Source organism: Nyctereutes procyonoides, unplaced genomic scaffold (genome assembly GCF_905146905.1).
Source record: "Nyctereutes procyonoides isolate TBG_1078 unplaced genomic scaffold, NYPRO_anot_genome, whole genome shotgun sequence".
NCBI classification, from domain to species: Eukaryota; Metazoa; Chordata; class Mammalia; order Carnivora; family Canidae; genus Nyctereutes; species Nyctereutes procyonoides.
In genome coordinates, this window is record NW_026575125.1 from 17,686,244 (window position 1) to 17,758,332 (window position 72,089).

The 72,089-nt window shown below is 38.9% G+C and overlaps 2 protein-coding genes across 3 annotated transcripts; both read left to right on the forward strand.

The window, feature by feature from the left end:
* The first annotated feature begins 5,918 nt into the window (after positions 1–5,918).
* On the forward strand, positions 5,919–46,135 carry MBTPS2 (membrane bound transcription factor peptidase, site 2). 2 transcript variants are annotated; one of them, XM_055338797.1, is made up of 12 exons: positions 6,040–6,109; positions 7,121–7,246; positions 9,193–9,341; positions 12,308–12,548; positions 18,962–19,065; positions 20,727–20,854; positions 29,310–29,428; positions 30,406–30,586; positions 39,127–39,221; positions 39,584–39,779; positions 40,926–41,001; positions 43,144–46,135. In XM_055338797.1, exons 2-12 carry the CDS (start codon positions 7,241–7,243, stop codon positions 43,364–43,366), a joined length of 1,518 nt encoding a protein of 505 aa, XP_055194772.1. In that variant the 5' UTR covers positions 6,040–6,109; positions 7,121–7,240; the 3' UTR covers positions 43,367–46,135. The 2 variants fall into 2 exon arrangements, with proteins under 2 accessions (XP_055194771.1, XP_055194772.1); XM_055338796.1 differs by lacking the exon at positions 7,121–7,246 and having other exon boundaries at positions 5,919–6,109; positions 43,144–46,134.
* Positions 23,568–25,184, forward strand: YY2 (YY2 transcription factor). The gene is made up of 3 exons (XM_055338798.1): positions 23,568–23,648; positions 23,970–24,023; positions 24,192–25,184. The coding sequence occupies exons 1-3, from the start codon at positions 23,568–23,570 to the stop codon at positions 25,182–25,184; spliced, it is 1,128 nt and encodes a 375-aa protein (XP_055194773.1).
* Positions 46,136–72,089: the final 25,954 nt, after the last annotated feature.

Sequence of the window (72,089 nt, forward strand, 5' to 3'; positions counted from 1 at the left end):
ATTCCCACTTATCAAATTTCAAAATAATAGACTTCTTGAGAAGGCTTTGAGAATTCCTTATAGTTCTGCGCCTGAGAAAGCTAAAAGTTAAAGAAAAGTCTTATTGACGATATTACTATAGACTATAGGCCAGCATGGTTTCTCTTTTAAGGCCCAGATAACATTTTAGGCTTTGTAGGCCATTAGGTCTCTGTCATAACTACTCAACTCTGTTGTGGTGCAAAGCTGCCCTAGATAATATGCAAACAGAGAAGCATGGCTGTGTCCCAATAAAACTTTATACACACAACAGGCAGAGGGCTAGATCTGACCCTCACGCCATAAGTTGACATCTCCTACTAGATACTATAAACTATTTTCAATAGTTGAAGATGAAGAATTTTTTTTGTATTTGCTGAAGCTATAAATGCTAGTTTCAAGTTCCTTCTAAAAAATGTATTATTGAAAAATTTCTTGAATAGTGTTCTGCTATATATAGAAAGGCTATGATAATGTTACATGTGCTATTTTATCCAGGAGATCAGACATTTGGATATGTAAAAACAACTACAGGTCATATTTAAGTCTGACGATATGGTAGATTAATAATGAATTCCACTCTGCTTCTGTTCATAGTTCAGAGATTGTTAAGGTCTCACACAGCTATCAACATAATGTATTCTGACTGAAGAACTATTTATAGGATGGAAAATCAGTGGTAAAATGTGTCACTATTATTAATAACAGAACAAACATGGTAAAGGCTGAGTGATTTAGGAATCATAAGTATACAGTGTTTTGTTTATATGCACTTCAGTACTGTAATCAGAAAGTAATTATCACTGTCTATAAGCAGAAGAATAGTGGGCCACTTCATCATACTTCAGTCAAAGACAAAAGTACATGATGTCTAAAGATTTTGGAATTGCCTTGTCGTATACTTAACAAGATGTTTCAACATGTTTAAAAGCCGTATTTTTTTAAGATTTTATTTATTTATGAGAGACACAGAGAGAAGCAGAGACATAGGCAGAGGGAGAAGCAGGCTCCCTGTGGGGAGCCCAGTGTGGGACTCAATCCCAGGACCCCAGGATCATGACCCAAGCCAAAGGCAGATGCTCGGCCAGTGAGCCACCCAGGTGCCCCAAAAGCCATCTTGAACGAAAGCAAAATAATATGCTTCTTAGATGAAAAAAATACATTTTATTAAAACTGCTTGCAGAGAAAGTACTTTGCTTTGCTGGAACCTGAATGAAGAAGTAGCCAAACTGATGCTTTCAGGGTACAAATATTTCTTACATTATAGCTGCTAAAAAGATTCTCTTCCCACTCCAGAAAGATGCAGACATTCATGCACACAAAATGAAACTGAAATGCAGATGGAAAAACCTAGATGATTGGTTTCTTAAAAGCCAATTATATTGCTCGATTAGCACATTTTTAGAACCAAGGTTTATAAGGACAAACATTCACATGACTGTAAAGCAGCAGTTGCAGGCAATTCATATATATATATATGAAACAGAACTGAAGACAGCACTTTTAGACGAGATTCAGAAAATATTTTCTTCAGCTGGAACTAGAAACTTCCATTTGTGGAACTGCTTCATCCAAACTGTGCCATCTTTAACCATACCAAGACTAAGGATTTAAAATGGAGAGAAGTCTTTACCTTAGTCGGTTCCTATTAAATAGAAAGGAAAGGCTTAGTAATTGTGTGGAAGCCTCAACACTAGCAGTATCCCATAATGACAGCACTAAGCAAACAGTATGTGCTACTAGACCCTCCATAGGTGAGAGTGAACTTCTATTTATATGGTAATAACACCACTGCTTGTTTCCAAGTGTTCCTCTCCTTCCAGGTGATGACATGGGTTAAGCACAACTATCTGACTACTTTTGGCTAATGAAACATGAGTGGAAGTAATATGTGCACACCTGGGCTAGGGCACTTCACTGCCAGTGGCACATACTCTAGTCTTTGCCGCAGTAAACTCTCAACCTCATTTTGAGATGTGAGCATGATAAAATAGTGGAGTCTCCATCAGCATGCCAGCCCATGATGGATACGTAGCACAAATAATTCTTTGTTGTTTTTTCTTTGTTGTTTTTAGCCCCAGGTATTTTTTTAAGATTATTTATATTATATTTATTTATTTATTTGACAGAGTGAGAGTTCGAGAGCAGGGGGAGAAGCAGAGGGAGAGGGACAAGCAGACTCCACACCACATATGGAACCCAACATGAGGCTCCATTCTACGACTCCAAGACCAGCCCCTGAGCTGAAACCAAGAGTTGGGCGCTTAACCAACTGAGCCACCCAGGTGCCCCTAGCCCCTGGGATTTTAGAATTTGCTAACTAAGCATAACCTAGCTTATCCTATAATTTAGTGTCATAAATGTAGAGTATAGTGACCCCAGAAGCAAACTATCAGCCTACATTGATAAGAAATAAATATTCCCGCATAAAATATCAAACTTTAAAAATCCGAATACTAGTATTTTTCACAATAAAATGTAATAATATTTTTAAATTAATATCCCATGTTCTATCTCATGTTGATTCTGGTATCTCAGGAGTTTATTATATGATGTTGATATTCTGCTTCAACCAAATACTGATTTTTAATTATGAGAATGTCTTGCATTCAGCCAAAATATATATATGGTGCCCCCTCTAAAAATAATAAAGTAAACTTGTATGAATAAAAATTCAGCTATGTGCGGAGATCCCTGGGGGGCTCGGCGGTTTAGCGCCACCTTCGGCCCAGGGCATGATCCTGCAGTCCCGGGATGGAGTCCCACATCAGGCTCCCTGCATGGAGCCTGCCTCTCTCTCTGTGTGTGTGTGTGTGTCTCTCATGAATTAAAAAAAAAATTCAGCTATGTGTCCTCTATTTAAAATAGTTACCTGACAGGGGCCCTGGCTGGTTCAGGCAGTACAGCATGCGACTTAATCTTGGGGTCATTGAGTTCAAGCCCCGTGTTGGGTGTAAAGCTTCCATAAATAAATAAATAAAATAAAAATAAAATAATTACCTGACAGAAACCTGAAACAATTTGTAAATTAGGCTACAAATCTATTTTAAGAAAAAAATACCTTGATCTGGAATTCAGACATCTTTTCCTGCCATTCTACATCCTCTATCTTGTCTCTTCTGCTGCCACCAGCTGGCTTCCACTACTGATAAGTTCCAGAAACCAGCAGGATTCAATTCAGTGTTTTGTTTTGACTGCTGGGTCCCTGATGAGAACAGCAAGTCAGCTGAATAAGTGAATTTTTAGGTTGGGAACAGAAAAACACAATCCACTCATTTCCAATATATTTTGGGTAATCAGATAGCCACACCATAGCCGGTACTTGTCCCAGCAAAGGTCCAGACAAGGCTTCAGGCTAACAAAAAAAGATTTTAAATTAATAGTCTCTTTCCAGGGAAGAACAGAGTTAAAAACTGCAGTCATTATGTAAGAGTGAGCAAAGGTCAGTTCAGACACAATAGCCTACTAGTAGTCTTAGTGTAGCTTGAAGCTTTAATAACTTCAGAAGTACAAATGCTACAAACTTAAAATATCATTTGAAACTAGAAACACCAAATTTCTTTCATGCTTATCGTTTAGTCTTGGGAATTTTTAAACAGTAAATGTATTTTCTTTTTTGTTTAACGTTATCTTCAGTTGAGAGACTAAAAAACTTGAAATTTAAAATTATTCAGAATCCACAAAATGAACATGTACAAGAAATTGAAATAAACTTTCAAGTGATGGATTTTACAAGTTTGTAGCAAGTATGCTTCTGAAATTATCAAAACTTAAAACTGCACTATGACTATTGGGGCAACTATACATGGAAAACTGGGGTCACAGAGTACTTGAATATAAACATTTATAACAAAAGAAAAACAAACAAAAAAATTTATAACATACTCAGCTATGTCTAAAATAAGTTGAAACATTTTATTACAACATATACACAAACATATATGCAAAGAGATATAAAACTGAGGCATAAGGTCTCTTGAAGCTAGAGGGACATGGTACTAAATTATTAAAACTTTAGGGAAAGGATGGGAGAATCAGGCACATTAGTAGCAGTATCTGTAATACAGCTTCCTAGTATTATATTGTCATTTTTACTTTAGAGGTGCTGAGGGTCCATTTTTATTTGGGATAATTGTTCTTTTTATTTATTTATGATAGTCACAGAGAGAGAGAGAGAGAGAGAGAGAGGCAGAGACAGAAGCAGGCTCCATGCACCAGGAGCCCAATGTGGGACTCGATCCCGGGTCCCCAGGATCGTGCCCTGGGCCAAAGGCAGGCGCCAAACCGCTACGCCACCCAGGGATCCCTGGGATAATTGTTCTTAAAATAGTATTATATTCACAATATTAGTATTGATATTATTATTGTTAATGATGCTTTTCCACAAAAGTTAACTTACAAAGACATGAACATTATGAGAATGCGTAAGAACACTCCATAAATAGTTTTCCTTTCCTTTAGAAGTCATCTAGGTCAGTGATGTTTAATCTTGCATGCACAGTGGAATGACCTAAGGAGCTTAAAAAATACCAAATCTTGGGTCCCACTCTGAGATTCGGATTTTGTAGTCTAGGCTACAAAATGGGCATTAGAAAATTTAAAAGCCCTGCAATGATCCTACTATATACAGCCAAGCCTGAGAGCCACAACTCCAGGTCAACATATAACCAGGTATAGGTGAGCATAAAAATACGTGCAGATATTTAGAGCTCCAATTTTTTACACATAGCACCAATCTCAGCGTTCGTAATGGAAGGGGTTGCAGAAGGAACCTAATTTAATCAACGAGGATGAATCTCCAAAATATTATGTTGGTGGATGGAACTAGAGGGTATTGTGCTAAGCGAAATAAGTCAGAGAAAGACAATCATCATTTCACTCATATGTGTAATTTAAGAAACAAAACAGAGAGGATCATAGGGGAAGGGAGGGAAAAATAAAATAAGATGAAAACGGAGGGAGACAAAGCAAAGAGACTTAACCATAGGAAACAAACTTAGGGTTGCTGGGGCGGGGGGAGAGGCATTAAGGTGGGCACATGATGGAATGAGCACTGGGTGTTATATGCAACAGATGAATCACTAACTCTACCTCTGAAACTAATAATACAGTGAATTAATAATACACTGAAACTAATAATACACATAATAATAATATAACTAATTGAATTTAAATAAAAAGTTTTTTAAGTAGAAAAAAAATATTATGTTGAATGAAATAATCCAGACACAAAGGAGTATACTTATTCTGCGAAGAGACAAGAATTCCTGAGATGCAAATGTTCTATTTTTTTTTAAAGATTTTTATTTACTTATTCACGAGAGACACAGAGACACAGGCAGAGGGAGAAGCAGGCTCCATGCAGGGAGCCCCATGCGGGACTCTATCCGGGGTCTCCCGGGTCACGCCCTGGGCTGAAGGCGGCGCTAAACCGCTGGGCCCTTGGGCTGCCCTGTCCTGTTTTGATTAGGGTACACAGATGTATACAGTTACCCAAACTAAATGAAATTGATAATGGAGACCTGCATGATTTCACTTTATGTAAATTACACTTCAATTTAAAAAAAATAATTCACTTAAATCTGGATACCTATGACAGGGTCTGGGAGGCGGACACGTGACCCGCCATCTTCAGAGGTCCCCCTACTCTCACTAACTTAAAGGGAACAGCAACCCCCGAGCAGCACGGGAGAGAATACGGAGCCAACAGCAGGGAGGGCCAAAGCCTCAGAAATCGCTAGAGGGCTGGCAGCCGGCCGGGAGCCGACGCCCACACCTCTGTGGCCGGGTGTACCACGAAAATAAGCCCCCGCAGCCTCTTCCGGTACGCACATGGCCGGCTGTGTGCTTTAAGGAAGGGTCCGGAGGGAAACGGCGGCGCCGCGAGAAAGGAGCCGGCGGCAGCTTGGTTCCTGCGCGGATGCTGGGGCCGTAGGCACCGCGCTTTCGGCTGGTTGCGGCTTGCAGGGAGGAGGACGCCGCGGCCCGCTTTCCCTCCGCCGCCTCCGCCACTGCCATGATTCCAGTGTCGCTGGTGGTAGTGGTGGTGGGCGGCTGGACTGCCGTCTACCTGACCGACTTGGTGCTGAAGGTGAGGGCCACGGGCCTAAAGCCCAAGCCCGCGGTGTCCGGGGCCGGGGCGCAAGGCCCCAGGCCTTTCCTCCTGCTGCCTCGCGCCTCCCGGGCTGGAAGCCGCGGGGCCGATACCCACGTGCGCCCTTTTCGCGTGGCGGGCGCCCGGGCCCCGTGGGGTAAATAAAACACGGCGGCCGCGGGAGGGGTGTGGCGGTCTGCGCAGCTGCCGCAGTCGCACTGCGGCGCGGTCCGGGCTCCGCCGCCTTCGGCTCCTGCCCGGGAGGTGCCCGTAGTGGGCTCGGGGCGGCCGGGGCTTGGGCAGGCCCCGCGGCACTGCCCCCGGGAGGAAAACTAAAAGTCCGCCTAGGAAAGGCATTGCTTTCCCTCATTGCCTTTGAGGCCGCGACCCTGCAAAGACGGTGGTACTGCAGTGAATGTAAATCCGGTTGTGATTTAGACCAGCGGTCTCCAACTTTTAAAGTGCATACAATCAGTTGGACTTCCTGTTAAAATTCGCTGTCTGATTCAGCAGGTTGGGGGCGGGGCCTAGGACTGTGCGTCTGTAACCAGTTCCCAGGTGCTGCCAGTGCAGTTAGTGCACAGACCATACCTCTAAGCAGCGTACCGAGGTCACAGGATTTAGAGAACTAGTTTCTGACTCCAATTCCTATTTGCACCCTGCACCCACTTCTTCACGCTAACCTCTTTCCCCCACCCCACACACCCCGGGTGCGCGGTCCACTCTTCAGCTATTTGGGAAGCGTAGCAAAAACAATGCACAATTGTCCTATCGCATGTTTCAAACAACCTTTGGAATTGAATAGCGGGGTGGGGGCGGCAGGGGGGGTGGAGGTAATGATACAGTCATTAGAACATACAGATTTTATTCCACAGTACAGTTCTCATATGTTTAATAAAACCTTCATGTTATGAATACCACTTTAAATAGAGTATTCGAGTTTAGTATTGTGTGTTTTAGGTGTAACAGTAAAATGAAATGATACTTGTGCTTCTTTGTGCATTTCAGCTTGCAGAGTGAGGAGGTTTTACAGTAGAGTCCTTAGAGCAAGAGCTGGGTTCAGCCACTTCTCAGCCTTTGTGACCTTGGCCAAATTACTCTCTGTGCCTCGGTTTCTTCATCTTCAAAATGGAGGTAATAATAGTAAGGATCTTCCGAGGTTGTAGAGAGGGTTACAGTGGTTCATACACATAAAGCTTTGCTACTGAACCTGAAATTCAAGGACCAGCAGCACTCGCATCATCTGGTAGCTTGTCAGAAATGTAGAATCTCAGGCCTTATCTCTGACCTACAGAATCAGAATCTGCATCTTTCCAAGATTCTCAGGTGCTTCCTCTGCAGGTACTTAGCATAGTGTTTAGTATATCATAGCAGCACTGGCCACTGCTTCTTTAAACAGTGATTCTGTTCAGAAAAAAACAAAGCCGCGTGATTTCTTCGTGTTGCATATGTGACAAAAACCCAAAATAAAAAGAACTTTTCAAACCTCCACAGTCTCTTGTCAAGTGTGTGAGGTGATCAGGTTACTTTAATTTCAGTAACAGCCCCTAGTTCCCCAAACAGAGCACTATTCCTTGACCAAAAGACCTAACTCTCACTCAGAATATCTGCCTGGGGAATTGGAGAGACCTCAAGTTTAGGAGTCTGCACCTTCAGCTTCTCTGCTTCCAACTTGCTCTGCTGTTCCACATTTGAGTCTTCTAGGATTTACTCAGTAGACTTACACTGAAGGGTTGTGTTGCTCTACTTTTCCAAGTCTGGGAAAACAATCAAGTTTTTAAGACTTCACCTGAAGACTTAGAACAGAGAACACTACAGATCTAAAGGCAAACAGATACCTGTATCAGGCCATTTTTTTATGACTGTGATAGGGCTCAAATATCCTTCTAGAGACAGATTTCTCAGATGGATGAATATCAGTATGACAAAATACTTAACAGTACTTACGGTAACTGAGGGGTAATACGGGTCAACGTCAGGGTATATAAAACAACCTTATGTTATCCAAAATCCTACATTACTCAAGGACTTAAGACATCCCTAAAGATAAAACTTGTGAGGTTGTGTATAAGCAGCTATCCCCTCAACCCTGAAAAATGTTTTAAGTTTCTAAGACCAACATGGCTTTACAGCAGTTTTGTACTTTTATATAATCAAAGGCAGCCTAATTTCTTAGGGTTGTTGCTCATAAGAGGATAGAAAACATTGATTCCAACTAACTTGACCCCTGTGTGGGATTGTTGGATTGTTTTTTTTTTTTTTTAATTATAACATAAGACTTCCTTTTGTGGTGACAAGGCTTCTAGACTTCTGCTGCCCAGTGTGGTAGCCACCAACTACAAGGAGTGCTAGAACATTTGAAGTGGCACCAGTCCAAATTGAAATGTGCAATAACACTAACACTGGATTCAGAAACCTATGTACAAATAAGTAAATGGAATGGAAGTATTTTAATAGTTTATTTGTTACATGTTGAAATGATAGTATCTTATTTTTAGTTTAAAAATATATTTAAATTGATCAGTCTCTGTTTACTTGTTAAAGTTCATCTACTAGAAAATTTAAAATTACATTTGTGGCTTGCATTTGTGGCTCACATATTTCTATTGGACAGTGCTCCTGTAAGAGCTCAGCAACCTTTTTCTGTAAAGGGCCAGATAAGAATTTTAGGCTTTGTGAGCCACACAGCATCTCTGTTAATATTCTTGTTTTTTGTTGTCTTTTTTTTATAATCCCTTAAAAAATGTAAAAACTATCCTTCACTCACAGGCTATCCAAAAACAGGCTGTGTTATGGTGTCCCTGGTTGTCTCAGTCAAGCTCAAGCCCCACATTAGGCATAGAGATTACTTTAAAACAAAAATGGGCTGTAGACCACATTTAGCCCATTGGCCATAGTTTACCAGACCCTAACCTCAACAGATCAGCTTAATATCCTGAAGAATAAACATAAGGCTTTTAAATTTTAAGTATCTGGGTAGTCAATATCTTGCTCTCCTGTAGAAAAGACTTTTTGATTTTCTTAAACATCATACATGTTCTTCAAAACTGAGTGACGTGGAACTTTTCTTTTTTTCCTAGTCATCTGTGTATTTTAAGCATTCTTATGAAGACTGGCTGGAAAACAACGGATTGAGCATCTCCCCTTTTCACATAAGATGGCAAACTGCTGTTTTCAATCGTGCCTTTTACAGTTGGGGACGGCGGAAAGCAAGGATGCTTTACCAGTGGTATTCTTCATTTTCTTTTTTTGGTTTAAATTAGTCATGATCATGAGAAGTGCTTGTTAAATGAACTACTTCCATAATTTTCCAATCTACTGAGTTTTAAAATGTTGGCTGTTTAAAATTCTTCTGGTTTTATATAAACTTAGGGGATTACATCATTGTGCTTTGGCATACATCAAAAATCAAGGTTCTATATCTTGAACTGAGTGGTAGATACATGGGTGCACATGTAAAAATTCTGTGAACTGTACATATGAGACTTGTGCACTTCACTGTGTAAGTTATACACTATTAGAAATGCAAAAACAGGGACACCTGGGTGGCTCAGCAGTTAAGCCTCTGCCTTCAGCTCCAGGCGTGATCCCGGGATCCAGGATCGAGTCCCACATCAGGCTCCTTACAGAGAGCCTGCTTCTCCCTCTGCCTGTGTCTCTGCCTCTCTCTCTCTGTGTCTCATAAATAAATAAATAAAATCTTAAGAAAAAAAAGAAATGCAAAAACAAAGAAAAATGAAAAGAAAAAGAGCATTTTCCATCAGGAAACTAATTCTGTAGAATTCTGTCCCCCATCATCACACACAGAAACAAAGGCCCTGGGAGTCATAGGATGCCCAAAAGTCTGCAGGCTTTCTCTATACTGCTTTTGTGATACCCCTCCAGGGGAATGACATTTAAGATATTTCACAACCAGTAAGGCATATAACAAACCAATTGGGAAAATGGCCCACCACATTGTAGCAGTAGGGCTCTGGAGTCCCCTGGCCATGCCAGGCATACCCCTTTAGTTTAATAAATTTCTTAAATCAAGGAGCATATATTATTTATTGTTAAGAGGTTTATAATGATCTCTGGGACACCCTAGAGACCAATAGGTTTTGTAGTTGGCAGAATAGAGTGTGGGCATGGGAGGCCTTTGTCTAAATTCCTTTTTATTAGAAATGTAGCTCCAGATAGATTAGAGCTAAATGTAAGTAATCAGATCATTAAAGAGCAAAAAAATGCAATAGCAGATCAAACAAAATAGAAAAAAAATAATAAAGAGCAGAAATTAGTGAAATAAAAACTATATGGAAAGAAAATCAGCAAAGCCAAGTATTGGTTCTTTGAAAAGATTAATAAAACTAATAAACCCCCCCAAAAAAACTAATAAGCCCTTTCCGTAATATGAAGAACAGAAAATACAAGTAAAAATCATAATTGAATGTTTATTACAAAAAAAAATAATAAAAAGTAGTAAGCATTAGTAAGGATGCAGAGAAAAGGGAACCCTGGTACACTGTTGATGGTAATAAATATTGGTGCAACCACTGTGGAAAACAATATGGAGGTTCGTCAAAAAAAATAAAATACCACCAGATGGTAGCTACACTTGTAGTGAGCATAGAAGCATAATGTATACATTTGTTGAATCATTCTGTTGTATACTGAAAGTAAGGTAACATTATATGTCAACTATACTTCAATTTAAAAAAAAGAAGAAGAAATACCAAAAGATCCAGTATTTCCACTACTAGATATTTAAAGGAAACAAAAACACTGATTCAAAAAGTTATGTGCACCCCTATGTTTATTGTAGCATTATTTACAATAGCTGTGATATGGAAGCAGCCCATGTCCATCAATAGATGAATGGAGGGGCACCTGGGTGGCTCAGTCAGTTAAGTGTTCAACTCTTGATTTCAGCTCAGGTCATGATCTCAGGGTCATAAAATAGAGCTCTGTGTCGGGCTATGCACTGGATATGGAGCCAAAAAAAAAGATGAATGGATAAAGAGAATGTGATGTGATATATATATATATATATATATATATATATATATATATATATATATATATATATATATATATATATATATATATATATAATGGAATATTAGTCATAAAAAAAGAATAAGATCTTGCCATCCATTTGCAACATGGATGGACATACAGGGTATTCTAAGTGAAGAAAGTTAGGGAAAGAAATACTATATGATTCCACTTATATGTGGAATGTAAAAACAAAAATGAACACCCAAACAAAAACTAAGCAGAGTCTTAAATACAGAGAACAAACTGTTAGTTGCCAGACAGGAGGTGGGTAGAGGGATGGGTGAAATAAATAAAGGGGATTAAGAGCTACAAATTTCCAGTTACAAAATAAGTCACAAGAGATAAAAAGCAGAGGATAGGGAATATAGTCCACAATACTGTAATAATATTGTATGGTGACTACATTTATAGTGAGTATTGAATAATACATAGAATCAATATGTGGTACGCCTGAAACTAATAAAATGTTATATGTTAATTGTACTTCAACTTTAAAAAGTCAGAATTGGGGACGCCTGGGTGGCTTAGTCGTTGAGCGATCATAAAATGGAGCTAAAACAAAATGCAAACAAAACTGGTATATGAAAAAAGAAATGGATGTCTATAAAGTCAAAAGAGCTTTCATAATTACATGAGAACAAGATCAAAACAATTCTGTGTAAATGGGCAAAAGACATGAAACAAACTTCTTTTTTAAAAAAAATTTTTAAAAGATTTTATTTATTCATGAGAGACAGAGAGAGAGAGGCAGAGACCTAGGCAGAGGGAGAAGCAGGCTAGGCTCCCCATGGGGAGCTCAATGCAGGACTTGATCCCAGGACCCCGGGATTACGACCTGAGCCAAAGACAAATGCTCAACCACTGAGCCACCCAGGTGTCCCAGGAAACAAACTTTTTATTGAGAACAATAGTCAGCCTCTTCAGTGATGAGAGAATTAGAAAGTATTACAACTGCTTAAAGACATCAGTGCCTGTGTTCAATCACATACCTCAAGTTCAATTAGGAAAATGAGGCAGAGTTATTGAAATTGTTTTTTTTAAGTTATTGAAATTCTTATCCATTATTTTGAAACTATGAAATGTGGCAGGTCGATGAATTTGTTAACCCATGAATTGTGAGGAATCGTATGTTTATGTGATTTTGTTTCCTCCTGACAGGTTCAATTTTGGAATGGTGTTTGGCGTCATTGCCATGTTCAGCTCTTTTTTCCTCCTTGGGAGAACGCTGATGCAGACTTTGGCACAAATGATGGCTGACTCTCCCTCTTATTCTTCTTCCTCTTCTTCCTCTTCCTTTTCTTCTTCCTCCTCTTCCTCTTCATCATCTTCCTCTTCTTCCTCTTCTTCCTCCTCTTCCTCCTCCTCCTCACTTCACAATGACCAAGTGCTACAAGTTGTGGTAAGTACCTTTCTTTTTTGCTTGAAGTTTATTGTACCACAAATATAAGATATTTCTTCTGGTTAACATTACTCCTATCCATATTCTAAATATGGAAATCAATGAAAAGTCTCACGGTTTCTCAAATTACCTGCTTAATCAAAAATATTAATAGGAATATAGTAAATTTTTGTTGCTATATGTAGCAGTAGTAATGGAACAAATTCACCAGGGTCAAGACTGTCAACAATTACACAGATATATGATTTAATTCATGTTGTCTTCTTGAGGTGTTAAATGATTGTTTCTATCAAGGAATAAGTTTGCCTCTTTAAGATCTCTATACCATATAAATAAATTGTATTTTAACCCTATGTAAAGTGTTTCCCTTTCTGCTTCATGGCTTTCAGACTTTAACCAATAATATCCTTTTATTTAAAGATATAAGACCTTGAATGGTCACTGTGACTTCCTGATGTGAAGAATAATGTGCTGAGTTTTACTCCTTTGACTATAAGCTATTTATAATAATTCTCACTTGAAAGCACATGCATAAACTTGTACCTTACTGATGCATGTCTCCAGAGTTTGGAAGGGTGCTTTACCATTGACTAACTTTTATTTCAAATTGTTTACATGTATAGTTTTTTATTTCCCTGAGTTGTGGGTGTTCTGTTCTTAATCATGCTCTTATTAATGGAGTAGACTATTTAAGAGCTAGTTACAGATTTTTTTTAACTCTTTTTTGTGTGTGTGTGTGGTTACTACTAAATGGGGCCACTATCGGGAAGTTTAGAAGTCGTTTGTAGAGAATGATAATGAATCTCTCCTGTGGTCATAGCTCTTTTTAGGGGTTCAAAGGATGAACCCTAAAATCATGAAGAGATGATTTATTTCTTCAACATTTACTAAGTGTAGTCTGCCTACTGGCTCTGTGCTGAGTCCTACTTATATGGGGAACAAGATCCAATCCTAGCACTCAGGGAGCTTTTAGTCTAGAAGGAGAGCTACTGTGATTGTGCTACAGTTGGACAGAGTTCAAGGTGCTGTGGGAACAGAGAAAAGGCATGCTGAGATGTCCCTGGTACTGGGAAGAGAGGAGAGAAGAGCTTCATGGGAAGGGTGAAGAGAGTCCCCATAGCCTCTCAGGAAAGATGGCAATTGAGCATCCCAGTAACAGAGGGAACCATATTTGCCTATTTAAGATCTTTATACTGTGTAAATAAATTTCATTTTAAACCTATGTAAAGTGTTCCCCTTTAGGGAGAGGGGAATAATAGAGTTATAATGAAACCTAGGTAATATACTGTGCTTCCTGAGTGAGGTTTTTTGCCCATTTTATTTTATTCTTGCAACAAGTCTAGAGGGAAGTATCTCATCACAGATGAGAAAACCAAGGAAGAGACATGTTAAGTCACTAGCCTGTAATCACAGCTCGTAAGTGGTGGATCCATCATTCACCCACCACTGACCTCAGAGCCATTATGCTCTACTCCCTAAAGAAAGACCAGTAATGGGGATCTCTGGGCACTCAGCGGTTTGGCGCCTGCCTTCGGCCCGGGATGTGATCCTGGAGTCCCGGAATCAGGTCCCATGTTGGGCTCCCTGCATGGAGTCTGCTTCTCCCTCTGCCTGTCTCTCTCTCTCTCTGTCTCTCATAAATAAATAAATAAAATCTTTTTTTAAAAAAAAAGAAAGACCAGTAATTCTTTAAAGAACTACAATGTCACTTTCACCTGTGTCTAGGAGGTATATGGTGCAGAAGATAAAATGGGAAATATAGATAGGGTCTGGGTTATGAAAGACTATTCTAAGTTTTATTTGGGGGGTTATCGGGCTAGTTCAGTGAGGCTGCAGTTATCCTAAATTCTCAGGCTACACAATTGGTTACTGTTTGCCAAAGAGGATAGTAGAGAAAGAAGCAAGTTGGGAGGAAATCTGATCATTCACCTGTCTCCTTGCTAGGATTAGAATGGTAAGGTGTTCAGAGAATAAATTATTTCTTCTTTCTGCTTCTCAGTTTATTAATAGAGCTCACAAAAATATTGACTCTGTTAGGAGAGTCCTGCTTTAGAACCATGAAAAGGTCAGCTGTTCTCTGTAGTCCACTGTGCATATTTATGTATACATTTAAGAATGTTCTGTCTCCTGACTTTGATAGGAGTTCTTGTAGCTCAGAGAACATACTGTCTATTTACATTATAATTCCTACAGCCTCATTCAGTATTAATTTCCAAAAACCTGGTACTCTATGTCATTGAGAGATCAGAATTCTGGTACATCTAATACCCTCTATAATCATGGCCAAGACAGATGGGCAGTCACATACTGTTGCCAGCAAATAAGATCTGCCATCTGTTAGTATAGTCACACACCCAAATCCTTACCTTATCTCATCATTACATCCAGAAAATAATAAAGCAAAAGGGGCACCTTGGTGGCTCAGTCAGTTAACATCCAACTCTTAATTTCAGCTCAGGTCATGATCTCAGGGTTATGAGATCAAACCCTGCTTTGGACTCTGTGCTCAGCATGGAACCTGCTTGACATTATCTCTCTCCCTCTCCTTCTGCCCCTCCCCCCAGTGGTGCTCTTTCACGCGTGCGCTCTCTCTCTCTCTCTCTCAAATACATAAAATGTTTTAAAATAGTAATAAAGGAAAGGAACCACTGTCCTACTGAATCAAGCCTACTGATTAATTTGAAATAAAGATAAAATAAGATACATACTTCGTGATATAGAGAGAATGTATAAGAATGAATCTTAAGTACGTAAACTTAGAAGAAGGGTCAGAGAAAAGGAAACCACTGATCTGAACAGGCGGACACCTAACACCATGGAGTGGAGCAGGCATGCAGAAGAACGCACCCAGATATTCTTAGAGTTGCTTAGTAGGGTCTCAGTAAAGAGAACTTCAGATAATGAGTGTCATTAAAATATTCATATCTTTTGATCATTTATTTCCACATCTAGGACTCTAGTTTTAAGGAACTACGGAAAAAATAGTATTCATCTAATTCTTACCCTAATATGGAAAAAATAGTATTCATCAAATTCTTATCCTAACATTATTTCTTATTACGAAGAATTGGAAACAACCACAGCGTGTAATCGAGAAGTGCTTAAGTTATGGGATTGTTACACAGTGCAACATTATGCATATGTTAAAAATGAAGGTTATGAAAACTAGTTTCATAACTAGGGAAAAGACACTTGCAATTAATGAATTTAGAAAGTGATCCAAGCAACATTGTTTGAATCTCCTTTTTAGCCTCTAAGGAGACTTAAAAGTGAAATTCTTCTATGCACAAAAATAAATTCCAATTGAATTAAAATTGAAACACAAAATCATAAGACCTTGAAAGACAAAAAAATGGGTTTCTGCTTACATGAATACAGAATTCGGATGAAATAGGGACGCCTGGGTGGCTCAGCGGTTGAGTGTCTGCCTTTAGCTCAGGGCGTGATCCCAGGGTCCAGGATCAAGTCCCGCATCAGGCTCCTTACAGGGAGCCTGTATGTCTCTGCTTGCCTATATCTCTGCTTCTCTCTCTGTGTCGCTCATGAATGAATGAATGAATGAATGAATGAATAAAATCTTAAAAAGAATTAGGACAAAATAAGCATAACACTAATGGTAGAAACCATGAATATTAATAGATTTGATGACATAAAATTTTTTGTATATCAAAAAACTAAAAGCAAAATAAATTAAAAGGCAAAAGACCTTGGGAATACATCTATCTATGACTAATCGTTGATATTCGAAGTGATCTTACAGAGCAATAAGAACAAAAGACCATGCTACAAGAAAAAAGTGGACAGGTCATGAGTAGGTTACTCACAAAAGACCTATCAGTATCAGAAGTAGAGGAAAAGTTGAGCTTTAATAATCATCAAAGAAATATAAATCAGGGGATCCTTGGGTGGCGCAGTGGTTTGGCGCCTGCCTTTGGCCCAGGGCGCGATCCTGGAGACCCGGGATCGAATCCCACGTCGGGCTCCCGGTGCATGGAGCCTGCTTCTCCCTCTGCCTGTGTCTCTGCCTCTCTCTCTCTCACTGTGTGCCTATCATAAATAAATAAAAAAAAAATAAAAAAAGAAATATAAATCAAACAATGAGATGCTTTTTATTTCCCTCAAGATTTGAATAAGTTTGCCCAAGGTTATGGAAGGGTCTGCTTCTGGAGAACAGTTTGATATGTATCAAACTTCTTTAAATTGTGTGTAATGATACCATATATTACCCTCTCAGTAAAGCATAATACTAAACATGGGACAAGGATTATCTCATTAAATCTTCAAAATTACCCTTTTATGTAAACATGGTTCTTTCCATTTTAATAATGAGGAAATTGCAATGCTGGGGGAAATAATTCAAACTTCCTTGAGGTCACTTAGCTAGTTAGAGATGGATCCAGAATGTCAAACCCAAGTGTCATGTCTGTCGTCAGAGCCTGAACCAACCATGCTTGTCTAAGAATTTATTCCTCCCAAATATTTGAATATATGTGTCCAAATGTGTTTATCACAGTATTATAAGAGGAGAAACTTTTAAAACAAATGCCTATTTTATAGAATGCAATACAGCTATTAAAAAATAATGAGGGGTGCCTGGGTGGCTCCGTCCCTTAAGCATCTACCTTCAGCTCAGGTCATGATCCTGAGGTCCTGGGATTGAGCCTCACCTTGGGCTCCCTGTTCAGCAGGGAATCTGCTTCTCCCTCTCCCTCTGCAACTCCCTTCTGCTCGTGCTCTCTCTCTCAAATAAATAAAATATTTTTTTAAAAAAAGTCACGTTGACCCAGAAAACACTCATGGAAAAATATTTGTGATACTAAGTGAAAGAGGCAGGTTTTAAAACCATATTTATAATAAAAGTATAATTTTTAAAAATCTACATACATGAAAAGACTAGAAGGACATAAATTAAAACATTGAGAATGGTAATGGGTTTTTGTTTTGTGTTTTGGGAGCAGGATTATAGGCTTCTGTTTTCTTTGATTTTTCCAGTTTTCCTACTTTAAACACATTTTATAGTTAAAATAATAAGAGGAGGAATTTCCTCCAGAGGGATACTTTTAGGGTCCAACTTCTGGACTATGAGAAATAGATGTTCAGTGTGTAAATAATATGCCTGGCATGCCCCACTTAACCTTATTTATGGAATTTCTCCTTAATAGATGACATAAGTTGCAAGTGATTATTTATCTTACAAGACAGTTCTTGGGTATCTAAAAAACTTGACCATGCAGCCCTTACAGTAGCAAATTGGCCTTGTATATGCAGTAATACATATATGCACACCATCTTAAGAGCAAGTGATTACAAGACAACTTGCAGAAGTTCTTCATAGGCCCTTGATATGTCTGTATGTTTCAAATAACTTTCTGCATTTAATTTTAATGTAATACTTATTATTCTGATACTATTTTTTCTGACCAATGTATTTGACAAATTGATATAATCAAAGAAAAGGAGGGCATGGGGAGGCCTGGGTGGCTCAGCAATTTAGTGCCTGCCTTTGGCCCAGGGCGTGATCCTGTAGTCCCGGGATTGAGTCCCACAATGGGCTCCCTGCATGGAGCCTGCTTCTCCCTCTGCCTGTCTCTCTGTGTCTCTCATGAATAAATAAATAAATTAATTAATTTTAAAAAAGAAAGGGGGAGCATGGTGCTCCCACACCAATGAGGCATTTTTTTATACTTAATTACCCTAATTACCAGTGCTCATGTAACTGGAGAATACTAAAATGAAAACTCAGGACACAGGAATATCCTATACTACTCACTGAAGTAGTTGGAACCTTGCAATAACAATTCAGAGGAAGGACTAGGAATTCTAATAAGAATTTCCAAATCAGGCTTTTAGCCCCCAAGGGTAAAACAGTTGCTGACTCTGTCACTGTCACTCCACATTCCCTGGCATTTTGCCAGGCTCCCTAATTCTTTCCCATGGTGAAGACTTCAGGAAGCAAAAGCTTCAACTTTTTAACTTGGTGTTTCCTGTCATCTCTAGATTAGAGATAGTGTTTCAAAAACTGCCTAGTTCAAAAAACTGATGTTCTTACTTTTATTGTGACAGAAGTAGAGAAGTGAACCATTCATTCATATTACTTTTACTTTAAAATATTTATTCATTCATTCATTCATTCATTCATTTGAGAGAGAGAGTGAGAGAGAGCACACAAGGTGGGGGAGAGAAACTCCAGCAGATTCAGTGCTGAGCGCTAAGCCTAAAGCAGGGCTCAATCTCATGACCCTGAGATGACCCGAGCCAAAATCAAGAGTAAGGTGCTTAACCAACTGAGCCGCCCAGGCACCCCTACTTTTAGTGTACAGAACCATCAGCCTGGAAGTTTAAGCTTTAACACAGAGTGAACATCATGGTTTCCTGGTGCCCAACTGTGTCTTTATCATTGTGTCTGTGAACAGGTTCCTGGTATAAATTTACCTGTCAACCAACTGACCTATTTCTTCGCTGCAGTTCTCATTAGTGGTGTTGTACATGAAATCGGACATGGGATAGCAGCTATTAGGTAATGATATTTTTCTTTCTACTACATGTAAAAACTTTTTACTTAGGAGGATTTATTACTAAAATATGCTACATTTGATATTTTTTCTTTCTATGGATTTTGCCCAGTGCATATCCACATTATTTTGAGGTACCTTCTCTTTTATAAAGATTAATATGTTGATGAATATACTCAACTACGTGCACATCTCTAATCTAGGTCTTTCTATCCTTTGCCCTTTAACAGCATGGTTGTATCTTCATGGTTCTTCAAGATTTTCATCAAACACTGAAACCTAATCTTTATATTCATCATTAGGTCAGAATGCACTTGGAGCCCACTCGCTTGACTTCTTAGTACTTTGTTTGACTTACTGGCTGAAATACTTCTCTGCTTTTACTTATGGCCTCTGCTGGCTAGAGCAAGAACACTGAAAGCTCTGGGTTTGTTAACAAATATCATAGTCTATCTAGAAACCCAAGTAGAAGATAAGAGAGGATGATACCTGGAACTTGCTTCAAGTATGCCCTCCTCTTGTCTTGACTACTCAAATGTATCATTGTAATTACACCTGAGCATTTTAAAGGCTCCTAAACTTATAAAGTTGTGATAGGAGAGCAGAATTTCCCCTTCATTCCCACTGATAATTATTGCAGTGATGAACACACATACTGATGGAAATGTGTTTTATCCTCTGGGTATATGTACCATATGAAAGGTTTCATAGAAGAAGATGTAATCACTTCTTACTACTTTCCAGTTGCTTATGAACAAGAGTCTGTTGACTACCAGTAAACCCTCATCTTGACAGAGCATACACTGTTACACAAGTGTGACATATAGTGGTTTAAGTGGGCAGCCTCTTTTTCTTTTTATCTCCCACTTTTGCTTCCATATTTTTGGCATTGCAGCTTTTAGGGTTCTGCATATAAAATCAGTGTTATTAACAGTTTATTACTTCAATGTATATTCATGAAACAGTGTAATCTTTTATAAAATCCAACTGCCAAGTGAAAGTGAGTTTTACAGTCATCTTATATACTCATTACTAAATGACAGTACGATATATTGGGGGGATGGCTTTTTTAGTATGGTTGTTTGGTCTTATGAGGCTGTTAGGTGTAATTCAAGTTTTAGAGAATGAATTGATAAAAAATAGTTTTCTTAAGGACAATCTGAGCATTATGCGTATCTAAGTGTATTTATTTTAACCTTAATTCAATAGGAATATACTTATATAAAACTCCACTTTTATTTATAATAGCTAAGACAAGTATAAATTTAGATACTTTACTTGAATTATATTTTCCATTGTGTCCTCTGAAAATAATTCAGAGTAAACCATAAAATCTTTCATTTACCTTCTCATGGAAATATTAACTATTTCTTTATATATGACTAATTTCAAGTTATTGCTCAGCATATTGGTTTCTAAAAGTTTTGAAGTTTTCAGCCTATTTCAGAATGCCCTTGTTTTATGCAATTTCACAGATAACCAAACCTGTACACTACTGTAAAATTATGGAGAGATAACTACCATATATGAGTTTATTTTTCTTGACTGTCCAGAGACACCTGTTAAGCAAGAATTTAAATTACAGCAGGAAGTTTTAAGATTAAATACATTAATTTGAAAAATGCAATACTGGTTGTTAATTCCTTTTTCTTTTGTGATTTCTTAGGGAACAAGTTCGATTTAATGGCTTTGGGATTTTTCTCTTCATTATTTATCCTGGAGCATTTGTTGATCTGTTCACCACTCATTTGCAACTTATATCACCAGTCCAGCAGCTAAGGATATTCTGTGCAGGTAACAGACTTAAATTTCTTTATTCCTGCGCATATTGTTATGGAAAGTAGTCACATCACAAATGAAAATGTCTCATCTTTTAGTTGATAAATTCAGTTTATAAGATTCTCAGTTAAAAGTAATAAAGCAAGGGGCTTTGGGCTGGCTCAGTCTGAGGAAGCATGTGCCTCTTGAGCTCAGGGTCATGTTGGGTGTAGAGATTACTTAAGTGTTTTTTTTTTTTTAAGTAATAAAGCAAAATAATTCACATTCCAGTTTCTTCAAAAACAACAATTTTTAAAAGACTGAAAGTAAAATGAACAGGACATACCATGTAAATGTGAACAGAAAATATGACTACATTAAGTTACTTAGACATAAGGGGTCACTTAATAATCATAAGGAATGTAATCCACAATGACAGTGTAATCATTGTAAACTCACTACATCAAGTAACAAACCATCAAAACAAAAATGGGAAAAGTGCAAGGAAAAACCGAAAATATAATAAAGGAAGCTGATCTCATTTCTCAATACATGGCAGGTAAGTATGAAAAGTCAGATGATCAAAACTCTTAAGTAGTAAAGGAAAATTCAATAAATATGTCAAACTCTATATCATGACAATGTCTTTTCAATGACTGTGAAACACAAAAATTGACCAATTTAAATCAAAACCTAATTGTGGTATATTTAAAAATGATAATGAGAGGCAGCCCGGGTGGCTCAGCGGTTTAGCGCCACTTTCAGCCCAGGGCCTGATCCTGGAGACCCGGGATCCAGTCCCATGTCGGGCTCCCTGCCTGAAACCTGCTTCTCCCTCTGCCTGTGTCTCTGCCTCTCTCTCTCTGTGTGTCTCTCATGAGTAAATAAAATCTTAATAAAAAAAATAAAAATGACAATGAAATAAGTTGTAAAGTTTTGCTAAAAGGAAAATTTACTGCAGTTATGAAATAAATGAAAATAAGTCAGTTAAGCATTCAACTGAAGTGAGAAAACTATAAAATAGTTAACAAATGATATAATAAAGATGTAAGTAAAAAAGTAGGAAAAAGAAAAGGTCTTAAGAGGCTTCTTTTTATACATGGCAAAAAGCAACTACAGACAATATGCAGTCAGATTGTGGAATAACAACTGATACAGAGAAAATCAAAACAATTATAAAAGTGTTCTTTGTTCATCTCTGCAAAATTTTTTCAAAAACTTAGATAATTATTTAAAAATATAAATGGCCTAAACTCCAGAGAAGATTTTTTAAAAATCTCAATAGGCTAATTACAATGGGAGAAATGAAGAAAGTTGAAGAAGAATGCCCCTGAAAGTTTCATAGGTATAATTCTTCCCAATCTTGAAGGAAAAGGTTTTTTTTATTTATTTTTTTTAGGATTTTATTTATTCATGAGAGATACAGAGAGAGAGAAAGAGAGACAGAGAGAGAGAGAGAGAGAGAGGCAGAGACACAGGCAGAGGGAGAAGCAGGCCCCATGCAGGGAGCCCGACGCGGGACTCGATCCCAGGACTCCAGGATCACGCTCTGGGCTGAAGGCGGCGCTAAACCGCTGAGCCACCCAGGCTGCCCAGGTTTTTTTTTTTTTTTTTTTTTTTAATTCCAGTTTAGCATAAACTTTATAGATCGCATGGAGAAGGAATTTTTTTTTAATTATTAAGCTAATTTAACACTGATACAACATCTTATAAAGTACCAAAAACTCTACGTATGATATATTTAATTAATGCAAAGATGGTTCAACAATACGAAATCTGTTTGAAAGTGGTAAACACCATTTACCATTAGGGGAAGAAATCCTCACCTCAGCAGTTACCCGACTGGGTATTTAACAAAATTCAACATCCATTAATGGCAAAAATATATATATATATATATCCTTAGTAGAAGTAAAAATAGCAGGGATCCCTGGGTGGCGCAGCGGTTTGGCACCTGCCTTTGGCCCAGGGCGCGATCCTGCAGACCCGGGATCGAATCCCACGTCGGGCTCCCGGTGCATGGAGCCTGCTTCTCCCTCTGCCTGTGTCTCTGCCTCTCTCTCTCTCTCTGTGACTATCATAAGTAAATTAAAAAAAATAGCTGGACGCTTCCTAGTGGCATGACACCAACAAGCATCCTTGTTAAAGGACGAGGCAAGCAATCCCATTACCAACTTATCACTGATACTATTAAATGGTCTCTAAATGTGGGTCCGTACAGTACGAGGGAAGAAGGAAGCAAAAATACTAGGAGTAAGCCGTGTTTCCAGAGTCATAAACCTTGTGCCACTTTGGTTCCCTTGGTGGAACACGGGAAACGAGAACATGAATGGAAATATAGTAAAATTCTGTGAAGAACGTGACCACCGAATTAATATTCAAAAAACAATACCGTGGTGTTCGGAGCGAGGAGGAGCGGGTGACGTGTGCACGAAGGCTGGAGCATCCACGAGTACGTGGATGTGAACGTAAGCGCGTACTTGGTGAGGCACTGAGAAGCGCATGCGCCAGGCGCTCCCAGAAGCACCCGCATCTTCCGTGCCCTCGGCGTCCTCGGCGTCCTCCGCGTCCTCGGCGTCCTCCGGCTACGCTGCGTCCTCCGCCTTTTCCGCGTCTTGCTGCTGAAGTGTGCAGACCGGTCTCTGGTGCTCGCAGTTTCCTCTGGAGCGCTCGCCTTTCTCAGCCTTTTCTGCAGCCTGCCAGCCGCCCACCAGCTGCCGAGGAGCCAAAGCCTCTGGAGCTCTCAGCCATGGCCTCAAACGACGCTCTCTACATCCCCACAGAAAATTTGGAGATGCTTACCGATCTTGTGGAGCTGCACCAGATCCATGTGGAGACTGCCCCAGGGGCGATTGTCCCCATGGCGGGCGTCCCCTTGGACGGCGTCCCCATGGCGGGCGTCCCCTTGGATGGCATCCCCTTAGACGGCATCTCCTTGGACGGCGTCACCTTGGACGGCATCCCGTTGGACGGCATCCCGTTGGACGGCATCCCCTTGGAGGCCATGCCCTTGGAGGCCATGCCCTTGGAGGCCGTCCCCATGGACGCTATTCCTGTGGAGACCGTCCCTGTGGAGAGCATCCCTGTGGAGAGCATTCCTGTGGAGAGCATTCCTGTGGAGAGCATTCCTGTGGAGAGCATCCCTGTGGAGAGCATCCCTGTGGAGAGCATTCCTTTGGAGAGCATCCCTGTGGAGAGCATTCCTGTGGAGAGCATTCCTTTGGAGAGCATCCCTGTGGAGAGCATCCCTGTGGAGAGCATTCCTTTGGAGAGCATCCCTGTGGAGAGCATTCCTGTGGAGAGCATCCCTGTGGAGAGCATCCCTGTGGAGAGCATCCCTGTGGAGGGAATGGCGATGGAAAGCATCACCGAGTACGAGATTATCAGCGGCAGTTGGTTCCACGGTGGCCACCACCATCCGCCTCTGATTGCACTGCAGCCGCTTGTTACCAACAACCCGAACCAAGGGGATCATGACCAGGAACTAATCATGGTGCAGACACAGGAGGAAGTGGTGGGCTACTACGAGTCAGAAAACCTGCAGGCCACCAACAATTTCGAGGACCAGATGGTCTTCCCGGTTGATGAAGACGACGGCTTCCAGCAGACCCTGGCTGGCTTGTCAGCTTCCGCAACGTCATCAACCTACAGCCGCAGCAAAAAGCGCGGCGGCCAACACAGGAAGGCCAGCAGTAAGAAAAATCACACCGCCGGTGAGAACCAGGCTGCAAGCAGCAGCTCCGAGATGGACTGCAAGAAATGGGAGCAGAAGCAGGTGCAGATCAAAACCCTGGAGGGCGAGTTCTCCGTTACCCTGTGGTCCCCAAGCGAGAAAAGAGACCACGAGACCGGACAGATTGAGGACTCCACTCCTGATTATTCAGAGTACATGACCGGAAAGAAGCTTCCTCCCGAAGGAATACCTGGTATTGATCTCTCAGATCCTAAACAACTGGCAGAATTTACTAGAATGAAGCCAAAACCCAAAGAAGCTGCTCTAAGAACAATAGCTTGCCCTCATAAAGGCTGTGTGAAGATGTTCAAAGATAATTCTGCTATGCGGAAACATCTGCACACCCACGGTCCTAGAGTCCACGTATGTGCAGAATGTGGCAAAGCTTTTGTCGAGAGCTCGAAACTAAAACGACATCAGCTGGTGCATACTGGAGAGAAGCCCTTTCAGTGCACATTTGAAGGCTGCGGAAAATGCTTTTCCCTCGACTTCAATTTGCGTACACATGTGCGAATCCATACCGGAGACAGGCCCTACATTTGCCCCTTTGATGCCTGCAATAAGAAGTTCGCTCAGTCAACCAACCTGAAGTCTCATATCTTAACACATGCAAAGAACAAAAACAGCCAGTAAGAAGAGAAGACCCTTCTCAAACTTGGGAAGTGCCTAATAGGAATGCGATTGGAAATAAATATACCTCTCTTGTGTATTGCTTCTAGGAAATAGTTTTTTTAATGATACCTATATATCTAAGGGTCATGTTTTGATAAGAGTAGTAAAAATGAAAGTAAAAAGTAAAAAAAAAAGTATTCATTTATATAAGATAACATTAAGATATTAAATCTTGTTCTGTAATGCTGCTTGAAATACATGGTGTTTTTATAAAGTTTGGTCCCAACAGGAGGATAATTTATGAATCTCACATCAAAAGACAGTTCTTTATACAACTGTTCTAAAAATGGGACTTCTTTTCACATTTTTTTAAAATACGAAGTTTCATGTATTGCTTACAAATTTTTAAAGTTCTATATTTTCCAAATGTTCATAATTATACTTTTAGGAATAGGTTTAGTAATTCTGTGTTTTTTCTAAAGGTTAGTAATTTTGCTTGTGATAGATTTTCTTTATTTTTTGGGTAGATTTTCTTTAAAAGAATGAACAGCTATATATGTGCGCAAAGTATTTTCCTGTTTATAAAGTTATATAGATTTTGTTGGCTGTATTAATTTTGGTTGTATTCTTTAATGTTAACACATTTTTTCCTAACTACCTTTTAACTGAATTGATTTCCATAGTATTGAATATTAGATGTGATTTAATAGTATAAGACAATTTAAATCTGTTTTAGTCATTTTATTTCCCAAAAGTACTGTCAGGTGCTATTGTTTAGTATAATTTCTTTGAATATTCAGTTAGAGAGTGGTGCTCAGTTATAGAATATATTGTGTATCTTGACTTTTTTCAAAAATACTTGATATGTATATCTTGTGTAATAGAAAAAGCAAAAATAAAATACCTCTTCTGAAGAAGGAAAAAGCTTGCCTATATAAATACCATAGCTAGAAAAAAGAGAAAACGAGGAAGTTGCTACTGGCTTCTGGTGGGTAGAGGCTAGGGACGCTGCTGAACAACCTATTTGCACAATATAGTTCCCCACAACAGAGAATTAGTGGCCTAAAATGCCAGTAGTGCCACTGTTAAAAACAAACAAACAACAACAACAACAAAAACCCTGCTTTAGAAAAAGTAAAAGTTATAACAAAGATTCCTTTGGTATACTTATAAATAGATCATTAACGGACAAGGGATTTTTTTAAATAAAGGAACTGTGTATGTTCTATTGCCACTTGGCCATCAAGGGCAAATATGGAATCTAGAGGGGTAATATTGTGCCAGCTGCGTCCCTAACGAGACAAGAAGCTGTGCAGAGTCCAGAAAGCAGTGCTGCTCTATTACCCTTCTGACTCTGGATGAGAAAACAATAGAGTCTTTGCTATGGTTGTGTGGTGGGATTATCCTAATAAGGGAGAAATGGTGAGAGTGCAGTTCTCCTCATGGCAGTCTCCCATGGACTGCCATCCTGAGGAGCTGGGGGAAAAGTTGAATTTAACACATGGCAACAGCGGTAAATCTAATCAACATTGGGGATGGATTATTTTGTGAAATTGTACCGAGACTAGCAATTTGGGTTGGGGAGGGTTATACTCTACCACTAAATTAGTTTTACTAGAGTAAATTCCAGTAGGCAAAAGAAAGTTTTTGTTTTAATTTTGTTTTTTAAATCAAGCTATGGAAGCAATATAAGAAAACACCAGATGAGTGCCTTCTATAATCTTGAACTGGAAAAGGCTTAATGCAAAGGAACAATTTGACCACACCAAAATGTAAGGTGTCTGCATAGGTAAAACCAAACCAAAAAACAAACTGGAAAAAAATTGTAATACCTCTTACAAAGGACCAAGTTAATATATACATTCAAAAATAATATATACAAATTAGTAAAAAAAAATGTAAACAGGCAATGGATAGAAATAGTTCTCAAACAACAAATACAAATAGTCTTTTAATAAACATGAAAAATGGGGCAGCCGGGTGCTCAGCGGTTTAGCCCTGCCTTCAGCCCAGGGCCTGATCCTGGAGACCTGGGATCGAGTCCTGCGTCAGGCTCCCTGCATGGAGCCTGCTTCTCCCTCTGCCTGTGTCTCTGCCTCTCTCTCTCTCTCTCTCTCTCTCTCTCTCTCTGTCTCTCATGAATAAATAAATCTTTAAAAAAATAAACATGAAAAATGTACAAGCTTGTACTTAAATCTCAACAGATCTTACCTTTAACCTAGCAGATGGCAAAATCTAATGTTATAGTATCCAGTGTTATTTACAGGGTAAGGAAACCTATGCCAATTATAAAAACAAATTAATGCAGACTCATTGGAGATTAATTTTTTTTAAGATTTTATTTGAGAGCAAGAGAGCACGAGCAGGGAAGAAAGGGAGAAGCAGGCTCCCCGCTGAGCAGGGGGCCTGACTGGGGCCCTGTCCCAGGGATGGACCTGAGCCAAAGGCAGGCACTCAACTGACTGAGCCACCCAGGCACCCCTGGAGGTCAATTTTAATGCACATTTTTTTGACCCAACAATTCGGTTTGTATGTAATCTTCCATACCCTCACAGATGCAGACTTAACTAGATATATATGATGTGAGCAAAGTTGTCAGAATTGTATGAAAAAGTTAAAACAGGCTCATTAGTAGGGAACCCTATAAATAAGTCAGTATGTTTTTTAAAGTGGATTACTCTAATCGTTATAAGAACTGGGCATTCTGATAAATTAGTAAAGTAATGTATATAAGAAAATAAAGTCGTGGATATAAGAAATTGGATAGATAGGAATATTCAAATGAGAGAAAAATCCAAAGTACATACATGGAAAAGCAAAATATAGTTTCCAATAAAGAGTTTGATACCACTGGTATATTTTTTTTCCACTGGTATATTAAAAAGATTTCTCTATATAGAATAGATTGTTTACCCATTGTGTCCTGGACTAGACTTGCTCTGGATATTTCCAGAATTAAATAAGTTACAGCACTCAAAAAAAAAAGGAAGAATGTCTTAACAATGTGAATAATGTACATGAAACACGTCTTATTTAGATATCTGACTACCATAATAGCTAAAAACAGCAATGGCTTAAACTCTCATAAAACATTCCAAATGTAAGTAGTTCAGCACTGATAATTGTATTATTTGGGGGACCCAAACTCTGTCTTGTTAGCTCTACTGTTCCTAACATGCAGCTTCTATGTCATGGACTCAGGTTTATCTCCATCATAGCTACATTCCAGCAATGAAGACAATTATATCCCTATTACCTCCACTCATATCCTGCTAGCCAAAGCAGTCATATGACCATACTCAGCTTCCTGTAAGTTTGGGAGATGTCTTTAGGTTATGTTTCTGTCGTTATAAAACATTGGTTGTCCTTATAAAACATTGGTTCTCAAGCACTGAGAGTGGGGTATAGGGACCATTCCTTGGTTGCCTCTCTGAGGGGAGTCCCTGAAGGAGGAATTAGGAAGAGATGTACACAGCTGTGGCAAGGTTGTAGGACCAGCCTCCAGCACACCACTGAGTTCACAACCATCTCTGTATTAAAAAAAAAAAAAAGAGGAAGAAGAAAAACAATCTCTGTATATTTGATAGAGATGGTTGTAGTCTGTGACATGGAGCAAAATACTCTGTTTGGTCCATCAATATCACTCTCCATAATAGTTTAATTCCTAAAACACTCTCTTTTTCCAAGGACCATTTGGATTTCCATAACGCAGCTCAGCAAGAATGTTTTTTATTTCATCTTAACTTTTATTTGAATAGCGTTGAAATTTTTTTCAAAAATCACAAATATGCTTCAATTAATAATGTATACATTTTCTGAAATGAGGATAAAGCAAGTAGAAAATATTAATTCTGTTTCATATATATATGTTGTAACATATAGATTCCATTAGTGTTAAATCATATTAGTATATGATTTATGGTCTTAATGTGGTATTAACATGCTCATTTTACATTTCAGTATCTGAAATGGAAGAGGCCTCTAACTGAACATCTTTCCTCTGTACTAATAAGTAGATCTATATGCTTCACAGCTTCTTCTGGTTACTTTACTAACTTATCCGAATGCCCAGGTGTTATAAGTCCAGATACCTAGATCATTCCTGCCCCAGTTAAGCTTATTTCTTTTTTTTTCCTCTCTTTTCAGGTATATGGCATAATTTTGTCCTTGCACTCCTTGGCATTTTAGCTCTTGTTCTCCTCCCTGTAATTCTGTTGCCATTTTACTACACTGGAGTCGGGGTGCTCATCACTGAAGTTGCTGAGGTAAATAATGAGGATTACGTGAGACATTCATCTACCAGATTTTGTGATGTAACACTTAGCATTTTATGTTAGGAACTTATATTCAACTTTTCATATATAGAATGATCGGTTTCTTTTTTTATTTTTATTTTTTTAATTTTTTTTGAATGATCGGTTTCTTCTGAAGAAATTACTCTAATCCTTTTAAGTCGAACAAAAAGTTTTTTGAAACACACTGGATTTTTAAAAATACTTAAAATTGCTTCTGTTCTGAGTTACAAAGATAGTATGAAGATTTTTTTGCCTGTACTTTGTTGATAAAATGCATCATTTACCTTTACTGTTTATTTTTATTTATTTATTTTTGTTTATTTTTATAACTGTGCTTTTGTGTCAGATGTCCTTACTCCTAAGTAAGAAGATTGAAACCGAGGCTAGCCAGCCAGAACATTTCTTAGGGGTTTAAGTTACTGTCTTCAACTCTTTATTTCACTCCCTTAGACAAGAATTACTACAATGGCATCATGTTTTTTTCAGATTTTCGGAAGAAGAAAATTACTTTTGTGAGCAACTGGCTCACATACTCACTGTGCTGACGGTATTGTCTGCATATTTGGGACTCTGTTTAGATAAGGACTTGTCTTATAATTTTATCCACTGAGGGTATACAAGATAATGAAAGCATTCTGGTGACTACTTTCATAAAAAATTTTAATTAGCAGTGGGAAAAACTTTATCATATTAATCTTCATAGTTGGCAAGTGAGTTTTTTTTTTTTCGATTATGAAAACTTCAGAATCTTGAAGAAGTAGGAAAAGTAACTGTTAGGTTTTATCTTGTTAACATTCTAGGACTATACATCTTGGATTCAGAGCTGGATTATTTTCTGCATTGGTCAAAATATTCTACCTAATTAACTCAATGTCTTTATTATTTGGTCAGATTAATCATAGCTTGTCTTCATACGTTATCTGATTTGGTTGTACCCTCTTCCCAAGGACTCACCTGCCATTGGACCCAGAGGCCTTTTTGTGGGAGACCTTGTCACCCATCTACAGGATTGTCCTGTTACTAATGTACAAGATTGGAATGAATGTCTAGATACCATCGCCTATGAGCCCCAAATTGGTTACTGTATTAGTGCATCAACTTTACAGCAGTTAAGCTTCCCAGTTAGAGGTGTGTATATTTCTTCAGTATAATATAATGCGTCAAGCAGCAGTACTTGCCATTCACCAATCCTCAGACCACATCTATAGATTTTATTATGTTCTAATTTCTTTAAAACAAATCAGTTAAGTAATGATAGGCCCAAACTAGTAAACATTCTTCTTGGTAAGTTGAGTACTAATTTTTATATATTGTTGAATTTCTAACTACTTTCACAATATTATATTTGACTCTCAGGACTCTAGTATCTAATTCTTTCTGCATTTAGAAGAACTTGTGTTAAGTCAGCATTCAAGCTCAACCATAACCAATTAACTAAATTCCAGTAATTAAATACCCCCATGCCGTATGGGTGGTGTCATATCCAAAGCTATTTGGGGTAGAGTTATTTTATGTGTCAGGCATCTAGAGGAAGTCATTTTGACATCTGAAAATACACTCTGAAGTCAGATCTTTTGTTTTGTGTAGCAAGTGACAAGGTGAAGCAAGTTTACTACACTCAGAAGCTGCCAAATTTATTTCAGCTCTGAAAAATCAGCCTCTGAATTCTTTATACAAAATCACAGCACCCAGGTTATTGTCAGTGTTAAAAAACACAGTTCTGTTCACAGACTATATCTTTAAGTCAACAAATGTCCTGGATGCTTGTCCACATTTACTTGGGGTTTGGAAATATGATAAATAATCAAAAATAACTTCACAAAAATACTGTGTACAAAAATGGCAGAGTAGTAAAAACTGATTTTTAAATTTTTTTTCAAATTTAATCTTCCACGTATAATGCATTTTTAAGAACTTTTATTATTGTAAAAAGTTTCCAAACATACATAAAAAGTCAAGAGGGTCCCTGGCTGGCTCAGTCCAAGGAGCATGCAACTCTTGATGTTGGTCTAGAGATTACTTAAATAAATAAAACTTTAGAACAAAACAAGAGAAAGTAGTATAAATGAAACCTCATTCATCCTTCTTCCAGCTTCAGCAATTATCAACATTTTGCCAGCTTTTTAATCTAATCAGCCCACTTTTGAGAGGAGTATTTTAATTTTTTTTTGAGGGGAGTATTTTAAAGCACATTCCAGGCATCATATCGTTTCATCCATGACTTTTAACATGTCTTTAATATATGATGACTTTTTATTTTTTAAGATTTGATTTATTCATTTGAGAGAGAGTGCATATGAGGGTGGGGAAGGGCAGAGGGAGAAGCAAACTCCCACTGAGTAGGGAGCCTGATGTGGGGCTTGATCCTGGGACTCCAGGATCATGACCTGAGCTGAAGGCAGACACTCAACCGACTGAGCCACCCAGGCATCCTATATGATGACTTTTTAAACATGACCATAGGGATCCCTGAGTGGCTCAGTAGGTTTAGCACCTGCCTTCGGCCCAGGGCGAGATCCTGGAGACCCCGGATCAAGTCCCGCGTCAGGCTCCCTGCAAGGAGCCTGCTTCTCCCTCTCCCTCTCTCATTCTTTCTCTGTGTCTCTCATGAATAAATGAATAAACTCTTTTAAAAAAATGACCATAGTACTGTTATTCCCACCTAACAAAATTAACACCAATTCCTAATATCTAATTGGTATTCACTTTTCCCTAATTGCTTTTTTCTTTTTTATTTATTTTTTGTTTTTTTAAGATTTATTTATTTATTCATGAGAGACACACACTGAGAGAGAGGCAGAGACATAGAGGGAGATGCAGGCTCCTCACAGGGAGCCTGATGTGGGACTCGATCCTGGATCCCAGGATCATGACCTGAGCTGAAGGCAGGTGCCCAACCGCTGAGCCACCCAGGCGTCCCCCTAATTGCTTTTTTCATACTTGATTTAGGTTGGATGGTATATCTTCTAAGTATCTTTGGACGTGAAACAATTTCCCATTTGGGGTGGAGGGTGGTTATCATTTAAGAAACAGTCATTTGTTTTGTCAAATTGCCCATATTCTGGATTTGTCGGGCTCTGTGTTATCCTTATGATGTCGTTAACATGTTTAGCTATCCCCCCCATATTTCCTATAAATGGTCATTAGGTTTAGAGTCTTGCTTAAATTCAGGATCCATTTTTTGAGGGGGTGAAAATACTTCCTAGTTCTCATTACTTCCTATTGCATCATGTCAGGATGCACACAGTGTTACCTCCTGTGGTAATGTTAACATTGTTCAGTGGGCTAACCTGACTCTTTAAGGTTGAAATATTTATAAATTTGTCCTGTTCTCAACAACCACTTACCATCTTCCCAAACATTTCAGATGACAGAAGGTTGGTATATGACCTATAATGCATTCTTTTCTGAGAAAAATAATCCAGTATTTCACATTTCTTAAGTCCTGTATCATTTTCCTCCAGTTTCTCTAAATTTGGTATAATCTCTGTTGAATTACAAAAGCCAAATTGACACAGTAATCAAAATTCTTTCTAGTAGAATTGTTTTATTTAGGATATCTGCATTTCAAATACTCAAGGTTTTGTCCTTTTCCTGTCATACAGAATGGAAATGAAAATTTTCCTGTAAAACTATGAAACTCTTTCCTTACTAACTTTTTGAGTATTTCACCATTATGGGTCATATGCTGTATCTTTGGAGGTATTTATGTAAAAATGTAAAGCAGATATTATTCTTTCCACACTAATAAAAAAAAGAGTCCCAAAATAATTCTTCAATATCTATTTCATCTCCTTAGGAGTGACTGTATTAGGATACCTGTTGATTTTACATGATGACTGTGTCTGATAAACCTGTACCTTTATTTAAAATAGAGTGCATATATTTAGCTACGTTATATGAATCTTAAAGACTATAAATGTAACTTAAAATAAATATCAGATTAATTTTAATGGCAGACTTGACCACTGGGGCTGTGGACATTTTTAAGAAAGCTGTGAATTATTAGCATTTTACATGTATCTAGGCACATTTTTTTATCTTTCATTATAAACGGAGGGGAAAGATATAGCTAACTATGGTAATACAAAGTGGCCAATAATCCAAAAGTGATTTGTGTTCATTTTGGAGTGGAATTTAGTATACATAATTAAAATTCTAGGAATTTACACCACTGCAAAATAATAAAGCCACCTTGGAAAGATCTGATCCTGGAAGTATAAATAAGCTGTCTTATCCAATCATTTCTAGCTGCTTACCTCTTGTGGGTATATTATTAAATTTTTTAAGGTATAGTTAAGTAGACTGTATGTTCTTAAAATATTAACAGATTTCTGTCAAATTAGAAAAATGTGGTTAATCTAACTTATGAAATTGTTTAGACCTTTTTCTTCTGTTAAACCATTCCTTTTTTATTTTTAAACATTAACCTGCTGAACTGTGAATGTCACCAACAAAGCTAAGTTTGGTTAAATTCCACCTCTGCCCTTGGTACAGCAAGGCTCCTTAGGCTTGTCCCATACACTCCTTGGAGATTGAATGACCTTTTCAGGAAGCCCCAAAAAGAATTCTGGGTGAGGACTTGGAGCCCTTTGCTCCTAGAATAGATCTCTGATCTCATTCTGGGTCAGAACAGAAAACAAAAACTTTTCCCCCATTCATATTCAAGCCTCTACTTTTAAGGTTGTTGGGTGTCCATATGCCACTTTGTGATTTGAGTGGAACTGAAAGTTACAGAGAACTAGCCTGGCTCTTCATTTGGGACTATTTTCCTAACAAGTAGCTTGCATCCTCTTTCTGTAGTTTGAGGGAAACTCTTTATTTCATATATGCATAAAGCTAAATTTCTTCTTTCTTTCTTGAAAGCATTGTCGTGAGTAAGAAAGAGTGTACTCAACAAGTCCAGCATTTGAACTACATTTTCAGGAGCATGAAATTGAAAACTAAAAGCAACTGCTAAAAAAATTAAAAATAAAATAAAATAAAAGCAACTGCTCCCTAAAATGAAGCTTTGAGCTCAGACTCCGACATCCCCCTTGAACAGCCTATATTCCTGTTCAAAGGAGGCAAGGGTATATCCCTGTAACTGCCTGACAGTGGGAATATTGTCCTGTCCTACATACCTTTAATTCAAGTGAGAAAAGACCCTTCCCCACCTAGTTTAAGATAATAAAAGGAAATTTTCAGGAATCCTTTCTATATATCTTGAGTACCCGATTGTTTTCATGCCTAAATCTCTAGTGTTTGGAGAAAAGTATCTTTTTCCGTTGTGAACATCAAGTTATGATTCAGAGGTTTTTTTTTTTTTTTTGCTATCCTAAATTGAAGAGGAAGTGTGTATGTGTGTGTGTGTGTGTCTGTGTGTTTATAATTTGTTAACTACTGGTTACTAGGTGAGGCTGATATAAATTCTACCATAAAACTAAGAATAAATAACTTGGCTTGCTTCCCTGTGTTGGAGCTTTAACTACATTTATATATTTAATAAGCTAGAGTAAGAAAACTGTTCAGTTCATTTTAGTAATATAGAAACTAGAGGGAACTATGAGTTATAGATTGAAAAACTCTCTTCTTTCCAGCCTTATTCTAAAATTAACCTCTGGTGGGGCACCTGGCTGGCTCAGTTGGTAGGGCATGTGACTCTTTTTTTTTTCTAAGATTTTATTTATGTGGCAGAGAGCAAGGGAGAGAGCACAAGCAGGGGTAGAGGGAAAAGCAGACTCCCCACTGAGTGGGGAGCCCAACATGGGGCTCCATCCGAGGACCCTGAGACCATGACCCAAGGTGAAGGCAGATGCTTAACTGGCTGAGCCACCCAAGTGCCCTGGAGCGTGCAACTCTTTATCTCAGGGTTGTTAAGTTCCCCACTTTAGGTGTAGAGATTACTTTAAAAATATATTTTTAATATAATAAAATCAACCTCTAATCTAGACTATCCTTTGGAGGCTAGACTATTTGTACAACTATCTTGGGGCCTATCTTAGGGTACATTTAGAATATGCAGGTTGTCCCTATCGTAGAATTATGAAACTCATCTGTTCTTGAATTATCTAATTGTCTCCCAGACTGAGGAGATTTAAGGGACAATTCTAATCTTCCAGTGTTAAATTCTACCTATGAATGCCTCCAGGGCCTCTAGTTCTAAAGAGTACTTGTTCTAAAGTAGAATTGGATTGGATTCTCATGTTTAATAAAAGCATGTACACTAATGTGAAAATTGTGGCATCCCCATATTATAGTTTTTTTTTTAAATTGAGTGTTCTTTTTTTTTTTTAAAGATTTTATTTATTTATTCATGAAAGACACAGAGAGAGAAAGGCAGAGACGTAGGCAGATGGAGAAGCAGGCTCCAGGCAGGGAGCCCGATGTGGGACTCGATCCTGAGACGGAGGATCATGCCCTGAGCCAGGGGCAGGTGCTCAACCGCTGAGCCACCCAGGCGTCCCCCCATATTATAGTTTTAAGAATTGAGTTACAGAAATTGGTATAGCAACTTTTCCTTAAATGTGACCCAGTAGAAAAGATTCTAAAATAAAAATCTTTAAACCTACAACTTTTTTTAACTGATAGAGAAATAACAAATTTACTTCTCAAATTGCAACAAAATATTTAACTCTTCATTGGAAAATTCTGTTTGTTGGGAGGTTTTAAACTTGTCAGGATGGCCACAGCCATGGATTTATGTTTTGGTTAGAGTGATTACCATAGGAAGAAGGCATAACGTAGAGGTTGCAAATAGGTGGTAGCCCAGAGGCCAAATCCAACCTCAGCAGATGTGTTTGGTTTGGCTTGTGTGGTATTTTTTTAAATATTAATTAGATGCCAATATCTAAAATTCAAGAGGTTTCATATGAAAGTTCAGATTTCAGGGGGTTTTTTGGAATAAAATGGATGATCTATGTAATCAGGGCCCCAAGTATAGTAGCCTGGCTGCTAACCCTGTAAAGCTGGGTATATATTTTCTAATTTATCACAGTCCCACCACTTCCTATTTTTGCCAAACTCTATCCACTTCATTTATTTGCTAATTGGCTCCTTTAAGCATTTGTGTTACCAGATATGCTGTATCAAAAGTGGTATCAAATTCTTGACTTTCAATTCTGTATTGTATACATTTCTCCAAGAAAAGTTGGTGATCAAGCATCAGATGTAAATTTTCTAAATAATTATTAATACAAAGGCAAATGGCATAGAATTTGTGTATTCAGTGTATATTGAGTTATGCACCTATGTAAGACTGAGAAACTTTTCTCAAGGAGCTCAGTCAAAGATTACAGGCCATATGATGGGGATTAAGGTGGCACTTGTGATGAGCACCAGGTGATGTATGGAGGTGTGGAATTACTATATTATACACATGGAACTAATATTACACTGTATGTTAACTAATTGGAATTTAAATAAAAACCTAAAAAAAGAAGCAGACCATTATTACAGTACAAAGTTAATTGTAGATAATGACAAGAATTTGTGGGAGTTATGGGAGTTGGTGGTGATCACTCTTTCCTGAGAAGATGAGGGCAAGCTTTATAGCAGCAACCCTTGAGTTGGGCCTTCAACTGTGAGTTTAATTTCAGGAGGCCAAGATAGAAATGAACCTTGGTACTATAGACTAGAAAGCAGTCAGGGAACTACTAGTAATATGGTTCAGCAAGATAATATTATGAGATAAGGTAATAAAAAAGCTGAAGTCTCTCTCCTTTAGTCTGTGGAATTTAGACATCATTTGGGAGCAGTGCAGTCTTTGGAAGTTTTGAATTAGATTAGAAGAGTTCCATTCTCATAGTTCTACATTGCAAGGTTAATCTACATTGGAAGCATTCCGTATATAGGAAAGGCTTGCATATGCTACCCAGATGGTGAGCAAACAAGACTTACTTGGGTTCTTCAAATGGGTCAGATGAGAAGGAGATAGAATATACCCTCAAATGGGAATATATATAGGGAGAAAAATAATGAGGTAAAAATTGGCGGGACTTGGCAGCTGATCATAGAGAACACTGAAACTGTAGCCTGGATTGGTAAAAAATAAAAAATCCTAAACAGCTTTTTACCTTGTACTTTACCATTAGGGCTGTTGAATGATTACAGGCGCAGGTTTGTCTGTGCCATTAGATAGTCACAGTTTGCTTTCATATTTCAAAGACCCACTCATCATCCAAAATTTAAATACCTATTAAGTTACACTGAGAAAACAAAACTACCTACACAGCCAAGCAATGCACAGGAAAAACTGATTTATTAGCTAGTTTATTTCACCTCTGTTTTGTTCTTCATTTTATGTTGGTCAAGGAGAAATAGTGACAGTCTAACCAATGCAAGATGTCTTCCTCAAATAACCTAGTTTTGGGAGTTTTCCCCTTTTTTTTAAGTAGGCTCCACGCTGGGCATGGAGCCTAATGCAGGGCTTGAACTCAATCCTGAGATCACAACCTGAGCTAAGTTCAAGAGTTGGACACTTAATGAACTAAGCCAACCAGGCACCCCTCAAATAACCTAGTTTAAAATAAGCTCTTTTGAGGTTCCTGGCTGGCTCAGTCAGTAGAGCATCTGACTCTTGATCTTGGGGTCTGGAGTTCAAGCTCCACATTGGATGCAGAGATCACTTAAATAGATAAAATTAAAAAAAAAACCTGTTTAAAAACAACCAATGGCAAACATACAAAATGCTTATAAAATCACATTGCATATCAACTAACATTTTCACACCAGTGCTCCTAAAGACACTCTTATAATAGAGAAGCTTTTTGTGGTACTAGAAAATATACCTTTTTAAAATTATTTTCTTGATAGTTCTGTAGTAACTTTGCTGTCTTCCTCAGCACATCTGAGTATAGTAGTGTAAATATAAGGTTCTAAGTTTAATTGGTCCCTGCTACACATCAATTTATACTTTACAAATCTGATTTGCTGAATACAGGAAACCTTCCAAAATAAATACATGGAAATAGTTTTTTATCTCGCCTGTATCAGTGACTTAGTTTTTCGATCCTGTCCCAGATACAAGTGAGGCAGTCTACCAAAGAACTTTTAAAAATAAATGTATAATGGGAGTAAACAGTTGCCGTGTTTCCATGGTCTTCCAAAAATGGTAACTAGATTCTGGTATGCAGGAAAATATTGCACATCTCTGGGGTCATATTGGACTGTCCCGATTTTATGAGGAAAGCCCCAAAGTAAGCATGGAGGTAAGATAGATATTTGATAGAACAGGGAATGTCTTTAGGGATGAGAGTCTCTTGGCATCCTCTTACCCACTCTGCTAATACTACAGCACAGGAACTCAATAGTAATACTGGATCAGTAGCATTATGGCAGCTAAGAGTGGCTCATTAAATATTTGTGCTTGACCAGCTGGAGTTAATGCAAAACCTACTGAGACCCTAGAACTTCAGCTTTATCAGTCGGTAAGTTTATATGAAGATAGGTAACCTAGGGTGGTAAGTGCTGCTTCTTGATTCCAAACTGGACACCTCTCTTTTTGTAATATCATGTCCTTTTTTGTAGCATAAAATCACAGCATCAAGTAGCCTGTCAAACTGAACTCTGAATCATACAATTGTTTCCAAATTCATATGCATTTTACTTACTCTTTTTTGTCTTGAAAGCAAAATGTTTATTACAAATTGCTTTTATATAACAGATTCTAATAAATTATTTCTCTTTAGCGTACAAACGGCTAGATGGTTCGACTGAATGCTGTAACAATCACAGCCTCACAGATGTGTGCTTTTCCTACAGAAATAACTTTAATAAGCGTTTGGTGAGTTGTCCCTGAAGAAGTCTTGCTTGTCTGATATAATTTTTACAAAATAATTATATAGAACTAAAATGGAATCTATGAAAACTTTTCCATTTTGCTTTGTGTCATTTTATTAAAATTTCTACATTTCACTTGTCACATTTCATCTGAGACTCTAACAGTTTATAGGTATAATATCTTATTTGGCCAAAGTGGAATACTTGAATCTAATTCATAGTAGGTGAGCATAAATGGCATTTCTTCTATGTGAACTTTGTTCCTTATATACTCTGTGACATAAAAGATATTAAAGAGCTACAACTTTCTGGTTTTCTTGCTAGTGAGTTATTTTTAGTATTGACTACTTAATATTTTATTCATAGCACACATGCCTACCTGCCCGGAAAGCAGTTGAAGCCACACAAGTTTGTAGAACCAATAAAGATTGTAAAAAAAGTTCCAGTTCAAGTTTCTGTATAATACCTTCTTTGGAAACTCACACTCGCTTAATAAAAGTGAAACATCCACCTCAAATTGATATGTTGTATGTAGGCCATCCACTGCACCTTCACTACACAGGTGAGTATTTATTGTGGTCAACCCTCAGAAAATCATTAAGATGGCATATATTCTCCATGGTAGAAACTCAGTTCAAATCCATGTGTTAATTTTATTTATTGTAAATATGGCCACAAAGTCTTATTAACTTGTTCTTAAGTGTTATATGAAATTTACCATTGGGAAAATAATCTGAATTTATGAAGCAAGATGGAACTGCATCCCATGTCTAAGTTCCTTTTTTTTATAACATTTGTATGGAAATATAATTTACATACCATATATTAGACCTTTTTAAAGTGTACAGTTGAAGACTTTTTAATATATTTGGAGTTGTACAACCATCACCACAATCTAGTTCTAGAATATTTTCCATCACCCCAAAAAGAAACCCCATATCCATTAGGAATCTCTTCTCATTTCTCCCCAACCCTTGGCAACTAATCTACTTTCTCTTTCTATAAGTTTTCCTGTTCTGCACATTTCATGTAAGTAAAATATTTTGTGATGGACTTCTTTCACTTAGCATAATGCCCTTAAGGTTCATCCATGTTGTATAGCATGTGTCAGTATGTCCTTCCTTTTTATGGCCAAATATTCTATTGTATGGACATATCACATTCTCTTTATTCATTCATCAGTTGATGAACATGTAGGTTTTATGTTACTCTTTAAAAGGCTCTCATTGGTTCATAGTCATATCCTGAGATACAACCTGGGTCATTCTTATTTATTAATAGAGTAAATGTGACTTTAGGGTTATACCTCTTTGAGGGATAAGGACTCTTTTTTTTTGGGGGGGGGATAAGGACTCTTGATAAATTCTGGCATAGTTTTTAAGTTAGTCCCTGTATTTGGTAGTCATACTTGGCATATAGTCAGTTTTAACTTATTCTCACCTCCAAATATAAGTACACACTGGGACCTGAATTTCTGTAGTCCACTGTATTTATTAGGTATTCTAGAATAATAGATGGTTTTTATATGTGGAGCATATAGGCTGCCTACTTATGTTTGGGAAGGGCTTTCTCAACCAATTTAATAGGCTAGCCCAATTTTTGACCGAATGGAAAAATTTATAAACTGTTGCTTAGCTGTATGAACAATATTCATTATTCCTTGTTTTTTTTGTTTTTGTTTTTTTGTTTTGTTTTGTTTTGTTTTTAGTGAGCATCACCAGCTTTATCCCACGTTTCAACTTTCTAAGCATAGATCTGCCTGTCGTTGTGGAGACATTTGTCAAGTATCCTTTCTGGTATGAAGAATGTTTTTAAAAGGTGTTATCTGGAAGATGATCAGGCTTACCTTGAATAGGACCTGCATAGACCTTAGAAGTATTGATTGATTGCTAACAACTACAAAGGAGACTTTATTTTTTTAAGATTTTATTTTTATTTATTTATTAGAAACAGAGAGAGAGAGAGAGAGAGAGAGAAAGGCAAAGACACAGGCAGAGGGAGAAGCAGGCTCCATGCAGGGAGCTCGATGTGGGACTGGATCCCAGGTCTCCAGGATCATGGCCTGGGCTGCAAGCGGGGCTAAACCGCTGAGTCACCCAGGCTGCCCCAAAGGAGACTTTAACGATGAAAAAGATCAGATTTTAGGAATGAAGTTACAAGGCAAGAGATCTATCAGGGAAGAAGAAAGTTAAGATATGGAATGGAGGAAACCCAGACCATAAATTGGGAGTTGAATTTGCAGATCTGAGACCTTTTAGTAAGTTTATAAAGAATGAAAGCTTCAGTTAGTATCGAGGTGCTGAATTCTGCCTTCTGAGCCTGTCCACTCTGACTCCATGGAGGAATGAGTAAATAGTTTCCACTATTAAAATAGCAATTCAGAGGACAAAATCTTGGGTTCTTTAGCATATTAAGTTTGAATATAAAATTTGATTTTTTAGAATTCATCATTTTTTTAAAAGATTTTATTTATTTATGAGAGACACACGGAGAGAGAGAGGCAGAGACACAGGCAGAGGGAGAAGCAGGCTCCATGCAGGGAACCCAATGCGGGACTCGATCCCAGGACTCCAGGATCAGGCCCCCCGGGTGAAGGTAGCGCTAAACCACTGAGCCACCCTGGCTGCCCTAAAATTCACCATTATGAAGAATTTGAACAAACTGAACAGTTTACAAGTGTTCTTTATTTTTGTCACTTTTTTTCTTTTTTACTTTCTAGATTTTAAATTACTAAGTTTGGTTCTTTTTTTTAATTGCAGTATAGTTAATTTTACAGTGTTACATCAGTTTCAGGTGCACAATACATATTTTTGATACTTTTAATCATTTTCATTTCCTTCCTCAATAATTTGCAAAAAAATGAAAGAGAAAACAAATGAGCAGTTACTGAAAAATACGTACAATCAAGATTGTACCATGTAGAGCAGCCTGGGTGGCTCAGCAGTTTAGCGCTGCCTTCAGCCCAGGATGTGATCCTGGAGACCTGGAATCGAGTCCCATGTCGAGCTTCCTGCATGGAGCCTGCTTCTCCCTCTGCCTGTGTCTCTGCCTCTCTCTCTCTCTCTCTCTCTCTCTCTCTCTCTCTCTCTCTCTGTGTGTGTGTGTGTGTGTGTGTGTGTGTGTCTCATGAATAAATAAATAAAATCTTAAAAAAAGATGGTACCATGTAGATTGCAAGTTTGTCTCAGATTTGTGATATACATAAGCTTATAGATGATAAAATAGTTATGCTATAGTTATATTTATGCTATAGCCTTATAGATATAATAGTAAAATAGTGTTGAAGGGGCCAAGATCTTTGTTTCCTAAGTTAATACTTTGTAAGGATCAAAAAGTAATTTTCCCTTATTTCTAATTGCTTCCACATTCCTTTCCCTCATTGTGTCATTAAAGGATTACAAAGACTCAGGCTTCCTCTGAGTTTGTTATAGATTGCTTTAGTTTACAAATGATTGGCCTTTATTTTTCTAGGCAAAGTTTTTGAGCTTTGAGATAATATAAACAGTTTGTTTGAAATAGTAGAGATCTGGAGTGCCTGGATGGCTCAGTCTTTTGAGCAGCCAGCTCTTGGTTTTGGCTAAGGTAATGGTCTCAGGGCCCTGGGATCAAGCCCCCCATGGGGCTTCTTGCTCAGCAGGGAGTCTGCTTCAGGATTCTCTCTCGCTTTCTGCCCCTACCCATGTCACCCACACACTTGCTCTCTCTCTTTATCTCTCTCTGTCTCTCTCAAATATATCTTTTAAAAAATAAATAAACACTAGAAATCTAAGAAGGAATATCCTATGCTAGTGGGCAGAAGTTTAAAGAAAAGAGGGAAGTCAACTGTAATCTCAAATGCAGTTCTAGTAAAATATCTTCTTTTGACTACTAGATAATGTGGTTTCCACTCAGACCTCACAATCAGCTCCTTAACTCATTTTAACCAGGTACCTGATCTCCCTCTCAGGAGCTCTGGCTATTGTCAATGCAGTGCCCTGTTTTGCTTTGGATGGTCAGTGGATTTTAAACTCTTTCCTAGATGCTACCCTTACCTCAGTGATTGGAGACAATGATATCAAAGATCTGATAGGATTTTTCATCTTGCTTGGAGGCAGTGTACTCTTGGCTGCCAACGTGACCCTGGGACTCTGGATGGTTACGGCACGGTAATATTTGCACTCATCTGGCAGAATGATACTTTATATGAAATAGAAAGCGTTTCCTTAAAATTACGTTTTAACCAACAACTTTAAGCTCCTCCTGTATCAGAATATCCGAACTCTGGGATGAGGGATAAAAAGAAGAAATGAAAGGCATGGTCCTGACTACATTCTACTTTTAAAGACTGAACTTAACAAACTTCGGATGCTTGCAGAACAATTTCTAAACAAGTGAAAATTCACATAAAAGCATTTTGTGTGACTCCTATCATATTGCGGTAGTGTAAAGGAGGACAAAATTGAGTAGAATTAATCAAGGAAATCTTTTTTAAAAAGCATCATTAATCCAGATTTGAAGAAGACCAGATTCTGGCCAAGAGGAAGGGTGAGCATTTTCTTGGCCTATATCTCTTATCCTTTGTCTTACTTTGAAAAGTATCTTAAGATTTATTGGTATATTATTTTGTACTCTGACAACTGAGGTCTAATTACAATTAATAAAATTCTATGAAAGAATCTGCTGACATGAAAGGGAAAATCTTTGTCAAGTGATACCAAATAAGTGAACCAAGTAGGAAGTAGGGCATATAGTGACCCATGCTTTGCCCCACAAGAATTGCCTCTTTGATAATGTGTCTCTGTAGTCTCTTATGGCAGCACTAGCCAGCCTTGACATTCAAAGTGAGCTGCAAAAAGTATCTTCCACTTGCAGCATGTGAGCGGACAAAGTTAGAGTTGAATGTCGGAACTGAGCCTGGTCTTCTAACAGATCATGAGACAGATCTTCTGCAGTCCTGGGTCTCATTCTATACAAAGCTTTGAAGCTCAGAACTTTTCCAGGGTAGACATTTTCTCTTGTGCTGCTGGGGTTATCTGGGGCCTAAGTCCTGGGTTCCTGTCTTCAAGGAGCTTAGGCTCTTAACCATAGTCTGTCCTCACCAGCAGCTTCCATGTTTCTCTGTGTTGGGTAATTAAACACTCAGTCCTTGCTTTCCATCTTTCTCCTAAGCTACCTCGATGGGTCCACGGAAGACTTGGTAGTACAGTGAGAATGGCTGCATGTGAGTACAGATGTGAATTTGCCAGAGCCTGGGAACTGACTCTTAAGCCCAAAAGAGCCCTAACTAATTCCAGGCCTTTTGGACTGGAGATACAGCCCTGGAAGATCCAGGAAGTCAACAGGCCACTGTGAAATTATTGGTCTTCCAAGCGTCTAAGCATGCTATTTTTGATGAAGAATATGTGCTTCCCTCATAAACTCAACATTAACAGCCATGTACCCAACTTTTTCACTAAGTGAGTCATTCCATGGAGTTCACCTTTTTCTGATTGTTGAGCTGCTCTTCAGGCACTAAAAGTTTTTAATCATTTTAAACAAATTCTTTATAGACTGTATTGCAAGTTTGCCTGCCTTCTTAAATAGAAATTATTTCTTGAATATAATGTTGATATTTTATTAATGAGTTAAGGTCATCATTACCACTACTAAAACTGTACAAGTTATTTATTTATCCCAGAAAAAAGGTGGTTGTCGTATTCTTAGGTAGATAGTCATTCAAGATCAAATTCTATTAGCAGAGAGCCCAGATCAGCTTAGGTAGTAGAGCTTAGGGAATGCCATGAAATACTTGCATAATTAATTTGATTACATGAACCAAGCAGTTTACTAATGAACATGTTGTATATATGCAGGTCAATTTTTTAACAGAGAAAAAAATTTAAGAGAGAAAATTCTAACCATTAACTTCCTTCTTTTTTCTGGGGGGGGTGGGGAACAACAACAACAACCAGACACCTCATTTTCTTGTAGCATATGAACATCTTGGTCTGTTGCTCCATAGGGTCAGGATTTAGGAACCACTCTTATTAGGATATTGAGCAGGTCATTCACATTTGTATAGAGATGGCCTCATTGTATAAGAAAGGAAATGTTATCTGTTGTCTCTTCAGCTTTATTGTGGGCACTTCTAGAGCAAAGGCCAAGCCATACTCATCTTTGCATCCATGGCACAGTGCATGAGACATCATAAATACTTAATAAATATGGTTGAATGGATGATGAATACTGTTATTTATGGATTAGAAAAGCATGTTTCTATTTAAGTAAGCTATCAATAGTATTATTGAATATTTACTATAAATATATGTTAACAAAAAATAACTTGAAAGGTCTTTGTGTCCCTGGTATATTATCATCTTTATGAAAATAATCCATTTGGGTTTCTGTAAAGCAATTAGAAAAAAGGAATTACTTTGAGAATTTGAAGATGTTCTTTCTGTGTTGACATGTTCAACAGTACAACTTTATTTTTAGTGTTCCTACTCTACATTGTTTACATTTTCGAAGGTTTTTTAAATCACCTATGATGTGTAAAGAACATATATATTCTTTTCATCTCAGTTTGAAAAGACATGCAGTTAAACTTCACCTTTTGATAATCGCTCTTATAGGATCATTGTCATCTATGCTAACAGCAAATTTTAAACAAGCACTTCATGGATACATGGCTCTTGGTCATCAGTTTGTACTATGGTATTTATTGAATGTCCACATACTAATTAATGGTGCACAGGTATTTTTTTTCCTACAGATCTTTCGACTGTGCTATAATTCATTCTTAGTATTTAACTTGAAGATACCATAGTTGCTGGCATTTGATGTTTAGCAATAAAAGAATAAATGTGTACCAGCACTCTACGTTTTATCGTATCAGTGTGTTGTCTTTTTTAAAAAAATGTATTCTTTTCTATCAAAATTATTCCCTTCACATACATTATGATCTTTGTTGTTTTTAAATTCCTGTTTCTAAGAGCAACCTTCAGTTTTCAACCCAAGCAATCTGTATATGAAAGTTGTTGCAGGCCACAGAAAGAAGTCTTTTTTAAATGAGATTCCTGTGTTCTCACTACTGTTTCGGAAATGGCCTGTTTATGGATGAAGAAAGAGGACTATCACATTTCCTTTTAATAGTGTCTGACAGAAGTGTTCTCTGAGTCTGTTTCTTAGGAATTCATGGAAAAGTATTTCAATTCTCACATTCAGTTCGTCTTGACCTTTTGCTCTAGCACTTCCTCCCTTGTCCATAGAGCCAGTTTCAATCTCTCTCTCCCCCTCTCTGTCTCTCTCTCCCCCTCCCTTCCTTTCTCTCTTTCTGTCTCTACCCCCTCCACCACCACCCCCCCACAGGCACATATTCTCTTTCTAGTTTACCTAAAGGCCAGATAAAATAGGCTGGAAGTTTAGCCCAAATCCTAAGTGGCTAGCATCATTCCATTCCTTTTTGCCTCTGATCCCATTCTACTATAGTTAAGAGCCACAAGACTAGGTTACTGATTATCTAAACCACTTTTTTTAGCAGCTTGAGATATAATTAAATACTATAAAATTCACCTGTTTAATGTATACAGTTAACTGTAAACTATTTTTCTTTTAATGACTCTTCAAATGAAAGTATACATAGGCTTTAGTATAATCTAACCTTTTAAGCAAATGAACATGTGATAAAAGACTGGGAAAAAATGTTTTATTTACTTCACAACTTTTTAAAACTCTGAAGTGGTTTTCAGTGCTGGAATAGAGTTAAATAACAAATCTTTTTTTAAGGTAAAGCATGTAGAGGAGTGCCTGGCTGGCTCAGTTGGTAGAGCATGTAACTCTTGATCTCAGGGCTGTGAGTTCAAGTCCCATGTTGGGTGTAGAGATTACTTAAAAATAAAATCTTTGGGCACCTGAGTGGCTCAGTCAGTTAAGCATCTGCCTTTGGGTCAGGTCATTATCTCGGGGTCCTGAGATCAAGCCCCACATCGGGCTCCCTGTTCTGCAGGGAGTCTGCTTCTCCCTCTCCCTTTGACCCTTCTCCCTGCTTGTGCTAGTGTTCTCTCTCTCTCTCCTTCTCTCTCTCTCTCTCTCTCTCTCAAATGAATGGATATAATCTTTATAAATAACTTAAAAAATAAAATCTTAAAAAAAATGGTAAAGCATGTGAGGGCACCTGGGTGGCTCAGTCGGTGAAGCATCCTACTCTTGATTTCAACTAAGGTCGTGACCTCAAGGTTGTGAGATTGAGCCCTGTGTCAAGCTCTGCACTGGGTGTGGAGCTTACTAAGATTCTCTTTCCCTCTCCATCTCCCTCTCCCTGTTCCCCCACCCCCAAAAAAGATAAAGCAGGTGGGTATATTTTCTTTGAGACAATACACCTTTCTGATCAGTGTATTTGCAAGCTACTCTTGCTGTTTTGGCCATGCTATTTGAATAATCCATTGTATATTTTATCAGACCATGGTAAATGAATTCATTGAAAGGAAAGCCTCTCTTTCAAAACTTAATGCCACAATAGATTATACTCAAGATGGAGGTAGGAAAAAAATGGCTAAAGGAAGTTGCAATTCTAATTACCAAGCAGGTTATATTGTCTAACTTAATTTCCCAATGAAGAAAGACAAAAACATCCTGATATCTTAGTTTTATTTAGCTAAAGACTGATAAATATTCAATAATTGTCCCTTCTTATTAACTGACCATTTCTCAAATTTTTCTTTTGATGTGTTCCTGACACTTTAGGGGAGGGAAAAACCCAGAAAGATCTAAGAATAGAACCCTGTAATTGGCTGTCCATCCTACAAAATTGAAATTTGCTTTACCTTAGATTTATATAAATTTTGCACTCAATCAAGTATCAGAAAGCCAGTCCCCTTAAATATGAAACTCTAAACTGTAAAAGAATTAGATGCTAAGAATATTAATATTTTTTTCATGTCTAAAACACATTGGTAGAAAGTTTATAACAGCTGGTCTGTAGACTAGTTGACAGTCTAGATGGTGTTTTTGTCTATTTCTAGTGAAATGAGAAAAATATATTGTATCTAATTACAAAATAAGGAAAACGTATTTGTGTTGTTTAAGGTGCCTGCTGCCCCTTATCAAGGAGCTCTCCTTTATTTGGATTATGGAAACACATACTTAAATTCACTTAGCACTTCTAGATTTCTCTACAGAATGTCTCTCTGTAATTGACACTCATCAGCAAGGCATGAGGGTTCCATGTTTCCCATGCCCTTTCCTCCACCTGAATTGTCTTTCATGTTCTCACAAATGTGTTGGTTGCAAAATGGCATTTCTTTTTAATTCGCATTTCTCAGATTAATAAGGTTGTGCATCCATATACTTGTTTAGCCATTTAGATTTTTCATTTTGCCAGTTGCTTATTGACATCTTTTGCCTATTGTCCATTGAGTTTACTAAATTTTTCTTATTGAGCCATAAGAATTTTTTTGTGTATTCTAGATTGAGTCAACAAACTGCAGCCTGCAAGCCAAATCCTGCTCAGCACCTATTTTTGTAAAAAAGGTTTTCTTAGAACACAGCCACATTCAAGGGTGCCTGGGTGGCTCAGTCAGTTGAGCCTCTGACTCTTGACTTCAGCTCAGCTCGTCATCTTGGGACCTTGGGATCAAACCCCTCCTCTGGCTCTGCACTCAGTGGGGAGTCAGTCGACTGGAGATTGTCTCTCCCTCTGTCCCTCCCCCTGCTCTCTCTCTCTCTCTCTCTGAAAAAAAATCAATATTTTAAAAAAACTACAGGGCAGCCCCGGTGGCTCAGCAGTTTAGTGCCACCTTCAGCCCGGGGCGTCATCCTGGAGACCCGGGATCGAGTCCCACGTCAGGCTCCCTGCATGGAGCCTGCTTCTCCCTCTGCCTGTCTCTCTCTCTCTCTCTCTCTCTCTCTCTCTCTCTCTCTCTTTCTCTCTAATAAATAAATAAAATCTTAAAAAAACTACAGCCACATTCATTCATTTATATATTATGTATGGCTGCTTTCATGCTACAAAAGCAGAGTTGAAGAGTTGAGCAGTTGCAACAAAGACCATATGACCCACAAAGCCTAAAATATTTACTATTTAACTGTTTACAGAACAGCCCATGCTCTAGACATCAATGTCTTGTCCATTTTAGATATTGCAAATAATTTTTCCAGTCTGTGACCCATCTATAAATTTTATTTCTGAGGTTTTGTTGTTGAACAAGTACCTTTGGTTTGATATAGTCAAATCCATTAATGTTTTGATTGTTTCATGAATCATTTTGATTCATTCACTGAAAAAAATGCTGTTCTGTTCCAAAGTCACAATAACAATGTGTACTTTTTTCTATTTGCTTTATTTTTTAAAAAAGATTTTATTTATGTATTTATTTATTTGACAGAAAAGGAGAGAGCACAAGCAGGGGGAGCAGCAGGCAGAGGGAGAAGGAGAGGCAGGCTCCCCACAGAGCAGGGAACCTGACATGGGGCTCAATCCCAGGACCCTGAGATCATGACCTGAGCCAAAGAAAGATACTTAACTGACTGAGCCACCCAGGCACCTCTTCTATTTGTTTTAGAGTTATACTCTCACAGTGAGATCTTTGACTTCTAGAATATATGGTATGAGGTAGGAAATCCGATTTTATTCTTCTACATAGCATGAACTATTTTAAAAATACAACAGTATTTTCCTTTTTAAGATTGTTAAAACAGTTTACATGAAGTTCTTAATATGGTACCTGCATGCTCAAAATATTACGTACTTAAATTACTTATTTTCACAATGCAGAATTATTTTTTTAAGATTTTATTTATTTATTCATAGAGACACACAGAGAGAGAGAGAGAGGGAGAGACACAGGCAGAGGGAGAAGCAGGCTCCGTGCAGGGAGCCTGACGTGGGACTTGATCCTGGGAATCCAGGATCACACCCCGGGCTGCAGGTGGCGCCAAACCGCTGCGCCACCGGGGCTGCCCTACAATGCAGAATTACGACAGAAATTTGCCCTGATAGTCCCCTCCACACTGGTATCAGATCCTGCCTCCTTTTGATACGCCTTCTTGGCTTACACTGCCTTCAGGCTCACTCTGGTTGTCCCGAATGTCTTCCAGACCTTGATCCTTTTAAATATTTCCTCCTCCAATCAAAATGAACCAAAAATCATGATACTTAAGGTGTTGGCTAAAGATTTTGCCCACAAAATAACCTGTGTTTGTGTGTATGTCCATTGATAGTAACTTAGGCATTTAAATCTGATCTTACCCAAACATTTTAACTCAGAAGGAGGCCGTGTGACAAACCAACGTGAGAGAGAATCTGAGGAAGAATGGACTTTGAGGACTACATCAGACAGTGGAAAGCTGTCTACTCTGTGCACAGTTTAGGGTATTATATTTCGAAATAAGCTATTTTTTTACATGCTCACTTTATTTTTGCATTAATTAGAAAAGAAGCTAAGCTTTCATTTTTAATGTGTGTTCTTTTGTAGATTTTTTTTTAACCACATCATTTGTCCATATTTCCCTGCACTAATCATCACCTTACTACTTTTCATTACTCAGGACTCACGTTTGTTACAAGGGTTTGCAAATATATTTGACCATACCTTAGCTGCTCTTACAGGTCCCTTACTTTCATACTTTATTCCTAGCGTTTTTTTCTTCCCTTTCAGTCACTTTGTTTCCATCCTTTAATGGCTTATAATTTTCTTTCTAGGTGTGTATCACGAGAAATTTACGATGGAAATTAGTAGCACTTTGCAGTTTACAGAATGTTCACTTCTTCAGTACAGGGCATCCCCTTTTCTGTTATGGAAATACCTGGGAAAAATAAGTTGGTAATCAGGAGTTTGGAGAAGTTCCATTTTGGGGTGGGCGCCTGGGTGGTTCAGTCAGTTGGGCATCTGACCGTTTTTATGTTTTTATATATCATGATCTGTCAAGCTTTGCCTTATATTTTCCACCTTTGGTAAAATGTTTTCAAAGTCTTCTCAAGATTTTATAAATATTCACAAACATTTTATGATAATTTTATGATTTCATTTTTTCAAACATTATCTTTAATTTACATGCAATGTATTTTGATATTGGTGCAAAGTAGGAATATTACTTTGTGTTTTGTTATCCTCAACTAATTAACCCAGTCATCTCAAAGGAGATGGTTAATCTAAAGAGGTATTTCAAAAAAAAATAAAAATAAAAAAAAATAAAGAGGTATTTCATACCAGCCAGAAAGAGGAATAAATTTATATCCTTTGGAAAGAATAGAAATAATAAGTGAAATTATCTCTCATTTGATAAGCCATTCTTATTTATTTAGGAGGCATATATTTATCATTTACTTTGTCAATTCAGTAATACAGTGAATTGAGAATATGTCTCATACTTTAATTGACAAGAGTCCTTAAATCATTTTTTTCCCTAAGGTATTTTTTTTTAAGATTTTATTTATTTATTCATGAGAGACGCAGAGAGGCAGAGACATAGGCAGAGGGAGAAGCAGGTTCCCTGTAGGGACCCCGATGTGGGACTCGATCCCAGGACCCCAGGACCATGCCCTGAGCCAAAGGAAGACACTCAACCAGTGAGCCACCCAGACGTCCCTAAGATATGTTTATTTTTATTGAAATAGTGTTTCTCATTCCTAGATTAGATTCCTAACCGATATTCCTAAACAATATAGATTAGCAATCTGGAGATTATCCTTAATATATTATATATCATTATCTAAAGGTACCATTTCTATTAACTTCTTAATTAAAATGTTTTTTTACTTCTTAGATTTTCAAGCTTTAATTCCTGTCTCTGTGGATTGTTTAATATTAGTCTTTAAAGGTTAGAAAAATCTATCTTTGGAATAGATGTCCTGATTTTAAAGTAAGTATTCTATCTTCATCTGTTTTAATTATATAATGATTTTAAGTTTGGAGCACTGCATTCCTTGATTACTTGTTCAAAATATGCATTTTTAGTCATGATTTAAAATCATGAAAATAAGAGGTAGCTAGGATACTATGAATTTGTATTTTATTTCTTATAAAATTTGAAAACTGCTTTTTTCCCCATTTAAAATGTTTTTCTTCTGAGATCATTGTAGTTGGTTTTTAAATTTGCCTAATTTTAGAATATGACTTTTGTGAGAGGAGATGGTTATTGGATTTAAAAGTTTTCATTTTTCTTGCTTTTCCCCATTCTGTAGTCACTAGAACTGATACAAATATTCTTTCATTCATTTAAGAAGTATTTATTACATACTTACTGTATTCATGGCATTGTCCTGGGTTCTGGGGATACAGCAATAAATAAGACAAATTTCCTCTTTTGTATTTTGTAAGGAAAATACCATTTATTTTTAAAATAATAAATATATGCTAAGCATTACTAAGTGTTATAAGAGATTAAGCCAAGGAGGTTGGCAGAGGCTAGGTCTTAGAAATAGGTTATGGACGTTAGCCTAATTGCAAATGGGAAGTCATTGAAAGTCTCAAGCAAGGGAGTGACATAATCAGATTTGCATTTTGGTGAATCACCTTGACTAAGGATAAAACATTGGAGGGAGGCAAGTCTGGAGGCAAAGAAATTGGTTAGGAGATTATTTCACTAATCTTGGCAAGAGATGGTGGTTATATAAAATAGGATGGGGACAGAAGAGGTTGAAAGAAGAGGACAAAGGAAAAGTAGGATCCATTGTGTTTGATGGTTTCATGTAGTTTAGATTCAAGAAGGAATCAAGAAGACTTCAGGTTTCTGGCTTGGACAATTGAATGGTAGCAGTGCCATTAACAGCTAGGGAACATCAGAAAAGGAGTAGTTCAGTTTTGTTTTGTTTTTTAAAAGATTTTATTCATTTATTCATGAGAGACACACAGAGAGGCAGAGACATAGACAAAGGGAGAAGCTGGCTCCATGCAGGGAGCCCGATGTGGGACTCAATCCAAAGACAAAGGCTCAACCTCTGAGCCACCCAGGCATCCCAGCAGTTTAATTTGGAACTCTTGAGTTTGACTGCCTGGGAAAACTTCAAGTGGATTGTTGGATGTACAGGTCTGAAACTCTGTAGAAATTAGTTGGAGACACCATGTAGATGCTGATGCACCCCAATATGTAATTAAACCCATGGGAGTGGATAGTCTGGAGAGAATGTAGAATAATGAAAAGGAAAGAGAAGGTGTCCTAGATAGAGCACTCAAACTTTAGAAAATTAGGAAGAAAACCACAAGTGGAAGTTTGGTATTAGAAAAACAAAGGGAGGGACACCGGGGTGGCTCAGCAGTTGGGTGCCTGCCTTTAGCTCAGGGTGTGATCCCGGAGTCCCGGGATCAAGTTCCACATCGAGCTCCCTGCATGGAGCCTGCTTCTCCCTCTGCCTGCGTCTCTGCCCCCCTCTCTCTCTGTGTCTCTCATGAATAAATAAAAATTTTTAAAAAAAAGGGAAGAGAATATATCAATATGTCAGTAATGTGAGATATTACTGAGAGATTGGTTTTATTTATTTATTTATTTACTTATTTATTTATTTATTTATTTATTTATTTATATTTATTTATTTGACAGAGGGAGAGAGCACAAGCAGGGGGAGTGAAAGGCAGAGGGAGAGGGACAAGCAGGCTCTCCGCTGAGCAGGGAGCCCAACTTGATCCATGATGCACTGAGGCTGCTCTCTCAAGATTACTGAGAGAGGCTGCCAGATGTCCACAGGCTTTAGCAGTTCATAGGTGATCTTGAGAGAGCAGCCTCAGTGCATCATGGAAAGCTGAGCCAGGTTGTAGTGGATGGAGAAGTGCGGGGTAGGGGTGCAGGGAGAGGCTACAAATGCAGAAAATGTCCCCAAGAAGTTCCATTTTGGGGTGGGCGCCTGGGTGGTTCAGTCAGTTGGGCATCTGACCGTTGATTTGGGCTCAGGCCATGATCTTGGCATCATGGGATGGAGCCCTGGGCATGGCACCAAGTCTGCCTGAGATTCTCCCTCTCCCTCTGCCCCGCCCCTGCTCACACTTGCATATTCTCTCTCTCTCTCTCTCTCTCTCTCTCTCTCTCTCTCTCTCAAATAAATAAAATCTTAAAAAGCAGTGTTCTATTTGGAAGGGGTGGGGAGAAATGGGACTTGATGTAGGCTGTAGAGGAAAGTGTCATTATTGTTGTTATTGTTTTAGCAATGGGAAAATCATGGGCATGTTTTTGGTGCTGACGGGGAGAACCCGAGTAAAAGAAAGTAGATTATCATGGAAGGAGATGGGATCTAGAGTGCAAGTAGAGCAATAGTCTTTACCAAGAAAGATGCCCTCTCTAAGAGGAGGAAAAAGGAAAAATGGGTGCAAATACAGTTATCTTGATTCCAAAGTGTCTAGAAGAGTGCTTGACACAGAGCAGGCACTCTAGAAATCTCTGTTGAATAAGATGGAGTCCTCATATAACTGCAAGGAGCAGTTTAGCCAACCCCCCTTCTAGATAAGACATATTGCAGAGGCACTTGAAGAACAGGTGCAGAATTTCCTGATTTTGAGAATGTTCTTTGTTCTCAGGAAACACATGGCTGAAGTATAGAAGTTGAAAGGGTCCAGAATAAGACACTGTGGCATAAAAATGATTTTGAGCTGAAGGCATTTGAGTTACTAAAATGGTTTATCTGCCTAAAAGCAGAGCTTCGCAAAGGATCTCAACTGTCATAAATCTCCTACCCAGGAGCACCTCTAATCTTCTCAAGCAGGCATTGACACAAAACTATCATATCTCCCACCACTTCTTCTAGGGGCCCATTTATCTTTCCAAAAAGTCATTAGTTTTTTCATAAGTGCCCTCTCTCCCCTCCTTCTAAGAAGTCATTTACTCTCCCAGAAGTGACCCTCTGCCCCCTACCCATCCCCTCTTAGATGACTGATAAGCCCCAAATTCTAATTGCCTTGAGTCACATTTCTCTGTGAACTCCTGTCCTATGTGTATAAATCAATGTGTTTTTCTCTTGTTCATCTGTCTTTTGTCAGTTTAATTTGCAGACATCAAATCATTAACCTAAGAATAGAGGAAAATTTTTTTCTCTCTGATAGACTAAAGGGGCATGATGTGTGAAACTTAACTCTCACATGGTTCGGAGAGAAAGATGATAATACCAAAATGGCAAAATGTTAACAATTGTTGAATCTCAAGGGCATAAGGGAATCTTTTGTATTCTTTTTTTTTTCCTTTGTACTCTTCTTAGAACTTCTGTTTGAACTTGCTTCAAAATAAAATGATTTTTTTAAAAAAAGAACCTGCATTTATTGAATCTATTTTTTTAACTTCCTATTTTATTTCCAGTTTCAATGCTTTTTATTTCACAACTTCCTATGAATGGCAAGAATGAGGAATTTTACAGACAGAGCTGCTTTTTGGATTCGGGCAAATTATCTCTATTTTAATTTTTTCTTTTTGAAAGTAATGCCTTCAAAACTTTGCTATGTTAACTGAAATAGCCATACAATCGGCACTCAGTAAATGTTTTTCCCTACCTTTTCAGGACCAGATGAAATCACAGTGCCCTTATAAAACCGTCCCTCATCACCTCCATGATAAAACTTATTTTGTATTGCCCCGTACATTTAGCTAAGTGGCTTTTTCATACGTTACACCTTTGAATTCTCCCAATAATCTTACGACCATTTTCTTTGCCTTATAGATTAGGACATTTAATTAAGTTGATTTAATTAATTAATTAAGTGTTTTTTTAATTGTAGTAAGACATACAAACAAAATTTGCCATTTTAATCATTTTAATTGTACTGCATTAAGTACATTCACATTGTTATGCAACCATCACTACAGTCCATCTCCAGAACTCTTCATCTTGAAAAACTGAAATTCCATACCCACTAAGCAATAATAACTCCCATTCCCCCCACCCTCCCCGCAGCCCCTGAAAACTACCAATTTACTTTGGCATATCATCCATCTTACTCTGGATACCTCCTATGAGTGGAATCATATAGTATATGTCCTTTCGTGACTGTTTTATTTAACTTAGCCTAATGTCCTCAAGCTTCATCTATTTTATAACATGTGTTCCTCCCAAGTGTCATAAATATTTGTGCTCATGGCATTCACCTGTGACCTCATGTGTCCTAATTTACTTCCTAATTTATAAACTCCTGGAGGGCTGTGACTCTGCTTACCCTTGGTATGGCCACCCTCATAGTGCCTAGTTCATAACAGTAGTCAATGAGCTCTCTTGAGTGGATGGCTAAGGCCACTCTAAAGTAGAACATGATCCTCATACGGTACATTCAATCTCACACCTACTCTCAACTACTGGAGATAAGAAGATGGATGAGCATAATTGTTCTACTATTACAGTGGAAGACCAGACATAACATAAGAAGTTTCCCCAGGTTGGAAGTATGGCAGGCACATGAATTTCTTTAAAGGTTTTATTTATTCATTCATGAGAGACATGGAGACAGAGAGGCAGAGACATGGAGAAGCAGGCTCCCTGCAGGAAGCCCGATGTGGAACTCGATCCCGGGCCCCCGGGATCACACCCTGAGCCAAAGGCAGACACTCAACCACTGAGCCACCCAGGCGTCCCAGGCACATGAATTTTGTACAGTTAGCTCCTTACTCACTGTAAAAATCATATATGGAGTGTTCTTTAAAAAGAGGAAAAAATCTTTTAGTATTGCTTCTCTGTGGAGCAGCAGAACTTTGGGGGCAAACCTGGCTTCCGAGCCCAAGAGAGAATGTAGCCTGGTCAGGAGCAGCCCAGGAAACTCAAAGGCCTTCATCTCCTTGTCTAACAGGAGATGCTGCTGGACCACTTGCCACCAGTCCCATTCCTGAAGCAGAACGTCAAAGGAGTCTGTCCAAAAAGCAGAGGCCACCTGCCCCCAGGAAGAAAGGCTATGCTTCAACCAGCCTAACTCTACTTCAAGAAGGGGCACCCAGAAGAGACACAACCTGAGGGATTCACCCAAGTGTCTCTGAGCCGGGACCTCTGGCACACTTCGGACACTGGAGGCATACAGTAATTGGATGCAACCTGAAAAGCAAAGTTGTTGAACATGCTAAATGACTTCCCTCTGTATGTCTGCAAAAATACCAGTAGCACATTTTTCAAACATGCAAGCTCTGTGGAGATCATGCAACACAGGAGCTCTCAAAGGATCTTCCTGACTGAAGAGAAATCAAGCAGGCTTTTAGTTTAGCAACCTACTTATAACCTTAATCTACTTGTGGTTGTTACCTGAGTAGTACTAAATATTTCTCATGCAGGATTAGGTTTCTTAAATCTCATTTTTTTTTATTTTAAAATCTAAACAGGAAATATAGGGGCGCCTGGGTGGTTCAGTGTGTTAAGTGTCTGCCTTTGGCTCAGGTCATGATCTCGGGGTCCTGGTATCAAGCCCTATATCAAGCCTGGTTCTCCCTCTCCCTCGGCCTGCCACTCCCCCTGCTTGTGTGCTTGCTCTCTCTCTTTCTCTCTCTCTCTCTCTCTCTGTCAAATAAATCTTAAAGAAAAAAAAGATCTTTAAGGAAAGTTGTTCTGCAGCCCATCACGTTGTTCTAACATCTAACCTAAATGAGACATGACACATTACAATGTAGATTGATGTAAACAGTTGGAAAAGCAATTTAGCAATATTTATCAACTAACCTCAGAAATATCTGGGGTGCCTGGGTGCCTCAGTCCATTAGGCGCCAGACTCTTGATCTCAGCTCAGGTCTTGATCTCAGGGCCCTGAGTTCAGGCCCTAAATTAGGCTCCACACTGGTCATGGAGCCTACAAAAAAAAAAAAAGAGAGAGAGAGAGAAAAAAGGAAAGAAGAAAGAAAGAAAAGAAATGTCCATGGCCCTCTTTGAGGCAATAATTCCTTTTCTGAGAATTTATCCTAAATATATGCTAAGCTTTATATAGAGATATTCTGAGACGCCTGCTTCTGTCTATGTCTCTGCCTCTTTGTGTCTCTCATGAATAAATAAATAAAATCTTAAAAAGAGAGAGAGAGATTCCTAAAAGTGTGATTTACCCCAGTGAAAAACTAGAAAGTACCTAACTGTACCACAATGAAGATAGTAGAATGTATAGATTAAATTGACTAACTTGACTCAGCTTTATGTCCACAGAATGATATTAAAAATTGGGGGGCCTGTCTGGCTCAGTTGGGAGAGTGTGTGACTTTTTTTTTAATTTTTTATTTATTTATGATAGTCACAGAGAGAGAGAGAGAGAGAGAGAGGCAGAGACACAGGCAGAGGGAGAAGCAGGCTCCATGCACCGGGAGCCTGATGTGGGATTCGATGCCGGGTCTCCAGGATCTCGCCCTGGGCCAAAGGCAGGCGCCAAACCGCTGCGCCACCCAGGGATCCCGAGTGTGTGACTCTTAATCTCAGGGTTTTGGTTTCAAGCAGCATGTTGGGTGTTGAGATTATTGAAAAGATAAACTTAAAAATTGTTTTACAGAACACACGATAATGTGGGAAAATATTTTCTTTTTTAAAAAAAGATTTTATTTATTTATTCATGAGAGACAGAGAGAGAGAGGCAGAGACAAAGGCAGAGGGAGAAGCAGGCTCCGTGCAGGGAGCCTGACCCGGGACTTGATCCCAGGTCTCCAGGATCAGGCTCTGGGCCGAAGGTGGTGCTAAACCGCTGAGCCACCCGGGCTGCCCGGGAAATATTTTCATTAAAAAATAAAACAGAATATGAAAGTTTGTTTGCTTCATGATTATAATAGCGTAAAAAAAAAGAAATCATTTGGGCCTGCTCAGGGACTCCCCCCCCAAAAAAAAAGAAAGAAAGAAAAAAAGAAAAGAAAAGAAAAAAAAGAAAAGAAAGAAGAAAGAAATCAAGCCAAATCCTATAAACACATGTAATCAAAGCTGTTTTCCCAGAAATTCCACTTCTAAGAGATGATTTTAGGAAATGATTAGCAAAAGGAAATTAATCACTAAGCAAAAAAGTATGAACGACTTTAATGGTTTTTTAGTAAAAAAGTGGAAACCAGATGCCAGGCTGGACCTCACAACATGAGATCATGACCAGAGCCAAAACTGAGAATAGGATGCTTAAGCGACTGTGCCACCCAGGCACCTCCCAGCTAGAGGATCTTGAAGGGCAGAGGAAATTCTTCCTCCCCAACAGGTGGCCTAATCCGCAGGATCCTTAAACTCGCTGGATACCTCTCACTCTGACACTGCTGCAGCCGAGAGTTCCTCAGGACATCTGACATTCAGCCAGCGGCAGGTAAGATTTCTTACCATGTTAGCCTCCCGGAATCTCTATCTGTGGAGGCAAATGGAACCAATATGGTAAGAGGCATTTTTCTCTCTTTCTAAATTTCAATTAGCAGGAGAAAATACTTGTGCAACTGGTTCCTTGGGCTAGGTGGCACTTTGCTACATTTGGTAGAGTACTCTTTGGTTCCTGATCCATTTCTTCCCAGAGAGGAAATTATGTCTGTCTTTGGTGTCCTTTAATGCCCACATGGAGTAAAGGCTGTTGCTAAGGGACATGTTGGAAGCCAAAGCTGCAAAACTGGTGGGCACAGGTCAAACACCTAAAAGCTGTTAGAGTGCTCAACATTTCAAGAAGACTCCCATGTTATGATAAGTTGGACACAGAATGGGTTAGGATGATACTTGGTCACCTCCGGACCTGAAGAAAACTTCTGTGCAATGAGACATACTGTAAAAACAAGACAAAATCCCTAACCTCGCTGCATATCCCTCCTAGATATTAGTGTGGCTATGGCTCCAAGAGACCCAAGACCTAGCCAAGGCTGTTAATGTGCATATAAGAGATTTGTCCTTTCGTCTTGTTCTGTTTTAGGTTGTTTTTTTTTTTTTTTGGTTGTTTTTTTTTTTTTAAGATTATTTATTTGAGAGAGAGCAGAAGTGGGGGTGAGGGAGAGGGAAAGAATCCCTACCAGACTCCTTACTAAGCGCAGAGCCCAATGAGGGGCTTAACATGAGGTTGGATCCTAGGACCCTGAGATCATGACCTGAGCTGAAATCAAGAGTCAGACACTTAACCAACTGAGCCACCCGGGCGCTCAGTCTTGTTCTATGTCTTAGGAGTGTAGCCGGGAATCAGGAGTGCATTCCTTATTGCTTCATGGGGTAGTTTCAGTTTCCATCCAGGGATTCTTTGCCCTCAAGAACTTCTGCCTGGGCCAAGAGCTAAACCAGAAAGAACCCAACTAGAAAGTTCCAAGTCAAAATGGAGACAGCCAAGAGGCACCTGGGTGGCTCAGTCAGTTAAGTGTCTGCCTTCCTCTCAGGTCATGATCCCTGTGCCCTGTCCCTCTGCCTCTGTGCCTCCACCTTGCTTGTGCGCTCTCTCTCTCTCTCTCTCTTTCTTTCAAATAAATAAATTAACTCTTTAAGAGAAAAATAGAGGATGGGACGCCTGTGTGGCTCAGTGGTTGAGCATCTGCCTTTGGCTCAGGGCATGATCCTGGGGTCCCGGGATCGAGTTCCACATCAGGCTCCCTGAATAGAACCTGCTTCTCCCTCTGCCTGTATCTCTGCCTCTCTCTCTGTCTCTCATGGATAAATAATAAAATCTTTTTTTAAAAATGGAGGCAGGGAGGGATCCCTGGGTGGCGCAGCGGTTTGGCACCTGCCTTTGGCCCAGGGCGCGATCCTGGAGACCCGGGATCGAATCCCACGTCGGGCTCCCGGTGCATGGAGCCTGCTTCTCCCTCTGCCTGTGTCTCTGCCTCTCTCTCTCTCTCTCTCTCTGTCTCATGAATAAATAAATAAAATCAATCAATCAATAAATAAATAAATAAAATCTTTAAAAAAAATGGAAGCAGCCAAAGTCGTATAATCTATGTTTCCAATTGTGTCCTACTAAAAGGAAAACATTCTTATTGAATGTATCCAAATATATATAGCCATAAAAATATAAGAACACTCAGGTGCCTGGCTGGCTCAGCCTGTGGAGCAGGTGACACTTGATCTCAGGGTTGTGAGTTCTAGCTTCACATTGGGTGTAGAGATTACCTAAAAATAAAATCTTAAAAAGTTAAAAATCTTGAGATGCCTGAGTGGCTCAGTGGTTGAGCATCTGCCTTCGGCTCAGGGCATGATCCCGGGATCTGGGATCAAGACCCCCATTGAGCTCCCTGCAGGGAGCCTGCTTCTCCCTCTGCCTATATCTCTGCCTCTCTCTATGTGTCTCTCATGAATAAATAAATAAAATCTTTTTTTAAAAGTTTAAAAATCTTTAAAAAAATAACACTCACTGACAGTTTCTGAATTCTGGAGGGATTAGGTAGGGACAAAAAATAACTTTTGATTTGTTTGCAAATATGTATTTTGTCAAATTGCTGTAAATAATAAGCTTAAGAGAGTTTTTAAAGAAGATTTTATTTATTTATTTGACAGAAAGAGCCACAAGCAGAGAGAGTGGAGGAAGGAGAGAGAGAAGCAGGCTCCCCACTAAGCAGGGAGCCAAATGTGGCCTCAGTCCTAGGACCCTGAGACCATGACCTGAGCGGAAGGCAGACACTTAACCCACTGAGCCACCCAAGTACCCAAGAATTTTTTTTTTAATTTGAAAAACAAAGTGTTTTTTAAAAAGTCAGCAGCGTTTTAAACAGAAAGTCATAAAAATTACAATTACCTTCCTCAGTTTATGCAGTTTCATGTTATTACTTTTTGTTCTGCTTAAATCCAGTTTTCCCCCTAGTTTTAGAAATTCTTACTTCAGTTTTAGGATCTTAAATAAAAGATTTTAAAGGCAAATACAGAAGGTCACATAGTAGGGAGCAAAATTTAGCTTTTTTAATATTAAGACTCAGGTTTTGTTTTTGTTTTGACTCAGTTTTTTTTTTCAAGTTATCAAAGACCTGACAAACATAGGAAATTATTTTGGCAAAACACAGAATCCTCGTTTTTTAGGCAGATAATTTTAAAGGTAAAGAAAAGCTTTTGTTTACAATTTCTTAATAAGAGCAGACCAATAGTTCAATAAAACTTCATCCTTTTAACAAAAAGAAAACACAATTTTACTTTTTGATATTAAAATTCATTTACTTACTTAAATTGATCTTAATTTTAACTAGTATTGACCACACATAAATTCCTTTCCAAAGATCCTTTTTGTGTAAAACTTCTACAACTTTTTTGACATTCACATTTTGTCCTCAGTTTTTCCATGTTAAATAACCAGCCTCATTTTAAGACAAAATCATTTTCTTTCCCTCAACTCAACAAAAATGTATTTCTATTCCTTACACTACTTCTTACCAAAAACACACATCTTATTTTCCTCACATAAAGTTGTTCCCCTTATTATTTCCAGTAGTCTCATTAACATTTATTAGCATTCATAATTTTTTTAAAACTTAGTTTATACTAAAAACTAAATAGGGATCCCTGGGTGGCGCAGCGGTTTGGCGCTTGCCTTTGGCCCAGGGCGCGATCCTGGAGACCCGGAATCGAATCCCACGTCAGGCTTCCGGTGCATGGAACCTGCTTCTCCCTCTGCCTATGTCTCTGCCTCTCTCTCTCTCACTGTGTGACTATCACAAATAAATAAAAAATTAAAAAAAATTAAAAAAAAAACTAAATAGTAAACAATTGTGAGCCACCAGTTAAACCATTATTCTTTACATTAGCAATTTTATTTATTTATTTTTATTTATTTATTCATAGAGACACAGAGAGAGAGAGAAGCAGAGACACAGGCAGAGGGAGAAGCAGGCTCCATGCAAGGAACCCGATGTGGGACTCGATTCCTGGTCTCCAGGATCACACCCCGGGCTGCAGGCGGTGCTAACCTGCTGCGCCACCAGGGCTGCCCCATTAGCAAATTTATGAATATACTTCATAATTTCTAGAAACATGCTTTTTCATGGTATAATTTTTCAGTAAAGCACAAACCAAGTGTACTAACAGACACATATTTATCAGTAGTCTCTGTGATAAGACAAAAACATAAACTTATGTTTAGTACTTGATGTTTTATTATTTTGTCTTATTTAGAAAGAATTTAGGTATTCAATAAATTTAACTTAACTCACTGTTTAACTTAGCAAAAATTTTTAAAGCTTCAGGTTACCAAAGATTTTGAAACTACTTAGAAGTTTACTTATAAACCTTTTTACCTTATTTACATCTATTTTATCTACTTGTTCTTAATAATTGTGTTTAGATTACTCACAAAACTTTATGAGGCATTAGACAAAGTCAACCATTCTTGTTTTTTGGACAAATTTTGCAACAGAGATAACAGACTTATTTGACTTTCAGTGAAAGACAAGTAGACTACCAGTTTTATATTTAATGCTGTTAATTGTAAAAATGTGTATTTTAATTTAATCAACAACCTTAAATTAGCTTTCATATTGAATATTTTCCTGGATCATGTGAACTTGTTAGTTTTTGTCTTTCTGAGTTTTATTTATTTTTTTAAAGATTTTATTTATTATTTGACAGAGCAAGAACACAAGCAGAGGGAGCAGCAGAGGGAGAGGGAGAAGCAGGCTCCCCATGGAGCAGGGAGCCCTAAGAAGGGTTGCGGGACTCCATCCCAGGCCCCTGGGATCATGACCTGAGCCGAAGGCAGACACTTAACTGACTGAGCCACCCGGGTGCCCCTCTTTCTGAGTTTTAGATGCCCAATCTTACAAGAGCTTGCCTTCAAATGACTACATAGATCTCTTTTACAAGTTAATTTTAGCAATACTGTTAGGAGCTAGTTGGGCAGTTGGGTAGTCAGAGCCAGAGTCCCCAACAAGAAAATAAGGAGTCGGGACAAGGAAAATAAAACAACACTAACATCCTGCTTCACAACTTAGATAGGACTACGCTAGCATTCTGCTTTGCAGTACTTGCAGAAGTGACTTCTGCAAAACCTCCTAAAATAAGGCAATTGACTACAAAGCACTTGCACTATCACAGGCAAAGGGCAGTTAAAACATAGTCCCTCAGATGTCAGCAAAAAAGACCATCAGCCCAGGGATATTAACCAAATAGGCAGGCAGAAACATGACCAAAGCCCCGATTGCTTAAGAAAGTTCCTCAAAAGAGGATCCCTGGGTGGCTCAGTGGTTTAGCGCCTGCCTTCAGCCTGGGGCGTGATCCTAGAGTCTCCTGATCGGGTCCCATGTCTGGCTCCTTGCATGGAGCCTGCTTCTCCCTCTGCTTGTATCTCTGTGTCTCTCATGAATAAATAAATAAAATCTAAACACACACACACACACACACACACACACACACACACACACACGTTCCTCAAAAGAGCTCATAAAAATCCCTAAACTTAGAAATTCCAAGAGCAACCCTCTTGGGCTTCTCTCCCTCCTGGGGAGCTTTATACACTTGCTCAATAAACTGTGCTTTGCTGCCCACCACTCTTCTCTGCTCTACCTCTAGATTCTTTGAGGCAGCATGACTGAGAACCTGAACACTAAGGGGACACGGGACAAAAATCCTGTAACATTTACATGAGCAACCTGTAAACTTGGAACCTAGAATTTAGGCTGGAGCCCTCCCTGTAAATCTTGTAAGGAAAGGGAAATTAAAAAAAAAAAGGAAAGGGAAATTACAACAGGCAGATGAAGCTGGGTTTTAGGAAGGGAAATTTATGGGTGCCTGGGTGGCTTAGTGGTTGAGCGTATGCCTTTGGCTCATGTCCTGATCCCAGGGTCCTGGAATCAAGTCCCGCATTGGCCTCCCCAGAGGGAGCCTGCTTCTCCCTCTGCCTGTGTCTCTGCCTGTCTCTCATGAATAAATAAATACTTAATATTAAAAAAAAATTTTTAAAGAAGGGAATTTTTGTTGGTTGTGGGCCTTTAAGTCATAAGTCTAATTTCCATTATTTCATCTTGTCATGGCAGTCCTTAAGGCTAGCCACTACGCTAATAAGACAGTTGAGAGCTGTTTATTTAAAAAATGTTTTTAATATAGCCAATTTAAAGGATCCATCCTCCAGCCACTGATGAGTAGGATGTATTAATAGCAAATCAAACCAATAAGCCTCAGTGGTTTAACCAGAGATACAAGGCATACTGAGAGGGGATAGATGACACAGAATACATGATTCAAAAGTTTATTCCCAGGGGTGCCTTGGTGGTTCAGTTAGTTAAGCATCTGCCTTCAGCTCAGGCATGATCCCAGGGTCCTGGGATGGAGCCTCATGTGGGGTTTCCTGTTCACGGGGGGCCTGCTTCTCCCTCTCTTCCCTGCTCGTGCTCTCTCTCTGTCTTGTCTCTGTCTCTCTCAAATAAATAAATACAATCTTTTTTTAAAAAAAGTTTACTCCCAAAATTCATCTGAGAAAGCAAAGGCCTTCCTTGCACATGAGGTAGGGATGTGTCTCTGGTCCTCACAAAATCATGGGATGCCTCCAGTTACTGATCTGCTCATCTCTAACATGGGGCAGGCACTACTGTAGTGGGACTTGCCAGCACTGCCAAGCAATGAAGGTTGAGATGACAAGGGTTCCTCTAGGCTGGAACCTCTCATGACAAACTTCCTACAGCCAGACAGAGAGAGAGAGAGCCTGGGACTCCCAGTCTATTTGGCCACCGAGTGCACTCCAAAATGTGCACCCTCTGAATGGTGGAGACCAAACAGCATATCCTCACTGGTCATAAAGCCAAGTTCTTAAAAGAGGATTTCAACTATCTCCATTTTGACCTCAAACTTTCTAATTGGTTAAGTTCTTCTTTCCGGCTTATTTCTTAACTCAGGCAAAAGACTATGGGCAAAGAATCCCTGAATGGGAACCAGAACCAAAACTACCCCTGGAGCAATAAGAACTGCCCTGAGCCAGCAAGACCCTGCCAACGCTTGACTTGATAATGATTGACTTGACCTTTGCTGCCCACCTGCAGATACCCACCTACCTTTGCCCCACATTTTCCTTATGTAAACCTGGAAGTATATTTAGCACTTTGGAGACTGCCTCTGAGACGCTAGTCCACTATCTTCTGGGTGTTGGCCTCACTGAAATAAATTCCTTTCTTGTTTTACCACCACTCCCTTCTCTGCCTTTGGATTTTGTCAGCAGGAGTGGCCAAACCTGGTCTGTTTGGGACCGCCGGAGCCAGGTGTCCTTGCACTCCTGTGCCTCAGCTACAGAAACATTGGTTAGATTACCAGGGCTTTGACTGGAATGCCATATTTGAGAGAGACATGCATAGACTCAGATATGACCAGACGGCTTTAAGGAACTAAGGTTGACTTTGTGAAGCCAGTAAAGCCCCTTAGAAATCTCAGCCTGATACTTTGCTCACAGAATTCCCAGCAGCCTTACCAGATGAGTAAAGGTCACTTCCTCGCAGGTGTAGAACCTCAGAATACTTGGGCGAACACTCAGAGAATACTCAGAGACAGGAAAATCTTCAGCTATTTTAAGCAAAGTCTGATGGCAAGTATTGGACTTTCTGGCCTCAAAAGGCTGTTAAAAGTTCAATCTAGAGATTCCTTATTAAAAAAGTGCTGACAAAGGAGTGTTTAAAGAGCCTGCATGGTCAACTGCTATTCTTATTGTACGTATGTAAATGCCCAGGCAAAGGTGTTTTGAAACTAGATTTACTTAGGGGTGCCTGGGTGGCTCAGTTGGTTAAGCATCCAACTCTTGATCTCAGCTCAGGTCTCAGTCTCACAGTCCCAAATTCAAGCCACGAATTGGGCTCCATGCTATGCATGGAACCTACTTGAAAAAGAAAGAAAGAAAGAAAGAAGAAAGAAAGAAAGAAAGAAGAAAGAAAGAAAGAAAGAAAGAAAGAAAGAAAGAAAGAAAGAAAGAAAGAAAGAAGAAAGAAAGAAAGAAAGAAAGAAAGAAAGAAACTACACTTATTTAGCAAGAAATCAGTATTAATTCGGCTATCTTTGGTAGAAATGAGGGTGATTATAGAGAGAAAACATTTCAATAACATACCGTGTTAAGTATTAGATTCTAATACTGTTCATTATAAACTGGACTAGATCCTGATTTCTTCTAGTTCCAGTGTCTGGTTACAATTCTCCAAAGTAACATTTTAAGTCTTTTCTCAACTTTCTGAGTTGGATTCATTTGAGAACTAAAACTGCCCTTTCTCTTGAAACCCTGCAAACTAAACATGAGCTACTTCAGAAATATCACCACAGTAGCTCACATATAGGCATCTATATGTCTGTTCCTCTTTGGGCCATTCAAAAAGATCATCACCAGACCCATGGCTGGCTGTCAGTAGAGTGTGCGACTCTTGATGTCAGGGTCATGAGTTCAAGCCCCACATTGGAAATAGGGCATACTGGGATCCCTGGGTGGCGCAGCGGTTTGGCGCCTGCCTTTGGCCCGGGGCGCGATCCTGGAGACCCGGGATCGAATCCCACATCGGGCTTCTGGTGCATGGAGCCTGCTTCTCCCTCTGCCTGTGTCTCTGCCTCTCTCTCTCTCTCTGTGACTATCATAAATAAATAAAAAAAAAATTAAAAAAAAAAAAGGAAATAGGGCATACTAAAAAAAAAAATAGAAATTAGGTTTCCTAATTTCTAATAGACATAATAAACCTCCTTGTCCACTTAAAGAAAAAAAAAAGATCACCACAAATATCTGAACTACAAACCAAGAAACTCTTATCAGACTGATGCTGTCTGCTGCCACTCTATAGAAAGATGACTTAAGCTCAACAATCTAGAAATCTAGTGGCTGGCTAGCCTCAGAACTCAGAAAATGGTTTATAATTTGATCCAATCATTAACCACTATTTTTCTTTTGTTTCCATAGAAATGCCTCTTATTTAAAACCTGATGGCTAGGGCACCTGGGTGGACCAGTGGGTTAAGCATCTGCCTCTGGCTTGGGTCGTGCCCGGGGCCTTGGGATCAAGCCCCACTTAGTCAGGCTCCCTGCTCAGCAAGAAGCCTGCTTCTCCCTCTCCTTCTGCTTGCAGCTCCCCCTCTCCCCTTGCTTGTGCACCCTCTGTCTGTGTCAAGAGAATAGATAAAATCTTAAAAAAAATAGAAAAATAAAACCTGATTGCTTGAACCATGGGCCTAACTTTGAGAACAGAACTGCATCAGCACCTCCTGAAATGATTTTAACTGAACTGACTTATTACAAGGACTGGTTCAACAAGACAGAATGACCAACCTGATCAACTTTTACGTGTGAACCTTAAGGGAAGTTTCAAAGGAGGAATCTGTAGAGGCCCAGGGCAGGCCGTCCCAAGATGGGCCAATCTGGCAGGGACGTTATTTTGAGTCAAAAGTAATGAAAAGCCAGCAGATTCAGGGAAGGCTCTATACCTCCCCCCTCTGCCTGCTGCTTCCAGGAAAATGGCTGTTTACAGAGATTCAATTCCATCCAAGAAATTTATCTACATAGCAGGGCCACCTTTGTTTTCCAGACATCTCCTGTCACCTTCCTGCTAGTTGTCTTTCTTCCCTTTGTTTTTGTTTGTTTGTTTGTTTGTTTGTTTGTTTTTGGGTTTGGGGGTTAAGATTGTATTTATTTATTCATGAGAGACACAGAGAGAGAAGTAGAGACACAGGCAAAGGGAGAAGCAGGCTCCCTGCTGGGAGCCTGATGCAGGACTTGATCCCAGGAACCCAGGATCATGACTTGAGTTGAAGGCAGACACTCAATCACGGAGCCACCCAGATGCCCCTCTTTCTCCCCTTTGGATCCTCAAACCCCCACCCAGCTCCTGAGTTCATATAAGCCTCATGTTGCTTGATGTCTTTGGGATTTGCGTGTCTGTGGATTCCCCATGTTTATGAAATTAAATTTGATTTAGTCCTGTTAATCTGTCTCATGTTATTTTGATCTTGGTCCAGTTAGAAGGACACAGTCTTTCACATTTACTCATGATATACTCAGCTGGGCTAAAAATGTAGCTTTCTTATTTCTCTAAGTCTGCTCTCATCTACCTTACAAGCTTCCATATCCTAGGTGGAAGCTGGGAGGAGGGACAAGATCAGGTCCAATTTATTAACCTCAATTCAATGCTATAAAATGCTTCTGTAGGTAAACAGTCTCTGCTTGGATGACTCTGTTAAGAACTCAACCAGGGAGGGATGCCTGGGTGGCTCAGCGGTTAAGCGTCTGCCTTCTGGCTCAGGGCGTGATCCTGGAGTCCCGGGATTGAGTTCCGCATCGGGCTCCCTGCATGGGAGCCTGCTGCTCCCTCTGCCTGTGTCTCTGCCTCTCTCTCTCGAATAAATAAATAAAAATCTTTTTTTAAAAGAAGAACTCAGCCAGTGAGATTTCCACCCTCCCTCTACTCCTCTCCGAGAAAACATCCAGGTATGTGAGGCAAGGATGTGGCTTTTATGATCTCAATGTGGCAAAGGGCATATGGCAATCCTCTCAAAGAAAAGCAGAATCCAGACCTCTCCATTTCTGTCTTCTGCTTTCCCAACAGCCTAGCTAACCTACTTCCTGCCCCAGTACTTCATCCTGGAAAGAGCAGTTGTGTCCTGGGACCTCCCTCCCAAACTCCACTCCCCTGGGTCCCCATAACTGATCCAGAATTGCTTTCCCCCTCATTCTTTATAGCCTAGAGGGTCTCCCTTCTATTCTGCACACAGGCCCTATGTACTAAAAAGAAAGCTTTAAGGAGGGAAAATGAGTGGGGAATATCAGAGAGGGTGACAAAGCATGAGAGACTCTACCTAAAAAAAAAAAAAACAAAAACCATGAGAGACTCCTAACTCTGGGAAATGAACTAGGGGTAGTGGAAGGGGAGGTGGGCAGGGGGGATGGGGTGACTGGGTGATGGGCACTGAGGGGGGCACTTGACGGGATGAGCACTGGGTGTTATGCTATATGTTGGCAAATCGAACTTCAATTAAAAGAAAGAAAAGTAAAGAAAGAGAAAGAAAGAAAGAAAGAAAGAAAGAAAGAAAGAAAGAAAGAAAGAAAGAGAAAGAAGAAAGAAAGAAAGAAAGAAAGGAAAGAAAGAAAGAAAGAAAGAAAGAAAGAAAGAAAGAAAGAAAGAAAGAAAGAAAGAAAGAAAGAAAGAAAGAAAGAAAGAGTTGTCATTTAGAAATCCCTCCCTCCAAAAAGCCTGGGTTTTATGTACATTGTCTTACTAAAAAGAGGTGAAAAAAATCAGCTTTGAAATTCAAAGCTGATGAAGGCCTGGCCTCTCTCTTATGAGCAGCACCTGTCTGTCCTTTCTTCCCTGGGAAATTAAGCTTGATGACTCTGGCAGAAGGCTAGCAGGACATAGGATTTTTTTTTTTAAGATTTTATTTATTTACTCATGAGAGACACAGAGAGAGAGGCAGAGACACAGGCAGAGGGAGAAGCAGGCTCCACGTGGGGAGCCTGATGTGGGACTCGATCCCGGGTCCCTGGGGTCACACCCCGGCCAAAGGCAGCGCTAAACAGCTGAGCCACTGGGGCTGCCCAGGACATAGGATTTAAAGGGGGGAATTAAAATGCATTAGTTTAATTCCTATAAAATATGTTCCCCAGACAGATGAAATTGGATGAACTAAAGAAAGGAGGTTCATTTTCTTGCATGTCTTCTGAGCTCCATTTCTTTTTCTTCATAGAAACAAAGTATAACTTTTGAAAACATGACCCTCATGAACATATAAAATTAATACGTGTCACAGGTTTTATGCATTAATGAGGGAAGCAGGAGGATGGTAAATCTGGTATAAAGGAGAATTTGAAAGGTAGAGATTTATAGGTTCATAAAGGAAAAGCATGCTGAAATAGTTTGCTAGGTTAGAAGCAAAATAGGACAATAAATCCAGAACCTCTGCAGAAATCTTTTCCATCTCTCCTAGACAAAAATCTACCAAGTTAACATGTCTGAACTTTAATCAAGCAACAGTGCATTCCTCTAAAGAACTAAATGTTCCTTGGGTGGGTCTGTTAGATAAAGGCCTTGAAATAAAGCTTTAGTTCAACATTCAAAGGACAAGCAGTCATCCTTTTGCTTCGGTTCCAAGTGTTGGGTAATTTTTCTTAACATAAATAACCCAATATTGCATACCTCCCACCCACCTTAAGGGTTACAAACCAAGTATGGTGGGAGCTGATGAAATAAAGGGCCGTGAATGGATTTATAAAGAACCTACAGAAATAAAAGATGTGGTTTAAAGCAAAGCCAGTTTTCGGCCTTAGGGATGCAAGTGAAAAGGTAAAAACCTAAAATTGTGATGTTGCTCCAAACCTGCAGATCTTAGAGATATCTTTTTCCTCACAAATTACTCTTTCCTTAGAATCACAATCTAGATCTATTTAATGAAGCATAAATGATTCCCTTACCAAAGCAGATTAATCTGTTAAATGAAACCATAAGGGCATGTGATTATTTTGCAATCATAGGTTACGCAGGTTACTACAGCCCGTGTAATGTAGGCTAGCCTATTCGTTTACTGAAGTGACAAACATTATTTCATCAATCAGGCAAATTCAGAGTTGGCTTAACTTTAAGGAATTTCGCACAGTTCACATATAAACCACTCTTCAACTGATAGTTTCCAAAACAGATCTGATTTTTAAAAATTTCGTAACAGCTCATTTGTAATACCATCCTCCCTATTCAGGTGGCTATTGAAGTATCCTTTTGGTTAGAGAGCAATGGAAGGAAATGAATATCATAAAAGAACAAAGCCTACTCTGAGTAGCAGTTTCCCCATGGAATTTCATTTTCTGAGTAGAGCACAAGATCATCTGATTAAAAAGCTCAAGTTTTCTAAAACTTTCTCTTGATGTCTACGGCGTGTGTAACATGAGCACGTTTCCATATTAAGGTTATTCAGCTGTGGAAAACACGAGAGCTCACACAAAGCTTTTCCTCTAAAAGTTGAAGAAATCTAAGACTGCTTGTTGGTGCAGCAATGAGAAATCTTTAAATGTTGGTCACCAACTGCTTGGCAGTGGGTTTTGTTTGTTTGTTTTGTTCTTCTTTTCTTTTTGTCCTCCAAGGAAGCAGAGACAAATATTTTGGAAAGCACTATAACTTAAAGGCATGACCAAAGCTAAGAAATTTAAGTAAGC

Coding starts and splice junctions, on each gene's coding strand:
- MBTPS2 (XM_055338796.1), top strand. CDS start 6,035: ATGATTCCAGTGTCGCTGGTGGTAGTGGTGGTGGGCGGCTGGACTGCC. Junction 19,066..20,726: donor CATGGGATAGCAGCTATTAG/GTAATGATATTT, acceptor GTGATTTCTTAG/GGAACAAGTTCGATTTAATG. Junction 39,780..40,925: donor ACTGCACCTTCACTACACAG/GTGAGTATTTAT, acceptor TTTTGTTTTTAG/TGAGCATCACCAGCTTTATC.
- YY2 (XM_055338798.1), top strand. CDS start 23,568: ATGGCCTCAAACGACGCTCTCTACATCCCCACAGAAAATTTGGAGATG. Junction 23,649..23,969: donor TGGAGCTGCACCAGATCCAT/GTGGAGACTGCC, acceptor ATCCCTGTGGAG/AGCATCCCTGTGGAGAGCAT. Junction 24,024..24,191: donor TCCCTGTGGAGAGCATTCCT/GTGGAGAGCATT, acceptor AGCATCACCGAG/TACGAGATTATCAGCGGCAG.